Source organism: Pan troglodytes, chromosome 22 (assembly GCF_028858775.2).
Source record: "Pan troglodytes isolate AG18354 chromosome 22, NHGRI_mPanTro3-v2.0_pri, whole genome shotgun sequence".
In the NCBI taxonomy this organism is placed as follows: domain Eukaryota; kingdom Metazoa; phylum Chordata; class Mammalia; order Primates; family Hominidae; genus Pan; species Pan troglodytes.
Window position 1 is genome coordinate 14555904 of NC_072420.2, and position 72089 is coordinate 14627992.

Sequence of the window (72089 nt, forward strand, 5' to 3'; positions counted from 1 at the left end):
TGATAGCACCCCTAACCCTCCCCCCAGCTGGCGGTCAGCCCCCTGTAGCACACACAACCACCCTCACCACCAGGCAGTATAGCCCCCACCAACTCCGCCAACCCATGCCCCTGATACCCTTACCGGCAATGTGACCTTGACAGTGCTCCTATCCAGGGTAGTGCATCCCTGGATAGCTCACCTACCCTGCCACCTTTCTACCATGCTGGCCAAGCTGCAACCTCCGTCACCTCCACCAACCACAGTGAGGCGAGCCTAGATGCCACAGGCTCAAGCCTCCAGCTCCGGGTACATGGCTCCCACTTCCTGTTCTCTAAGCTGAGCTCCCAGCTTCGATTCTGATTGGATGAGAGCAAGTCTTAGGACAACCAATCACAGCATGAAAATAAAGTCCAATCAGAATAGGCCTAGAAGTTTTCTCTCATCCAATCAGAATATGTAGTCCAGGAACCTCATTTGCATAACCTCACATATAAAGGATGCAGAAGGGGCGTCAGGCCATTCCGTGTGTGGCTGCTTGGGCAGCTGCTCCATGCCAGGCTTGGAGGACCAGGAGAAGGGGTAGTCACTTGCCACAGCTGGAGGCTGGAGCGTGTGGCATCATGGCTCGCCTCGCTGTGGTGGGTGCTGGCGACAGAGACGGCAGCTCGGCTGGACTGGTAGGAGGGGGTAAATAGTTTTTGGGTAGATGGAGGGATAAAGAGGGTGGTTAGCGGCAAAGGGAAAAGAGGATGGCAAACAGGAGAAGGCATTGCAAAAAGACGGTGGGGAAAAGATGGTTGAAAAAAAGTTTTTGGGTAGCTGGGGGGTAAAAAGGTGGCATGTAGAAGGAGGAAAGAGAGGGTGGTAAGGGGGGGAAAACACAGGGACAAGTAGGAAGGAGAGAAGGTTTACAAAAAGACGGTGGGGAGAAACACGGTGAAGAGAACAGAAAGACATTGGGGAAAGAAAAGATGTGTAAAAAGATTTTGGGTAGATGGAGGTGGAAAAGGGTGGCACGCGGGAGGAAGAAAGAGGGTGCAGAGAGGGAGGGGGAAGAGAGAGAAGGTGGTGAGCAGAAGGGAGAGAAGATTTTGTGAAAAGTCGATGGGGACAAGATGGTGGGGAAATATTTTTTTTCAGTAGATGGAGAAAAAAAGGGTGGTGAGCAGGAGAAGAAAAAAGGGTGGCGAGTAGGAGGAAGGAGAAGGTTTTGCAAAAAGACGGTGGGAAGAAAAGACAGTGGGGAGAAAAAACTGTGGGAGAAGTTTTTGGGTAGATGGAGGAGAGAAAGGGTGGCAAGCAGGAGAGTGGAAGGACGATTGGGAAAACGACGATGGAAAAATAGTTTTGGGGTAAATGGAGGGCGACAGGAAGGTGGCATGTAAGAGGAGGGGCAGGAATGGGGAAAAGAGGGTGGTGAGCAGAAGGCTTTGCGAAGAGATGGTGAGGGGGGAAAGACAGTGAGGAAGAAATTTTTTGGGTAGATGGAGGGGGTAAAGAGGGTGGTGAGCAGGAGGGACAAAAGAGGGTGGCAAGTAGAGGGAGACAAGGTTTTGCCAAAAGACCGTAAGGAAAAGACAGTGGGGAGAGAAAAGTTTTTCGGTACGGGGAGGGGGAAAAGAGGGTGGCAAGCAGGAGAGGGGAAGAGAGGGTGGCAAGCGGGAGAACGAAAAAGAGGATGGCGAGTGGGAGGGAGACAAGGTTTTGTGAAAAAGATGGGTAGCAAAGACATGATGGGGAAAGAAAAGATAGACGGTGGGTAAAATGTGGGTAGATGCAGCGGGAAAAGAGGGTGGCAATTGGGAGGATAAAAGAGGTTGGCGAGAGGGAGGAGGGAAAGAGTTGGGGAAAAGACGATGGGGAAAATAGTTTTGGGGTAGATGGAGGGCAAAAGGAGGATGGTAAGGATAGAGGAAAGAAGAGGGCGTTTTTGGGTAGATGGAGGTTGGAAAAGCGGGTGGCGAGCAGCAGGAATGGGGAGAAGGCTTTGGGAAAATATGAGGGAAAAGTTTTTGGGTAGATGGAGGAACAAAAGGGGAACGAGAGCAGAAGGGAGAAAAAGAGGGTATCCAGTGAGGGGGGAAAAGTTTTTGGGTAGATGGTTGGCGAAAAGGGTGGTGAGCAGGAGAGTAGAGAAGGCTTTGCGAAATGACAGTGGGGAAAAATAGTGGGAAAAATGTTTTGGGGTAGATGAAGAAAAAGGGTGGCGAGAGGGAGGGGGCCAAAGGTGGTTGAGAAAAGAAGGTTGGGGACAAAGTTTTTGGGTAGAACTTTTTCTGAGTTTTAAATCAAATTATTTGTATTTTTGCTTTGAGTAGTTTTAGTTTTTTATATATTTTTTGTTGTATTAACCCCTTGCCTGATGCATAGTTTGCAAATACTTTCTTCGGTTCTCTGGATTGTTTCTTCATTCTATTGATTGCTTTCGCTACTTTGCAGAAGCGTTTAAGTTTAATGCAACTGCATTTTGTCTAGTTTTGCTTTTTGTTGCTTGTGTTTTTGATGTGTATTTGAAAATCCCCTGTAACCAATTTCACGAGGCATTTTTCTATGTTTTCTTCTCTAGTAGTTTCATAGTTTCATGTCCTACATTTAAATCTTTATTTTCAGTAGATGATAACAGCCTACATGTATTGTGGGTGTTGGGTTTTCCTAGCACAGTTTATTGAAGAGATTGTCCTTCCCGAATGTGTGTTTTTGGTGCCTTTGTTAAAAGAGTTGACTGTAAAAGCTTGAATTTATTTTTGAGTTCTCTATTCTGTTTCATTTGTCTATGTCTGTCAGTCATTGGTCTGTGTATCTCTGTCTCTCTCTCGCTCTGTCTGTCCCCTACCTATTTTTTTTCTTTTGCCACTACCATGCTGTTTTGGTTACTAGGTTTGCGGTATATTTTGAAATCAGGTAGTGTGATGCCGCCAGCTTTTTTCTTTTTATTCAAGATTCTTTTGTCTATCTGAGGTATTTTGCATTTCCATGTGAATTTTAGGATTTTTTTTTTTTTTTTTTTTTTTTTTTTTTGAGACGGAGTCTCGTTCTGTCGCCCAGGCTGGAGTGCATTGGCGCGATCTAGGCTCACTGAAGGCACTGCTTCCTGAGTTCAGGCAATTCTCCTGCCTCAGCCTCCTGAGTAGCTGGGATTACAGGCGTGCGCCACCACGCCCGGCTAATTTTTGTGTGTGTAGTAGAGACGGGGTTACACCATGTTGTTCAGGCTGGTCTCAAATTCCTGACCACGTGATCCAGGCGCTTTGGCCTCCCAAAGTGCTGGGATTACAAGCGTGAGCCACCATGCCTGGCCGTTTTTTTTTTTTTCCTATATCTATGAAGAATCTCTTTCCTAATTTAACATGGATTCCATTGATTCTGTAGATCACATAGGGTGATACAGATATTTTAACGATATTCTTCTAGTGCTTGGACATGGGATATCTTTACATTTACTTGTGTCTGCTTTAATATCTTTCGTCTATGTTTTATAATTTTAATTGTGGGATCTTTCGCCTTTTTGTTAAGCTTATCTCTAGGTATCTTTTTTGGGGGGCATTGGGTAACTACTGCAATAAAATAGCTTTCTTGATTTCTTTCTTAGGTGTTTCACTATTGGTACATGGGTGTGCTACTCATTTTTATATATTGATATTGTATCTTGCAACTTTATGAAATGTGTTTATTATTTCTAGTAGGTTTTTTTGTGGAATCTTTAGGGTTCTGCATATGTGTATGATTATGTCACCTGCAAACAGAGACAATTTGACTCCCTTTATTTCCATTTTGGATGCCTTTTATTGCATTCTCCTATCTAATTCCTCTAGCTAGGACTTCTAGTACTGTGATGAATGAAAGTGGTAAAAGTAGCCACACTTGTTCCAGATCTTAGAAGAAGAGCTTTTAACTTTTCCCCATTGATTATGATGTTAGCTGTGGATTTCTCATATATGAACTTTATTGTGCTGAGATTAGTTCTACTGTTGAGGCCCTCTCATGCATTTTTCAGTTCATCAGTTGCATTTTTCAGCTTTGAGGTTTCTGTCATCTTCTTATATTACTTCTATCTCTTTGTTAAATTTCTTTGATAAGTTTCTGAATTACTTCTCTATATTTGAATTTCATTGAGTATCCTCAAAACAGCCATTTTTACTTCCCTGTCTGGAGAGTCTCACATCTTTTTTTTTTTTTTTTTTTTTTTTTTGTGTGAGATGGAGTCTTATTCCATCACCCAGCCTGGAGTACAGAGGCACAATCTTGGCTTACTGCAACCTCTGCCTCCCACGTTCAAGAAATTATCCTGTCTCAGCCTCCCAAATAACTGGGACTACAGGCACCTGCCACCACACCCAGCTAATTTTTGTATTTTTAGTAAAGACAGGGTTTCACCTCGTTGGTCAGGCTGGTTTCGAACTCCTGACCTCAGGTAATCCACCCACCTCAGCCTCCCAAAGTTCTGGGATTACAGGTGTGAGCCACCACACCCAGTCGAGTCTCACATCTTTAGCTCTGGTCACTGGTGACTTATTTATTGTTGTTATTTATTTCCTTGAATGTTCTTAACGCTTTTGAGCATATGTTCATGCCGGGGAGTTGAATAAGTGTGTATTTATTCCACTTTTTGCAGTCTGTTCTTGTGTGTGCTTGTCCTTCTTCAGTCTTCCAGAAATTCCAAGAAATTCAAGACTGTTGAGTTCCCCAAGCCTGTGGTCACTGCAGCTGTTACAGCACCAGAGGGCACCTTAAGCTCAGGTTCACCATGACTTTTGCAGACTGAGGTCCCTGGTGGCCGTGACACACTTGGAGAAGATAAGGGAGGGGTTCCCTGGGTTCCCAGACAAAGTTCTTCTTTCATGTCCATCTTCTTCCCCTTGCAAGGAATCTGGGCACCAAGCTTTGTGAATCTGGGCACTCTCATGTGATTTGGGCACTCTCATGGCCACTGCAGCTGGCGCAACACACCTGAAGCCCACAGCCTCCCAGACCAGAGCAGCACTGGGGTTTATCTGAGTCCTGTGGCCACTGTATTGCCTGACTGCTGCTGACTTATTTAGGTTTCTAAGCCAGGTTAGTCTGCTGGTGATGAAGCTGGCCTGGGTTTGGGTCCATCCCGCCAGGGTGGCAGAATCCCTTCTCCCTGCAGGGGGGTCTGTAGGTGTCTGGGAGCTCCTGCCTAGGATCAGGGCCACAGTATTCTGCCTGACACTGTGTCCACTGTAGTAGGGCTGATACTGGGTTCTCCTCTTTCTCACATAGGGAAGGAATTCTCTCTGCACTGCACTGCCTGGAGTTGGGATTGGGGTAACACAGGCAGCCCTCTGGCCACTGCAGCTGATGTCACATAGGAAGTCCACAGCCTCCCAGACCAGCACATCGTTGGTTGTTGGAGCTCACCCAAGGACCAAAGTGACTCTGGCCTGCCTGCCGCTGAAATTTATTTGGGGCCTGAGGCCACTTGAATCAGCTGGTGGTGAAGCAAGACAGGACTCAGGTTTGTCCCACCAGGGTAGTGGATTCCCTTTTAGACCAGGTCATGTCTAAATGCTGTATCTATGGGCACTAGCCTGGAACGAAAGGCCATGGGGTTCTGCCCAGTGTTGTCCTTTACTATAGCAGAGCTGGCACTGGGCTCCAAGGCAAAGTCCCACGGACCCTTCCTTGTCCCTTCTGCAAGAGGTGGACACATTCTCTGCACTGCACTGCCTGGGGTTGAGGGAAGGGCAGTGCAGTCACTGCAAGACTGTCTTTTCACCCTCTTTAATGTGTGTTCTCTTGTTTTTAAGCTAAAACCAGGTTCTGTGATCTGTCACCTGCTTTCTTTGGCTCTTATGAAGGTATTATCTTGCTTGGATTGTTGGACGGTGGTTCAGTTTAATATTCCTGCAGAGACACAGTCACTGAGATTCTATCCTCCATCTCGCTCCACCTCTTCTCATTTATTTAGTTCTTCTTCAGTTTATTTCAACAATGTTTTGGAGGTTTCAGAGTATTCGTTTTGAGCTGCTCTTGTTAATTTCTAAATTTATTACTTGTTTTGTTGCTATTATAAATGGGATTGTTTCTTTTATATCATTTTAAGGCAGTTCATTGACAGTATATAGAAATAAAATTAATTTTTAGTATTACATTTATATCTGGAAACCATGCCAAATTTATTATTTTGAATACTGTTTTACTGAATTTCTTAGAATTACATATATATGAGATCATGACATCTGTAAATATAAATAATTTTTATTTTTTTTTCAATCAGGATGTTTTCAATTTTCTATTCTTTACTAAATACACCTCGCTAGAATCCACAGTATAATGTTGAGTAGAATTTGCAAGAGTGGACATTCTTGTAACTAACCCTGCCAGGAAAGAATTCACCCTTTCATTGCAGAGTGTAATGATAGCTGTGGGTTTCATAGGTAACTACCACTAGTTTCAGGAAGTTATCTTACTGTCCATAACTGGAGTGTTTTCATGATGAAAATGTGTAATATTTTCTCGAATGCTTTCTGTCTATTGAGATGCTCATATATTTTGGTCTTTTATTCTGTTAATATGGTGTTTGCATTCATTGATTTTTCAAATATTAAATTAATGGGGCATTCCTGGGGTCAATCACATCTGCACACAGTGCATAATCTATTTTATATGTTGGTGGGTTCAGCTTGGCAGTATTTTGTTGAAGATTTTTGATTTTATAAAACAATTAAAGACACTGGTCTATATTGTTTTGTTATTCAGTTTTGGTGTCAGAGTAATCCTGTTTGTAAAATGAATTGGGAAGTGTTCTCTGCCCTTTTATTTTCTGCAAGGGTTGGTGAACAATTGATATTAATTTCTCAGAGTGTTTGATTCACCTGGGAAGCTAGCTGAGATGAGATTTTTATTGTAAGGTTTTAAAATTGCAATCCAATGTTTTAACCTTCCATAGATCTGCTTATATTTTTAATTTCTCCTTTAGACTGTTTTAGTTTCTGTCATTCTAGGACTTCATTCTGTCTAGGCTATCTTACTTTTTTGGCATAAGATTTTTCATTGCATTCTCTTTTAATCATATTTATTTTGTAACACTGCCAGTGATGTGTTCTCTTTTATTGCCGATTTTAGTAATTTGAGTTTCTTCTCTTTTTTTCTTGCTTAGCCTAAGTAAACATTTGCCAATTTTTTTATCTTTCCAAACATTTCATTTTGGTTTATTGATTTTTTCTGTTTCGTATTCCTTATCTTTCTGTTATCCTAACTCTATTTTCCCCCCATCTTTATTTTTTAATTTTTTTTTTTGAGACGGAGTCTGGCTCTGTCACCAGGCTGGAGTGCAGTGGCGTAATCTTGGCTCACTGCAACTTCCCACTCCCTGGTTCAAGTGATTCTCCTGCCTCAGTCTCCCTAGTAGCTGGTATTACAGGCACACACCACTAGGTCCAGATAATTTTTCTATTTTTAGTAGAGACAGGGTTTCTCCGTGTTGGCAAGGTTGGTCTCAAACTCCTGACCTCAAGCAATCCGCCCGCCTCAACCTCCCAAAGTGGTGGGATTACAGGCATGAGCCACCTTGCCTGGCCGGCTTAACTCTAAGGAAATGTTTATCTTTAGGAACATTGTATTTGGTTAATTAAAATTTTAGATTCTGGAGCATCAACTGTTCTCTTACATGAAAATAAAAGCATGAATTGGGAAATAATGGGTTCCCCAATTTTTTTGTGGGGGGAACAAAACAACTATCCATGTACATACAGTTTTTGGTTCCCCAGATCATTGAGCCAACTTGGCCAAAATAAGTAATCCCTCATTCCTTATCTCAAGAAGGTGGTCTTGCCTTGCTTGGAGATGTTAAAATGAATTCACTGGATGTAGTCACTTTTAAGACTATTAGTTTACTTCATGTCCCATTTTCAGCCAGTTACTGTACCTGGAATAATAGAATCAAATTCTGTCATGCACAGGTAAATAAGTAAATTCTGTCATTTAATATCTAAATTATGTATATATATTTACATACCTATATTTTACTTGTAATTTGATGAAGATAAGGCTTTGTATGTATGCTCTGTGTAAAATATGCTGTCTATATTCTCATGATTACAGAGAATAGTTTGAGTAATGGAATGTATTTGAATTTTACATGTCTTTCATTTACTAGCAGAAATAAAATCTTAGCACTTGATTTAGTAAATTCCTCCATTTAAAATAAGATGTTACTTTAGCAGAAACAAAATTTATCTTAATGGGATAATAATTCACTAGTTTACCTCTGATGAGCATCAGCTAATATTTAATCCATTGTGAAATTACACAGCATCAAAATAAAATATAATACAGTTAGTTAAAATAGAAAAATTATCTTATTGATTAATTTAGACATCAGAAGTTAGATTATAAAATCAAGGTATTTTTTGTGTTTGTTTTGTTTTTAGTATATTAGCATATACTACCAAACGTGAACCATAGTAAAAGCTGTTCAGTAACACTTACCATTCCATTTTCAAATAACCCGAGTTTATGTGTCAGGTTGAAAAGCTTTTAGATGAGTGGTTTATGTTACTGTAAGTATCCAAATATTTGTATATCATGTAGACAGCCCAAGAACATATGCACGTATGTTAGCTATTGCATAGAATGGTAAAGAATACATTCTTAAAAGAAAGAAGAGAGTAAGATACATTCACTTAATGTTCCAAATAGGTCTCTAGTATCTCAAATATACTATTCACCCATTACTTTCAAACATTATATCAGGGCCAGGCACCATGGCTCATGCCTGTAATCTCAGCCCTTTGGGAAATTGACGTGGGTGGATCACTTGAGGCCAAGAGTTCCAGGCCAGCCTGGCCAACATGGCAAACACCTGTCTTGACTAAAAAAAATAAAAATAAAAAAACTAGGCACGGTGGCACCCCCCTGTAATACCAGTTACTTGGGATGTTGAGGCACCGGAATCATTTGAACCTGGGAGGCAGGGGTTGCAGTGAGCTGAGATCATATTACTGACTCCAGCCTGGGCAACAGAGCAAGACTCTGTCTCAAAAAAACAAAACCAAAAACATTATATCATGGTATGTGATTAATCTGAATTCAAAACATCTTAACATAAACTAAATGAAAATTATACAAAATTTTGCTTGTTTTATTGCATTCTCCTAATTCCTCTAGCATCTATTTAATTCTATTTGTTTTGAATTTACCAACAATTCAAATCTTGCTGAGAATATTTGCACTGATAAATATTTTTGTGATTATTGATCATATTCAAATGCGCTCTCATTTTCAAAGCAATGTGTATAAAATTATTATTAAAATTGTACATAGCTTGAAATCATGTAATTGTCATGGGATACATTTATATATCATAATTAAAAGCACATTACAACGCTTGTACCTGATCTTAATATTACTTAACCTTAGAAATATAGAATAAATGATAGGAATAATATGGGAGACAAAAGACTGTGTGAAAAGCCACATATTGTATATCTCTATTGTTTTTATTAAACTTTTTTTCCCACTGCACTTACAAGTAAATTTCTCATGGACCATGGTAATTTTTATTGTAATCTTACTGTAGGTACATTCTGTTAGCAGGTTAAATAAAATACATGATCAAAGTCAAAAATATATGCAAGGAAAATATAGAAAATTTAAGTTATAAAAAGCTACTGTTGGTCGCCGGTGGCTGGCAGGCGGGCAGCCCTAACACAGGCAGGGCTGCGAGTGCAGTCACCCAGGTCTGCAGGAGCAGCAGGCCGAGGCCAGTGGAGATGACCCCGATGAGCCCACTTCAGGTCGGGGCTGAGTGTGGGCACATGGTTCCCGGCAGCGTGTGACCCAGTCCTGGCCAGCCGCCGCCTTCTGCGGGCCCCAGGGCTGCGAAGAGGCCTTCTGCCTGGGGCAGTATCAAGGCTGCAGAGTTTTCCTCCAAAGCCACACCTCGACTGGAAGGGGCGAGTTCGAGGACTCTGTGGGTGGTAGCCATGGGCAAATGCAGAGCTGCTGCTGTTGCTTTGCAGTGCCTGTAGGACTTAGAGGGCCTGGAGCGTCAGTTCCCTGAACAGCACCCAGATCACCCTGTATTGGGGACACAGTTCATTCCCCCCTTCCCTAACTCTGCAGTAAAATCTTGACGCTGTCATCTGGGGAAGCCACCTTGTCCGTTCAGCCATGAAGACAGAAACAGTGCCATCGTTCCAGGAGATTCCAGCTGGATCCAGCTGTCACCTCAATAACCTGTTGAGTAGGCGGAAGGTGATGGCTGTGGGGGTCTTGCTTGCTGACTCCTGGTCATACACCTTCTGGTCAGCGTGTGGCTGCTGTGCCTTCTGTCTGCATTGCTAGTGGTGCTGGGAGGATGGCTGGGCTCCAGTGTCTCTGGAGTGGCTTCAAGTCCACTGCTCCTGGAAGGCTTCATCCCATTGGCCACCTGTCCTCTATTCCCTGAGACAGAAAGACAACTGGAACAGGAGATCAACTGCACCATCCAGATGTGATTATTTGAGATTTTATATTATCCTGGTACTGTTCTGAGAGCCAGGAGCCAGCCTTTGAAGAGGAAATGGAGGCAGCCATGAAAGAGTTGGTCCAGGAGCTTCAGAGGAGGATGAGCATGATGGACCATCATGCTCTTGCTCAGAGTGTTCTGACTCTCTGTCGTTTTTCACCTGCAGAGCTACATTCAGGCAAAGGAGGCCACTACAGGGAAGAATGGTCCAGTTGAGCCTTCCCACCTCTGGGAGGCTTACTGCCGGGCTACTGCCCCACATCCTGCTGTGCACAGCCCCAATGCTGAAGTCACCTATACATGTGGTATTGTGAATTTGTTGCTTCAAGGGCTGGTGCCCAAGTCCCACTTGGAGACTCATACTGGATGCCATGTAGTGGTTGAACTCATCATATGCAGTGTAGTCTTACCACTGATCAGCAGGCTGTCAGATCCTGACTGGATCCACCTTGTCCTCATGGGTATCTTTTCCAAGGCTAGAGATCCAACACCCTGCCCAGCCAGTGGCCCTGAACAGCCCTCAGTGCCCACGTCTCTGCCACTTATTGCTGAGGTACAGCAGCTTCCAGAAGGGAGGGCTCCTTCTCCAGTAGCAGCCCCAGGGTTCCTAAGTAAACAGTGAGCCAGAGATTCCTGCAGGCCCCTCCTCAGAGGTTGAAGGTGGCCATGAAGCTGTAGAGGGAGATTTGGGTGGAATGTCTGAAAAAAGAAAAGTAGGAAACAACTCATCTCATTTCCTATAGCCAAATACTTGAGGCCCCCTGTTCTTATGTGGAGACTCAGAGCTGGAGTCTCTGCTGTCTGAAGTAGGCTAAGAAACCATCATGCTCATGACTCTAGGCCACTTTCTGTCTGACAGGATTCAGGATGCCCTGTGTGCCCTAGAGGGTTCCCAGGCTCTGGAACCCAAAGGTGGTGAGGGATCTGAAGGAGTAGAGGCTGAGGGTCCAGGGACAGAAACAGAGACAGTCCTGCCTGTCTCCACACTGAACTTCTGCCCAGAGATCCAGATTGACATAGCAGACAAGGAGCTAGAACAAGGAGAAGTTACCACCTCTGTTACAGCTTTGCTGGAGGGGCTGGAAAAGACCTGCTCCTCACGGCCCTCATGCTTAGAGAAGGATCTCACCAATGATGTGACCTACCTTGATCCTAGTCTGCCACCAGTTCTGCTTTCCTCCTCTTCACCTGGTCCTCTCAGCTCAGCCACCTTCAGCTTTGAGCCCCTAAGCAGTCCAGATGGCCCAGTTGTCATCCAGAACCTTCATATCACTGGCACCATTACAGCCCGAGAGCACAGTGGCACCGGATTGCACCCATGCACACGCTATACTGTGAAGTGTGAGACATCCCTTGACGGTGAAAACAGCAGCCTGCAGCAGCTGGCCTACCACACTGTGAATCACCGCTATTGGGAGTTCTTGAATCTGCAGGCCATCAGGAGAAGAAACCAGATCTATGAAAGTTCATAAAAAATGTGAAGGGTTCTAAAAAGCTCTTTCCAGATCTTCCATTTGGAAAACATAGACAGTGACAGAGTAGAAGCCCGAAAGAGCCTCCTATAATAATTCCTTAAGCGATTGTGTGCCATTCCGGAGATCGCTAACAGTGAGGAGGTGCAGGAGTTTCTTGCTGTGAACACAGATGCTCACGTTTCCTTTGTCAAGAAACCATTTATGGTCTCTAGAATAGAGAAGATGGTGGTGAGTGCCATTGTGGACAACTTGAAGACAGCATTTCCTTGCTCTGAATCCCAGGGCCCCACAGAGGAGCTGAGTGAGGCCGAGACTGAAAGCAGGTCCCAAACAGAAGGCAAGAAGGCTAGGAAGTCCAGGCTGAGGTTCTCATCCAGTAAAATTTCTCCAGCACTAAGTGTGACTGAAGCACAAGACAAGATTCTTTATTGTCTCCAGGAAGGCAATGTGGAGTCCAAGACCCTATCCATGTCTGGGATGGAATCTTTTATTGAAAAACAGACAAAGTTACTGGAGATGCAGCCAACAGAAGCCCCAGAAAAAGATCCTGAACAACTTCCCAAAGGACATGTGGACAGTTGCTTGTCAGATGCAGCTGTGCCAGCCCAAGATCCCAGCAACAGCGATTCAGGAACAGAGACAGAGTTAGCTGACACAGCCCTGAATCTGCTTCTCTTCCTACTAACAGAACAGTGGAAATGGCTGTGTACTGAAAACATGCAGAAGTTTCTTTGTCTTATCTTTGGTACCCTAGTTCAAAGGTGGCTAGAGGGGCAGGTAGCTAATTTAACAAGTCCACAGTGCTGGGTGCAGTACCTCTGGCTTCTTCAGGAGTCCATCTGGCCTGGTGGAGTTTTGCCTAAGTTTCCACGGCCTGTAAGGACCCAGTAGCAGAAACTGGCTGCTGAGAAACAGGCTTTGCAGAGCCTAATGGGAGTCTTCCCAGATCTCATAGTAGAAATTCTTGGGGTGAACAAATGCCAGCTGAGTGTTTAGTCTTGGAGTCACTACAACAACCACTCATCAACAGGCATTTGATTTACTGCCTTGGGGACATTATCCTGGAATTCTTGGATCTCAGTGCCTCTGTTGAGGAGTCCGCTGCTACCACCTCTGCTTAAGATACCCCAGGCAGCCCTAAGAGGATGGGTGTCTCCTCATAGCTGGTTATTCCCGCATCCTTCCCAGGTCAGGGAAGTAGTTACTCAGCCACCCAGAGACCAGTGAGGAAGCCTGCATCCTCTGGAAGTAGGCTACAGCTCAGAAGGCCTAGGCTCCCAGTGGCTCAATTCTCTCCCACTTCTCCATTTGTAGCAGGTGACACAGGGTATGTGTCCCAGTTGCATGCACATTTATTTCCATGTCCCTTTTGTGGTGTTGGGATTGTTGTTGGTGAGTAGATTCTGTTTCCTTTGGGAAAAGAAGATGTGAGGTAAAGGAACAATCCCCTTTTGCTTCTCCTTTTGCCGTCCTCCCTGAGATTGTTTGCCAGAACCCTGGCCCTGTGCACAGATGTATTTAATCCACCAGCACACAAGCTCTGGATAGAACAGGAAAAAAGCAATGGCCAGATTTCCTTGGAGGAAAGAACAACCTTCTGAGCTCTCTGTTCCTACCTGGAAACTAAAAATTCATTCCGGGCCATTCTCAAAAACCAGACTCCTGGGTCTTACCTAGTTTCCCAACAGTTCCAGAAGAAGAAGGAGGGAAGAAAATTTTTCAAGGGACTTCTTGCTCATGTGTTGCTATTTCCCAACACATCAGCCTTATGGAAGATGTCATCAGGCTGCTTCCCTGGAAGGCTACACTTTCCTTTCCAGAAGACTTCAAAGCTGATTGCAAAAGCTTCTGGTAAATCCACCGCACCCTTCACACCCTTTCCTGAAAGGCATTTATACCACACATTTTGTTTATTGGCTCTCCTCCCAACCCCCTGCCCTAGAGCAACTGGGTTTTTGAATTTGTGACCCTCTCATTATCTTCAGCAAATTTGCATGACAACTTGCATATTCAGCCTCAGCTTTTCCCAGGAGAAGGTAAAGCACTTGCCTCCTGTCTTAAGAATGCAAAAAGAGTAGGAATAGCAAGCTGGGGGAATGAAATCTCCCTTCATAAGTCTTTGATGGGGAACTTTTATTGATCTGAACAGATAAGATTAGTAAACTTACAAGGAATAGCTTCTTATTTCCTGTTCCTTATGGTTATAATTAGCCTTTAAAGAACTCCAGCAAAGGCGTTCTGTTAGGCCACATCTATTAGAAAGGTAAAGAAATTAGGAATTACTGGAGGAGAAGGATAAATCAGGAGGAATTGCTGGTAGAAGAGGATGCAGACAGTCACAGGGAAGTGGTATATATTAAATACACATGAACAGCTGGCAAAAAGGTGTCAGAGATGTTACTCAGAGCCATTTGGCTTCACACTTGCCTGTTAGTGCCTTGCTTTCGCTGAATTACCAGAGCCTACCACTTGGAGGAAGGTCTTGGAGTTAGACTGATGAGAAGGCAATGGGGTGCCAAAAACAGGTGTCAGAGTTCTCTTAGATTCTGAAGTAGGTGGTGAGCACACAATTAAAGTGGTTTGTGGAAGAAAAAAATGCTTCTCTTACTGAATCTCTTGATTATAGTTTATAATCAAAATTATTGTAAAACTTTTCTCCATTTGTAAGTAATTACACATATAAAGTATCTCCCTCATTCGGTAGATTTCATATTTCTTTCAGAAATGTATATCAAGTATAAAACATTTTGAATTCTAAATTGCACTTAAAATTATTCATTGTTGGTTATATAATTATAACCAAGTACATTAATGACTACATACTGTAAACTTTCTTTGCCATGTGGCACAAATAGTTAATTTACCTTTTCTTTCTCTGTTTATTTATCTTCTATGTCCTAGTCTATTTCAGTTTTCTCTCAAGTAGTGGTTTTCATTGAACTACCAAAAAGTTGCAAGGGCAACCACACTTGAAGAAAAACGTGTTAGTAACATTAGTTTAAAGCTTTTTTATTTATAAAATTATATTCCAAATTGTTAAATTAATTTTATTATGCAGACTTGATGTCTGAAAACTTCTTAAAATAGAGAAGTTCACAATATTAGATACTGTGTCTTTCTTCATATAATGACAAAAGACTTCAGTTCTGAAATTTTAGGAAAAGTTTTGCTTTAAGATTAATTAAAACGTAAGATTGCATAAGCAGAGAGCATGTAGGTACAGCTATTCTATGGAAAACTTATTTTGTTATTAGAACTGTTAGGAACATCTTTTGAGAATATTCAGGCTATATATGATGCTGCAAATTTATTTTCATAATTGCTATAACTGGCAGGGCAAGCAGATGATATGTTTGTAGCTATCTCGTTGTAAGCACATCTCCAGGAATAAAAAAGGGCCTTAAGAAGAGGGAGGCAGGTGGCACAGTAATCACATCATGAACACAGATGCGGTGGCCCCTGAGAAAGAGTCATGATGACAGCTGCATTCTTTGTTTCTATCTCATATGTAATCTAATTTCAAGGAAGTATCAAAGTGTCGGGGTGGAGAGAGGATAACAATCACTAGCATGAAATCTAAAGTGCAGTCATCCAGTTGCCTGATGTCTTCTGAGGTGGTTCACCCAGATTCACAGTACAGATAATTAAATTCAGAGCTGCAGAGATAGGGAAAATAAGATGTGGAAATAGGCTTCTTCTGAAGTATTATTCAGGTCTCCTCCTTTTCTTCCAAATGCCATCCCCATCAGTATACTCAAGGCATCTGATGGCATTGATGAGCAACTGAAAAATCATTTAATTAATCATCAGGTTCTTTATCCTTAGTTAAAAATGTAGAGGCACAAAAGTCATGTGTCAAAATACGCTCTTTTTTAATAGAGTATGGTCCACTACCCACTGTGTGTCCTCTTAACCTTTCCAGAGTAGGTGTCCTTACAGCATAAATTTACCATAAAATTAGACACGTTCCAGTATAAAATAAAATGAAGACATAATAAGCCAATACTGAATTCTTTAGTGAATCTAGAAAATTCAGTTTAATTTTTTTTCTAGAAAATGGATTTATTTTAGTGTATTTATTTGTTTTTGCATTTGCCTTATGGTTCTGCATGGCTAACTTGTTAAAGTCACAAGATATCGTATATTGGGTGGATTTGCAAGCGATGTTTAGTGTTTTCTTCCCTGATGAACCAACATAACCATCATTCTGCTATGAGTCTATGTTATCAAATATGTCTATGTCCTGTCAGGCTTCATTTTTACCTCTAAATCTTCCAGGTACTGTTGTTTTTGACAATGTAATGGATATTACTTCTTTCTGTGCCTTCAAAATTTCAGTAAGGAAATAAACTGGTTACCAAAAACAGCTGTTTGTTAAAATTGGAGTCAAACTTTTTAAAGAAGAGATGTACTTTGTTTTCTTCCCTAAATATTTAAAAATTAATAGGATTTATCCACAGTATAACATGGTTTTAAAAAGTAATTTAACTTTAGTTTTATTGAATACCTATTTGTGTAGTATATTATATTTATTTTTGTTAATATTAAATTTTTTAAAATTTAGGTATAAATTGTGCATTTTATATGATATTTATACCATTATTTTACTTTGGGTTCTCTCATTTAAAGTTATAACCAAAGTTACACTGTTATTCATTTTTTGTGCTAGCATTTAATATTTTCATGGATTCCTTTTTTTTCTATTTTCAGCTAGTATATATTGCATTATATTTAAAACCACCACAACAGGTAGGAAATGGGGAGTTGTTACTTGATGGCTATAGAGTTACAGTTTTGTGAGATGGAAAATTTCTGCAGCTCTGTTGCACAGAAATGTGAATATAGTTAATACTTATGATATCTACACTTAACATGATTAAGATAGTCAATTTTATGTGTATATTTTTGCTGTAATTAAAAAATACCATCACGAGTTTGAATGATAAATAACTTACTTTGTATAATATTGAGTGTGTTCACATCAATAAGAAAAGCCTAATATACCAATAAGAAAGAGTTAATCAGACCAGGCATGGTGGCACACACCTGTAATCCCAGCACTTTGGGAGGCCGGGGCAGGTGGATCAACTGAGGTCAACAGTTCAAGACCAGCCTGGGCAACACGATGAAATCCCATCTCTACTAAAAATACAAAAATTAGCTGGGCACTGTGGCCTGTGCCTGTAATCCCAGCTACTCTGGAGGCTGGGGCAGGAGAATCGCTTGAGCCTGGGATGCAGTTTGCAGTGTACAGAGATTGTGCCATTGCACTCCAGCCTGGGCAACAGAACGAGACTCTGTCTCAAATGCATACATACATACATACATACATACATACATACATACATACATCTGTCCATTACAATATTTTAGAGATGTGAAAAAAAGTTGCATAACTGGTGACTTGAATATCTATGTTTTTTGTAAGCTCTACTAATACATTGAGAGTAGTTATTCAAGGAATAAAACAATGAAGAATTAATGCTAATTTTATGTTCACATAGAAAGTATTAGTAGCAGAAAGCGATTTCATCTTAGAGAAAAAGGAAATTCTTACATAACATAATGAATGATGCAACCAGGATACAAGAAATTATAACATTATTTGTGTATTTGTCCAAATGTTATTTGAAAATCCTCAGTGCACATACTTTAAGAATTAGGGTTAAGGCCGGGCTTAGTGGCTCACGCCTGTAATCCCAGCACTTTGAGAGACTGAGGTGGGTGGATCACTTTACTTTGAGCCTATTGGTATTGGTGTCATTACATGTGTGAAGGGTCTTTTGAAGGCAACAGAAGGTTGTATCTTGTTTTTTTTCCAATTTACCACTCTATCTTTTAAATGGAGCAATTAAGCTGTTTACATTCAAGGTTAATATTTATATGTAAGAGTTTGTTCTGTTGTAGTGTCGTTAGGTAGTTTCTTTGTAATCTTGATTGTGTAGTTGCTTTATAGGGTCTGTTAGCTTTATATTTATGTGTGCTTTTATGATAACAAGTATCATTCTTTCGTTTCCATTTTTAGAACTCTTTTAAAAATTTTCGTAGGACTGATTTGGTGGTAACAAATTCCCTTAGCATTTGCTTGTCTAGAAAAGACATTAGTTCTTCTTTGTTTATAAAGCTTAGTTTGGTGGGATGTATAATTCTTTGTTGGCATTTATGTTTTCTTTCAAAATGCTAAAAATAGACCCCCAATCTCTTCTGGCTTATAAGGTTTCTGCTGAGATGTCCACTATTAGTCTGATGGTATTCCCTTTATGGGTAATTTGGCCCTTTTCTCTAGCTTCCTTTGAGATTTTTTTTAATTTCACATTAATCATGAATAGTCTGATGACTATTTGCCTTGGGAATGGTCATATTGTTTAGTATCTCTCAGTAGTTTTCTTAATTTCATATATCTGGATGGCAATGTCTCTAACAAGATTGGGGAAATTTTATTTAATTATTTCCTGAAGTATGTTTTCCAATTTGCTTACTCTTTCTTCTTCTTTCTCAGGAATGCCAGTAAGTCATAGGTTTTTGTTGTTTAACATAATATCATATAATATTTCTTGAAGACTTTGTTCATTTTTTAAATTCTTTCCCTCTCTTTTTGTCTGACTGAGTTAATTTGAAACATGGTCTTTGAGCTCTGGCATTCTCTATTCTGCTTGTCTAGTCTGCAATTAAGTCTTCTGATTGTATTTTGACATCCCTGTAGTAAATTTTTCAATTTCAGAAGTTCTGTTTGGGTTTTCATTAATATACCTATGTCATCTTTCATATCCTGAATCATTTTCCTGTTTTTTTTTCTATTGGATTTCAGCATCCTCTTGAATATTGAGTTTCCTTACAACCCATACTTAGAAATTTTTAATTTGTCATTTCAGACATTTCAATCTGGCTAGGTTTCAGTGCTAAAGAGCTAGTGCAATCCTTTGGAGATGTTGAAACACTGTGATTTTTTGTACTGCTGGAGTTCTTATGCTGATTTTTCTCATCTAAGGAAAGTGTTGTTTCTTATTTTTGAATTTGTATTGTTTGGATGGGGCTCTTTATTTTTTTTCCCTTGAGGGTGTAACTGTGGTGGATGTTATGTATTTTGGCTTAGTTTCTGAATGCTTTTGGTGGGCGACAAGGCTCTACATGTTGGTTGTGGATATGTGGATACGTTTTGTGTGGTGGCTTTATCAGATATTTTTTGGTATAGCCATGTATTTTTTATTTGATGGTGCATTTCAGGCTGTAGTCCAGTATATAGCACTTAGGAGTATGATATAGCAGGTAAGCTGCTGCCCATTGGATGAATTTGCACTGATGAGCATGGTGGGAAGAGATCATGATGGAGTGCCCTGAAGCCTCCAGGAAAGAGATGGAGGGGTGCACCAGCTCTTCATCCTGAACTGGAAGAAATGCAGTCTGCTTCCCTATCATATCCCTGTCACAGGTCTTATGACCTTGTTTGTAAAATCTTCATCCTTTAGTTCCCAGCCCAGTGCCTTTGTGGGCCATGGATCTGCCTCTCTGATGGCTACCACTATAACGAGGGTCAGGGTAGAACCTCTTCCTCCAGTACAGGACAGACAACTTTGTAGTCTATCCTCTGTTGTCAGGATGCTGCCACTCTGTGTTGGAAGGGGGAGTTGGACCTCACCCCTTGTGAAAGCCAGAGCAGACACAGTCTCATTTTCAGCAGGGATGGATCCACCACCCCTGCTGAAAGCACAAAGAATCACTTTCTTTCAGTGCACACTCACCAGCTCTTGCAGGAAGAACTGCTACTGCATTCATAACAGTGTACGGTGGATGAAAGGTGGGAGACGATCCTCTTCTTCATAATTATTCCTGGATATTGATGCTGTCTCATTCCTCAGTTGGTGCCACATCTGTATTTCCTTTGTCCCAGGGAGTACTTTTGCAGGCTGTGCTCCCCAGCTCCTTAAAGGGTGGCTCCATGCTGAGAGTAAGATCTCCAGAGAACCTACAATACCCCAGGCACCCACTGGTCCCCTGTGCTTGCCAAAGTCAGAGCAGGTTGTGGAGTATATTTGCAGGTGGTCTGGTGGTGCAATGACTTAAGGGCAGAGGATCCTTGGGAAGGAAAGTGACACACTGGTGCACAACCAGTATGGTGCCCACCATCTCAGTTCAGGTCCAAGGGGAGAGTGGGTATGGCTGTGCGAGCTGGCCACTGGTTCTGTGTTCTCAGGAAATTCTCTAATCATCACTGATTGTGTTGCCCCGGCTAGCAAGCGCAAAGGGGCTCCCCAACCGTTTAGCACTCGGCAGGTCGTCAGAGGGGTGTAGAAAGAAGCAACTTCTACCTACCATTTTGGCTGAGCTCTGAGTTGCTCAGAGGTTGATATCAGCCAGAGTCTTGCTGCATTCTTCTTCTGGGCTTCAACTTCTTCGCGTGGTTACTCCAACAGGTCCTCACTTCTCTATATTTTCCATTCAAAACTTGTTCATTCACTGGTAACTTTGATCTTTCTGAGAAGAGCTGGCATGTAATTTCCCCAGTCAGCTTGAAAAAAAAAAAAACTTTTTGTTTTCAGAATGTATACATTTATCACTAAAAATTTTCTCCTTAGTACTGCTTTTGCTGTATCCCATTAGTTTTGGTATGCTGTGTTGTCATTTTCATTAGTCTGTAAATATTTTCTAATTTCTACTGTGGTTTCTTCTTTAATCAACTGATGGTGTAAGAGTGTGTTTAATTTCCACGATTTTGTCAGTTTTCCAGTTTTACTTCTGTTATTGATTTCTCACTTTAATTCATTGTGTTCAGAAAAGATATTTTGTGTGATAGCTATCTTTTAATTCTCCTGAGACCTAATTTGGGCCTAACATATTTTCTGTCTTGGAAAATATCCCATATACACTTGAGAAGGATGTGTATGCTGTTGTTGGGTAAATATTCTGTATATGTTAGAACAATTTGGTTTATTCTAAGTCCTCTATTTTCCTTACCTATCTTCTGTCTGGTTGTTTTATCCATATTGAAAGTAGGGTATTGAAGTCTTAAACTGTTATTGTAGAATTGCTTATTTCTCCCTTCCATTATGTCAGTTTTTGCTTCAAATATTTTGATGGTTTGTAAGCGTTTGTGATTGTTATATCTTCTTACTATATTTAACCCTTCATCAGTATATAATGTCCTTTTATGTCTCTTGTAAACATTTTTATTTAAATCCTAATTTTTATGATATTAGTATAGCCACCCCTGTTGTCTTTTGACACAACACCCTGCTCTCTTGACTTACCTAGCCAGGTTTTAGTGAAAAATCCTGTTAAGTCAGTTTGGTAAGAATCCCTGCAACCTTGAAATCAAATTCGTTTTTTTACTGCCAACCTTTGATAGCTAAGTTCTTGGCCAGCCTTTAACAAGAATCCTTCTAAGCCAACCAGTGATCTCTGACTGCTGTTCAGAAGAAACGAGGGATGGATAATGTAAAAATCTGAATCAATATTTCTAATTCTGGGCACATATTGGAATTGGCTAGTAATCTCATATTAGCTTGGTTCCAACAACTGCCCAGCTCACGGAAAGCCTTCTAATTTAGTTTACTTCAGATATTTTTACTTATTTTGCTCTACTCTTGTGGAATATATTGCTGTTGTACTCTCTGTGTAGGAACGTAGGATAAACTTATTCAATGTTTCTTAAATTAAACACTTACTAATCTCCCAGTTATCACCTTTTGTCAGAACTCAGAGTTAGGAATGGCCTTCACCATACTGATGCTTTCTGACTGAGCTCCTCTCTACCCCAAATACAGGGGACCCTAATAATTAGGCAGGAATATCATTACCCCTATTCAGCCTGAAGAAGTTTCAGAAGATGGATCTTCATCCCTTTGCAGCCCTTGGTATTAAGGATTCTCTTATAAAAGTGAGGGGGAAATGTCAGAGGTGTTTGAACCAGAGCAACTCCATCCTAAACGGGAGCTAGGTAAAATAAGGCTGAGATCTACTGGACTGCATTTCTAGAAGGTTAAGGCATTCTAAGTCACAGGATGAGATAGGAAGTCAGCACAAGATACAAGTCCCTGATGAAACAGGTTGCAGCAAAGAAGTCAGCCAAAACCCACCAAAATCTAGATGGTGACAAGAGTGACCTCTGGTTGTCCTCACTACTACACTTCTGCCAGCGCCATGACACTTTACAAATGCCATGGCAACATCAGGAGGTTACCTTATATGGTCTAAAAAGGGGAGGCATGAATAATCCACTTCTTGTTTAGCATATACTCAAGAAATAACCATAAAAAATGGGCAACCAGCATCCGTAGGGACGACTCTGTCTATGGAGTAGCCATTCTTTTATTCCTCTACTTTATTAATAAACTTGCTTTCTCTTTACTCTGTGTACTCACTCTGAATTCTCTCTTGCATGAGATCCAAGAACCCTCTCTTGGAGTCTGGATCCAGACACCTTTCCTGTAATGACCATGTATGAATTGAAAAAATGATTAGACAGTGAAAAACAGATTAAAAAATTAGTTCTTAGTGTATGATTTCAATTTTCTAAAACTCTACAAAATTCAAACTAAAGTGACAAAAAGTAGGCCAGTGGTTCTCTGGGGGAGGAGAGTGGACAGGATCTCCATAGTATTACAAGGGATCCCTTGGGAGTGATTTATATGTTATAGGTAGTGATGTTTTCTTGTTAGTTTAGCACTTACTTATTGTTTGTTTGCTTGTTTACTTGCTTTCTGTGTCCCCTACTATAATTGATTATCCGTAGCCAGGGTTGGCAAATTATGGCTCCATGGGCCAAATCTCACTCATAGTCTGTTTATGTATGGCCCACAAGCTGAGAAGTGTTTTTATATTTTTGAAGGGATGTAAAAAAGAAAAAAATGCAACAGTAAGGAACAATATGCAACAGAGACTATATGCACCTCATAAAGTCTAAATATTTAATATCTGGCCTGTTACAGAAGAAATTTCCCAATCTCTGCTCTATATGGTCAATTGTCTCCTATTCTATTCACATATACATGGTAGCATGTATATTACAAAATAGCTAGAAGAGAGCGTTGGAAATAAATTTTTGGTGCCGCAAAAGAAATAGCACTCGAACATGAATTTTCTCAGCAAGGCAATTTTACTTCTATAGAAGCATGTGTCTCATGGATGGAGCAACGGTGAGAGCACACCCGAACAAGGGAGGGGAAGGGGTTCTTATCCCTCACCACCCCTACTGCTGTGTCATTCCCCTATTGGCTAGGGTCAGACCGCACATCTAAGCTAATTCAGATTGGCTATTTTAAAGAGAACAGAGGTACGAGCCAGAGTGGCAGGATGAGTAGTTTGGTGGGAAGGACAGTTACAGAAAAGGTGACTCAGGATGACTAAGAACAGAGCAGGTGACCAAGGATGACCAAGATCAGAGCAGGTGAACAGGGGTGACTAAGATCAGAGCAGGTGATAGAGGGTAGGAGGAGGTTGTTTACTGAAACTAGGGGCAAGGAGACATAAAGAACAAGGAAATTCAACTTTAAAATGAAGGGCAAAGAACGGGGAGCCGAACATACTGATACATTGGTTCTTTGGAGAGGATCTCAGAACTCATTGTATTTAACAATTTACAGGCTAAAACTTTTGAGGAGGAATTTATGATATCCTACAATTTTCTCCCTTTCAATTTTCATAGTATTTCCTCTTCAAACTTTTTTTAACATATCTTGGCTTTGCTGCTCAACTTAATCCTCTAAAAGAAAAAGCTGATCTGAATAAGGTGAAGGAGAGCTAAGGGAGGTTTTAGTAAATGCTGCATCTATAAGTCTTTGCACTAGCCCATAGATGCATGGTATGACACAACACTGGACAAGAATGAGTACACCTACTACAGCTGCAAGAGAAGTAAGAATTGAGGCTATGATTCCTTTCCATTTAATGAGCCGTTTTTCTAGCCACCCTGTGAAGGGGTCATTCACTCTTGAGTTTTTGGCTAACTCATTGGACAGGGCAGTTAGACCTTGCAATGCCTTTGTTGTACTTCCATCAGGGGGCGTTGTTGTTTGGGATGAAGGTACAACATTGAGTTTTAATCATGATGCAGACTCCTCCTCTTTCTGCTAATATTATGTCTAAGGCTATTCCATTTCCCCAAGCCATCTGGCTAGTAGGCCCTAATTGCTCAGCTATTCCTTTAACAGCATCTCTAGTGTAGTTAATAAACCGCTGTTGGTTGTAATAAATGTAATTTATCCAATCTATGTTTTTATTCATTGTCACCCACCAAAATATTGACTCAAATCCTGCAGCTATTTGATCTCTGGCTTTAAATTTATCTGGTACTCCTCATGGGACCCCAATTACATCTAAATAAATGCGAGAGTCAGAAGACACATAAAGGGCTTCCCTTGTTTTATGATGTTGTATTTTTCCTCTCTCTGGTTGGTGAAATGCCAGGGTGAAAGGGATAGCCTACTGGACTAGAGTACAAGTGCCACTCCAGTTACTTGGCAGAGAGTCCAGTAAAGGTCCACCACAATAACACCATACATCTGCTCAGGGATGAACAAGGGCTGACTGATTGGTAAGCTCTTGGAAAGTCTTAAGCTCATTGCATCCTTTCAGGTCTCCAAGAAACACCAAGTTTCCTCCCTGTCATGAGAGACAAGAAGTGAAATTAATGTGGGGAGATGGAAACTGGATGGCCTTCAGGGGCTGACCTGCAGAGTGTTGAACTTTGGGATATAGCAGAGAGAGAGAACTTGACATGACTTGTTACCCCAGGCTGTGTAATCCTGGAAAAGAGCTACCATGCAGCCCATGCCTGGTCGACTGGAGGACCACCCTAGTGGAAAGGGGTCAATCTGGGCCTCTGGCCTGCCATGCACTCAAGCATAACAATTGCTTTTGTTTCACCTGCAGACGGAATATTTGATCCATTCCAACCAGGCATTTGCATCTTGATATCCTCTCTCTATTGCTAAAGTTTGTTTTAAATCATTTACTTCTACAGCATCTACTTTGGTCCTATCATTAGATGGAGGAGTAACAACTGTTTCATTGTGAGAGGTTTTGGAAGAAGGCTTAGGGGAAGGTGTAGGTGGTGGGGGATCAATGAAACATATTTCAAAGTATCTGATAGGGTCTGTTCCTGAAACCTCATCCCCCATACCATAAAAAGCAGCTTAAAGAAGGGAACCAGCTTAGAGAAGGGGAAGATCTTTGAGGGTTTGGGGTAATAACCTGTATTGGATTGCACTGGTTTAGCTGACAGCTAGGTGAAGCTGTTCCTTTAGTAAAATGAATGTATGGCTTTAGGAAATTACAACTACTGGTTGAGGCAGTCCATCCTTGCTCTTTAGTGGTCCACAGAACGTTGGACCAACTGCAGCATAAAAGCTCTATGGGGGGCAAGACTCCCAGCTGATGCCAGGGTCCTCATTGAAATCTTCCCAGACTAAATGATCCCAATTCAATAATGTCCAGTCTGAGAAGAGCCATGAAGGACAGAGGTACTTTTCTGAAGTGGAGAGCTGTCTTTGACTTAAAAAGTCTCCATAGGATGTAACAAGGCAAGCATCAAATTTAATAGTTTGAGGTGAAATTGACTTGGTTACATTAATAACTAGGTGGTCAGCAATAGAGTGAGGAAAGAAGAAGGAGTAACAGAATAGATAAAAGGAAGTTAAATTTTTCTTAGCTTTAGTTTGGTAGGGTTTTCCCCTGGGACTATGGCCCATGACTCTGGAGGGGGTGGCGCTTTCTTGACTCAGGTGTAACGGGTCCATCCTTTTTCTGCTATTCGGACTGCAGTTTCAGTAGTTAGGAGCATTAGGTAAGGTCCTTCCCAGGCCAGTTCCAGCTTTTCCTTCTCTCCAAATTTTGATGGGGACGTGGTCCCCAGGCTGATGTTGGTGTACTGGAAACTCTAGAGGTGGCACCTGTGCTAAAAGACCTTTAGTTCTGAGGGAAGATAAAATGGAAGATAAACCAAGTATATAATTTCTGAGAAACTGATCTTTTGTTTCAAATGTAGGAAGATCAGTAGTAGAATGTAGATAAGGTGATCCATAAAGCATCTCTTAAGGGGATAGGCCTGTGTCTTTTGGGGGAGCAGTTCAGACTCTTAACAGGGTAATAGGCCTTTCTACTTTCCCTAATGAAGATGAGTGCCAGGGAGTATGATAATCCCATGTTACATCCAGTACCTGGGATAATTTCTTAATGACATGTGCCGTGAAATGAGTCCTATTATCTGAATTAATGTTTTCCATTAATCTAAACCTGGGTATAATATTTTCAACTAATGCCTTGACTACATTATTAGCAGTTGTACTTGAAAAGGGAATAGCTTCTACCCAATGAGTAAGGTGATCTACTACTACTAATAAATATTTCAGACGACCAATTGGAGGCATCTGTGTGTAATCAATCTGGATACTTTGGAATGGCCTTAAGCCTGGACTCCTTCCCCCAAAGGGTAATCTTTTACTAAGCAACTGTCTGTAACCTGTTTGGCCAGAGTATAAATTCCTATGCACCCATAAACTCTGAGGACTGCATCACACATGGCTTGGGACCCACAATCGGTCCCTTGATGCAGTTGGAACAAGAGCTCCCGTATAAGGGGCTTGGATAACATTTCTCTCTGGTCTAGCAATATCCATTTTCCTTCTAAATTCTCTTTAGCACCTATTTTTATTAGTTTTTAGACCAAAGAAAGCCAAACACCATTTTATATTTGACAATGTTTCCTGTATGATTTTATACCAGATAAGCTAAATTTCACCTTTATATTAGTGTGCCATTAATGTTAAACTCAATTTTAATAAAACCTTGTAGGCATATTTATCCAATTTTAATGTCTGACCATAAGGTAAGATTTTTATAGACTCTTTTTAAGCCTTTATAATTTTTGTTAAAGAACGGGTTAGTGCTTTAAGAAAAACCCGTCGTGCTTTTATTTTAATGTCCAGTTTACAGAAAAACTGTACCAGTCAGCCTGAGCTCTTGTTATTTGAGTAACTTTGCAAGGAACTTGGGTACCCTCTTTAGTGAAAAACATAATATTCGGAGACATTTTTGCATACTAGGAATAGGAAAAAGTGTGTGAGAGGATAACCAGAGAATCATATTTTCTGGACAAGGCACACTGTACTCCAACTATAATACACAGTAAATGTACTACTATAAGCAGTAATACATTTAAAAAGTGTGCCATCTGGGTCAAAGAAACCAAAAAAACAAAACACCACAAAACCTGCGTAGGAAATCCATTCTGCTATTTTCTAGCTTTATAATATTGCACCGTATTCTTAATGCTTCTTTATCTTATTTTTATCATATGTAAAATGAAAGGAATGAATATATCCTAGAGATATTTTAAAGCTTAAAAAGATGTAAAACTATTACTACATTTCTTGTTGTTCAATGTCAACTGAGTTGTAATTAGTACTAGTACCACAAGATATCATTTGTTTTATGCATAAAATTAGAATATGCAAAAATATTGTAAAATTTTGGAAGTGTTGTATTATTGTAAAAAGTTTTACTACGTTTTTATACTTACTTTTTTTACTTATACTTTTTTGTATTTAATTTTTTTCTTAAATGCTAATGCACATTTGTTTTCTTTTTATTTTGTTATTTCTTAAATAACTCGGAATGCTTTGGCTCAGAAACATGTTTTTCCCTTCACTAATAGGAATTATTGAATCCCTTTAGGAGACTCTAAAGACTGAGTCTGGAAAACAATTGGTTAACATTATACCAGACTGTGACTAGAACCCAGTCAAAAAATATAGAAATAGCCTTGAACGCTATAAAAGAGGAAAAGCCTAAAATAGCCTGTAGTGGTGAATCCCCAAAAGTCTTGGTCTTGTAAGTGATCAAGGAGGGGTAAATTTATGATGAAATCTAAGGTCTTGAAATAGGGTTCTGTCATTTTCAGAGCTTACTTGGGCAATTTAAAAATGAAACGTCAACTGAATTAAAAAGTCCACATAGAAAAAATTATAATATCTACCAAGTACTAATATAAAAATACTCTAAGAAGATAAGATCATAAAAATCTAGGGGGAAAATATTTTATACTAAGATTCAGACTCCTACTATCATGAAGATACGTGGTAGAGAATTATAACTCATCTCTGGTTCCCCAGATTATTTTATCAGTATTAAACAGAAGTTAACATAGGCCAATACATAACACACCAGTAAATAATTTGTTCAGGTGGTTGTTTTTCATGAACAACATATATTAAGCAGCCACTGTGATGAAGGGTTTGTGAAAGTGTTGAATGTAAATGCCTTCTGCTGGTTAGTCATGCCCTTTTACATTTTACTGTATCTTTCACACCATTCATAGACGTGTCTTCATGTGCTGTCAGATATATAGTGGGGTATAAAATGCATTCGTATCTAGATCTATCACATGCTGTATATCACGTATCATATACTTATAAATAGATCTGTTATCTCTGTGGCTTGGAGATATGCACCTATCATTACTCCAAAGTTGGTGTGAGTGGTACTGTTTTCAAAGGGAGAGATAATAGTATATTAACCATTTATTTATAAGGCAATGTCATTTTCTCAATGTCATCAAAGTCTATATCTTAAGTTTTAAAATAAAGAATACAAAGTAGGAAATTTAAAAAATATACAATGGAGAAAGAATACTTAAAATCACTAAAGTTTATTTCATGAGTTTTTATTATCATTACAGTTTGCTTCGAATCAATCAACTGACCTTTCCCACAGGCCAAGTTGATTTGCTTTAAGATTACAGTGAATCCACTTGTAAGTGTATGGAGACAGGGCTAAAGTGGTAACAGTCTCATAAGTTTACTTTGTTTCTAGGAAAAGAACATTTCTTATGACTACGGAAACCTGACCAATCTTCTGATACCGACTCTTCAGTTTTGACATAGCTGCCTTCACTTCTTTGTTTCTTAGCATGTAGATTATAGGGTTTAAAATAGACGTGAAGATGGTGTAGAATACAGCAAGGACTTTGTCAACTGAGTAACTGCTGAAGGGCCACACATAGATGAAAATACACGGTCCAAAGAATAAAGTGACCACAGTGATGTGAGCAGTCAATGTGGAGCGGGCCTTCACCATGCTTACAGAGGAGCGATTCCTAACTGTAACAAGTATTACAGTGTAGGAGACAACCAAGGGGAGAAAGGAACTCAGAGAAAGAAAGCCACTATCTGCAACTATTAGTAGGCTGACAACATAAGTGTCTATGCAGGCTAACTTGGTCACTAGAGGAAGGTCACAGAAAAAAACTATCTACCTTATTAGGACCACAAAATGGCAGATTAACAGTGAATGCCAACTGGCTGGTGGTATGGATGAAGCCCACAAACCAGGAAATGAGGACGAGCACAACACATACACAGCAGCTCATGATTGTCATGTAGTGGGGAGGTTTGCATATAGCAACATAACGGTCATAGGCCATGGAAACTAGGAGCACCATTTCACTGCCAGTGAAGAGATGAACAAAGAAAATCTGGGCCAGGCGGGCATCAAAAGAAATAGTCTTGTGCTCAACCAGAAAGTCTGCAATCATTTTAGGGGTAGCAGAAGAGGCAACACATACGTCTATAAATGACAGGTTTGCAAGCAGAAAGTACATGGGGGTGTGAAGGCGGGAATTTGAGGTCACAGTGAGGATGATGAGAAAGTTGCCCAACGGAATTGCTAGATATAGTAGTGAAAATATAAGAAACAAGAAAGGTTGGAGCTCCCTTGAACTAGACAGTCCCAGCAACACAAATTATGTCACCCAAGAACGATTTGTCTCATTCATTGAATTTTGGAAGGGACTTAATTTCAGCTACATGAATAGGAGAGAAACAGAGATCAGTTAATGAAGTGAGCATGGGTTTGGTTTTCCAATTACACTTAAACTTTTCAGAATTCCAATTCCTATTCCTATGTATGTGTCTGGGTTTTCATGAGTTATTACAAGTTATACAGCTAAGTGTGGAAGATTGGGTTAAAGGGGAGAGTTGTCAAGGAGATGTTCAACCAACTGGGATATCTAAATACATTAATTTAAGAAATAAAATCGACAATTTAAAAATGAATTTGAGCATCTGAAGTTTTTGTGACACTACAGAAATCCAGTCTAAAAGTCTACAGAGACAAAATCTAAACCAATTTTTCTAAAGTAAATGATAGTAAAAATTTTTTGAACATCTGCCACAGAGGAAGATAATTTCACAAACTTGATGACTAAAAAAGTTAGACACAAAAGAGTATACACTGTATTGGTCTATTTAAATGAAGTTCAAAAATGGCAAAACTAAGGTGTAGAAAAACCTCATAGCAGTTATCCTTAAGGGACAGGAAGTGGTCATGGGAGGGGTTTCTGAAGTGCTGGTAATATTCTTTCTTGATGTGGTTGATAGTTACATGGGAGTGTCTACTTTATGAAAAGTTACTGAAATATGAACTTTTGCTTTTTTCTCTTTTCTATACATAAGTTGCATAATTATGAAAATTAAAATAGAGAGAAAGAGAGACAGCATTAGATTTGTGTAAGAGAGCTCACAGGAGAAATCATTGCCTTAAGTGATTATATCTTATTTCTTCTCTACAGTTAAACATTATGTAAACTAAAGTACAGAACCCTGGCAAAATTGAAAGGCCCCAGTATTATTGGAACTCTTTTATGATTCAGCTTTTCATGGAGTTCTACTTTATCATGAAATCTAGCACACTGGTTCCTTTCAATTAATCCCTGAAGGTATGAAGCGTCTTTAAACTTAGCCATTGGTGTTACTAACCATAGACAGTTTATTGAGCTATGATTGATATTTCATTTGATGTGACGTGGCTTAAAAACTTATAAGTTATATTGCTTACTATAAATACTAATATAACTAATAAGTTATATTACTTATTACTAAGGAAATCAGACCAGAAAAAAAAGATTTTTCTTTTCTACTCAGTTACTCTATATTCTATGTTATCAGAACTTTCTTCCTTTTATGTTATTTTTATTTGTAGAAGCTATTTAGAACTTAGAAAAGTTTTATGGTAAATAAGAAAAAATAAAATGTGAATTTTAAAGGAGCATTACATTATCTGATTTTGAAGAATCTTTCTCTACATCTTAATCAGCTCTTGGGAGAGGATGTCTTTTATTTTACTAATTTCTAACCACTTGCAATTTTTGATATTAATGTCTTCTTAGATCATAGCTGCAAATTGCTAAGTCTCTCTTTGAGTTAGACTGGAGGGTTTATTTATAAGAACAGAACGTGTGATAAATAATTTTAACTCCCAGAAACCAAATTTAGACTCACCTCTGTATTTCAAATCTCCAATTCTCCCAAAAAAATACAAATTTTCTCCCTTATTTGCAAATGATGTGTTCCAAGACCTCCAGTGGATGCTTGAAACCACTGATAGTACTGATTCCTATATAAGCTATATTTTTCCTATACATGCATACCTAAGATAAAGTTTAATTTATAAATTGGGCACAGTGAGAGATGAACAGTAATAACTAACAATAAAATAAAAAAGTATAACAAGATACTGAAATAGCATTTATGTGAATGTGTTTCTTTTTTTCCTCTCTCTCGCTCTCAAAATAGGTTAATATTTTTGGACCACAGTTGACCTGAGGTAACTGAAACTGCTGAAAACAAAACCATGGATAAGGGAGGACTCTTGTATTATCACAGATTATCACATATCAAAACTATGGCTCTAGGCTTTTTAGAAGAGTTTAACAAGTGGAGCTTGAAGGTAAAAAAAAATTATACAAATCTCTCTTTCTTCTCACTTCCCAGAAGTCCTGACCCTTCAATCCTGTGACGTAAATACTGCATTGAATCCCTAAGGCATGAATAGAAGTAAAATCTAACAAAATCAGCAAATAGGAGTTCATAGGTACTCCATCAGAAAGAGCAAAGCCATAAGCACAAGGAATGAGTGTCCTATGGAGACCCTCCGGGTGCTGCAGCAGAGAGGGGCATCAGGAAGCATTTCTGAGCACAGAAACTTCCTGGTGTCTTTAGGCTAAGACACATAATCCAACTGTGTGAAAGACAGTCATAAGAATCATCCTCCCGATAGCTTTTCTGACTCTTCTGCAGAGCTCTATTGTTCCATTTTCATTGGCTTCTTCAGGTGCTCAGAAAAAGAAAAGACCCTGTTTTTCATGGAGAAAACATTGGGCAAATTGATTCAATCAAGAACTTTCTTAGTATATAAGATGAAAGTGGTGGAACACATGAACTCTGAACCTGTTTCTTACCTAAATCCATTCTTTTGTGGTTCATTTACTTTATATAAATTTAAATGCCTGCTTTTCCCCAGGCACTGTGCTATGCACTGGTCATGAGGCAGTTAGGTTTATAACTTGTCTCCCTAAAAATTATTTGCTAATATTAATAACCCTTTCCTTATTTAGACAAGCTGACGAATTCACTTCCCTTTACCCCTAGTACATTCCCTATTAGATAAAATGGACTGTATTTTTGTTCCCAATAAAATCGCTGTACTGTAGTGAAAACAAAGCTATTATTTTAAAATGTTCTATGTTGTATCATTGGGTAACTGTGTGACGCTGAGCAGTTCCTTTAGCCATTCAGGGATTATTATCATCAAATATTAAATCTTGAGACTATTAACCTCAAAGAGACACTAAAAATATTTCTTAAAAGATTATATAAATGAAAATTCTTTAACCAACTGTAGTGACTAAGTATATGTATGCATTCTTAATAATGTATTATTTTAGATCAGAAGAAGTATTTTCTCATAATTTTACATTATGTGGTCTGACTCACACAAGAATGAGTTTCCAATAAGTAGATGTTTTATGTAAAGACGTTTTTTTAAAAAAATTCTTGAAAATTTGAAGATGGATTAATGCATGTATACAGGGCTGTGCTCAGCAAATCTCAGTTCCCTCCTATTTTAAATTCTGTCAAATGAATCTTGCCTCAATATTTCTATCTCAGATATTATGACTGATAGATGAAGTGAAATAAATAGGTATCGTTTACAGGGGCCACCAAACTCTACAAGTTCAAATAGGTATCTTTCACAAACTTGCCAATATTGCTGTTCCCCTGACCTCCCTCCCACTCCAAATGCAGATCAGAGAAATAGCAGTCTCTCTATTATAGACTATATTGGAGACAAATGCTGGTGCATGGTCTTCAGAAGGATGCTGACAAGACACTTTTACTTACCTAAGATGAAATGGAAAGTGTGGAGCTATCCTATAATCTGTAGTCATTAATGCTTGGGAAGAATTTCGTTGTTACTTCCACATCTCCTAAGAAAACAGAACAATCCCTCAGGAGATAAGTCATAAAGAATTTACTTCTAAACAAGACAGAAGTGGATTCAGGGTGTCTGTAGCTGAGTTGTTTTGAAGGAGGTGAGACAGGTCTGGATGCTGTATCTTAATCTAAGTCTTAGGGAACTAGAGGAGAATTTGGAGCAGTCGGGAATCTGAAAGGAGAAAAAGAGTAGACTGAAAAGAAGAAATGCTGAAAACAAAATCTTCTGCTTCACAATTTTGCAAAGGATTCAGCCTCACTGGATCTATAAAACTGGAGAATGTTTTAGGAAGTACCATCAATAATAGTGATTTTTATATGATTTGGGATCTGTAAAGACTCTGAAGTAGTAAGATATTGCATTATTTTATCAAAAATTTCATCAGGGAAGATTTAGGGTTTTCTTCCTTTCATCTGACTTTCCCTTGATTCAAAGTGTAGGTGACTTTTTACTTGCTTCTGACAGGTATATATAATCATTATATAACTAAATCAAACATCTTGTGCAGTAGTGATATAATGAATTTACCATAATAGTAATATTTTAAAATATATTTTAAGGAATTATATATGGGATATGCTTTTGTTCACAAATAGAATATATATCCAGCAAGAAATGTTAAATTTCATTAGTGGTTTATATTACTACTTTCTAGTCATAGATTAACAAGGATCATTCTAAACTACAAGCTTTAAAAGCCTGAAGTTCAAATCAATGGATGCTTGCCAAAGACATTATGGACTATCAAAAATGTATTAGCCATCTTGAGTACAATGTACACTACTTGTGTTTGTGGGTGATAGGTGAACTAAAAATCTTATACTTCACTACTATGTAATTTATCAGTGTAACCAAAAACTGCTTGTATCCTAAAAGTTATTGAGATAAAAGAATATATTAATTTTTAAAAATTAAATACATGTATTAGCCTAGGATATAGAAAATATATTTTCCAATTCTATCTTTCACTCAATAACTTTATAGTTGTAAGCAAATTACATACCCTCCCAGGTGCTCTGTGTTTCCTCAAAAAAAGAGTAGAATTCCCTCTCCCAAATGCAGTCTCCGGTTTTTGAAAAACATGATCCAAAATGAGTAAGTCAATTCAAAGATAAGAATAATTATAAAATATTATATTGAAATTAAGGTATATCCAATCAAAAGCGTAAAACACCTGGTTTTAGTAAAGTGATGGCAGCAGTCACTCTTCAGAGTTAGGTATTGGGACAATGGTAAATAGGTAAAATGGGCATAGAATATTCAAAGATTAATTTAAAACAATACGGAGGATAATTGACTGTCTCTGGTCTCTGTTCTGTTCTGACTCAATCTCTGTCCCTGGCCTTAAAATATCAGCACCTACCCAGGAAAACAAAATTCACCAGGAGCCATTGGATGAGGGACAAAGATAGAGAACCCATGTCTTTCCAGACTTCAGTCTTCACCTTTTACACTCCGCAGTATCAGTACACTCAGCACACTGATATAAGAAAAGCCATCACGATTATTACAAGCTAATTAGGAATTTGACGTCACTGGACTGTAGTGACCAAGAGACCCAGAGGAGAGTTGTGATAGCAGAAATACCTTAATCAGGGATAATTACGTGAGACAATTTGTTTGCCCACAATAATTATGGTGCATCACCTTGAGGATTTCACAAATGGAAGAAGCAGCAGGCCTAATGGAAATGCTTTGTTCTGTAAGAGATGTAACACTTTTTTTAAAAAGCAATGAGTAATTTTGTTAGCTAATTCTTTATGCTTCCGAAGAGCTTTAGAAAAGCACTATTGGGAGTGCCAAAAATTGATGGGGAGTCATCATGTGACTGTGCATATTACACGGCAAACACCTTGGCATTTTGACAGCTTCACAAGGGCCATGTGCTTGGTTTCTAGGGCAAGGATTTTAGAGTAAAAAAGTGAAAGCTGCTTTATTAATACAATAGAGATACTGTATCCTACAGAGTAGATTCTAGTAAAGAGACTCCAAATAATTTTGCAAACATTTATACTTCTGAGTTCAAATAAAGAATTTGAGCATTAATGGGATTCTAGGTTCATAATACAAAACTCAAGACTCTAGTACCATACAGTCTAGATGTGTCATGATCAAAACTCCCCTGTGCACCCCTTTACAGATAACCACTTCCCCTCCTCAAACACCTGGAAACCATTCTTCTGTTTTCCATGCCCACAGATGTGCCTTTTCCAGAACATGAGACAAATGAAATTATACAAAGTGTAGCCTTTTCAACTGTCTTCTTTCATTTAGCAATATACATTCAAGATTCATTCTTGTTGTTGCATGGATTAATAGCTCTTTCTTTGTTATATGGAATAGTATCCCATTGTAGTTCCACCACAGTTGGTGTATCCATTTGTATATTGAAGGACTTCTTGGTTGCTTTTTCTCTGTTTTTGGTGATTATGAATAAAACTGCTATAAACATTTTTTGTAGGTTTTTATGTTTATGTTATTTTTCAAGTCAGGTGGAGGATTTGATTTGATAAGAAATATTTGATTCTATCTCTTTTAAACTCTGAAATTAGGTGCAAACAGATTAGGATTGGTGTGTCTTCATGATTGATTAAGCCCCTTATCATATGACATGCTTCTCTTTACTTTTGATTATATTTTTTCTTCTGAAATCTACAGAGTAAGATATTGATGTGACTGCTTTAGCTCCTTTATAATTACTATTTGCATTGTATTGTATATCTTTGTTCATCTTTTTATGTTTTAAGTAGTCTGTGTCTTTATATTTAAAGTGGATTCAAGGTAGGCAGCAAATAGTTGGCTCTTGCTTGTATTGTTCATTCTAGCAATGTCTGCCTTTTAGTAGACTTCTTATACTATTTACATATAATGTAAATGATATGTTGGGTTTATATCTACTACCTTGCTACTTTTTTTTAATTTGGAACTTCCTTTACTTTCCGTTTTTGTGGTAGAATAATATCAACCATGATATGTCTTGCTTTTGTTTGACTTACAAAGTCTTCATTTCACTTTCATTTTGAAGGATATTTTTCATACTTAAATGATTGTGTTGACTCTGTTGTTTTCATTCAGTTTTTTTAACAATTCGAATCCTGTTTTATAATAAGTATTCAGTTATTCAAATCCTGGTTTTTCAGTATATGGTTGTTCTTTTATCCATGGCTACTGTAAGATATTTTCTGTATGACAAGTTTCCCATATGAATTGTGATATGTCTTCTTGTGATTTTCTTTTGATTTATCTCGCTTGAGGTTGGTAGAACTTCTTGACTTTTTTTATTATAACTTTCAATCAAATTCAGAACATTTTAGTCCCCATTTTATCCTTTCCTCTGGAACTCCAGTTACATATGTGTTAGGCCAGTTGGCATTCTCTTGCATATTGCTGTGACTCTGTTCAGTTTTTCCTTTCATATTTTTGTCTCTGTACTTTGGTTTAGAGATTTTCTATTGCTGTGTCTTCTAGTTTACTGATAATTTCCTTTGTGGTGTCTAACATTTTTCACCTCACAAAATCTTGATGTTGTTAATATATTCCATTCCTCTCTTCATTCTGTTTATATTTTTTATTTATATACTTGAGCATATTTATGACAGCTCTCTTAAAGTTATTTTATTCTAATTTCCACATCTTGGTAATTTCTGAGCTTATTTGAATCAGTTTCCAATTCTACTCATGACAATGTATATTTTTATGCTTTATTACATTTATCAATGGTGGACACTAAAAATATTTCTGAGTGCTGGATTCTTGTTTTATTCAAAAGTAGTAGTCTTTGTTCAGTCGCAAATTTACTTGTGGGCTAGGCTAATTATATCATTTTATTTTTAAATATTTTAGGATGGGTTTAGAGTAGGCTTCTCTAAGCTACTTTAACCTTAGTATTAAGGAAGTATCTGGTATTTAAGGAATTGCCCAGGGTCGACTAGGGTCTTGGGTATTTTTATTTTATTTTATTTTATATTTTATTTTATATTTTATTTTATATTTTATTTTATTTTATTTTATATGTTATGTTATGTTATGTTATGTTATGTTATGTTATGCTATGTTATGTTATTTTTTATTGAGATGGAGTTTTCACTCTTGTTGCCCAGGCTGGAGTGCAATGGCATGATCTTGGCTCACCGCAACCTCCACCTCCCAGGTTCAACCCATTCTCCTGCCTCAGCCTCCCAAGTAGCTGGGATTACAGGCATCCACCACCAAGCCTGGCTAATTTTGTATTTTTAGTAGAGACGGGGTTTCTTTATGTTGGTCATGCTGGTCTCGAACTCCCGATCTCAGATAATCCACCCGCCTCGGCCTCCCAAAGTGCTAGGATTATAGGCATGAGCCACCGCACCCGTCCAGTCTTGGGTATTTTTAAAAGACTGTCTTCTCTGGCTGATCAGACATCATACGTCTCCTGAGTAAACTCACACAGTTCAGCTTATAGCTCTACAAAATTTTTCCTTGATTTTAGAAGATTTAGCCTTTGTGTATTCATCTTACTATTCAATAACAACTCAAGTGGGCCCCATAGAAACTTCTGGAGAGTTTTTCTGTTTTTTTTTGTTGTTGTTGTTGTTGTTGTCCTGGATGTAGATTTTGGCCATCGCCAGCTCTCTGAACTCCATTTTCTGTTTCTAACTCATCAGGTCAACTGTACTCTGCTTTGAATTGCCTTTGCTGCCCTGAAATGTAGAAAGTACCTCCAAGGAGGAAACTAGGTTGATCATAATATTAATCTTATATTTTATTCCCTCAAGGATCTTAGTCTTGTGTTGCATGTAGACTAATGCTTAAACACAATGTAGTGGTATATTTTATCCAGTTTTCTTGTTGCTTATGAAGGGAAATTAAATCCAGTAGTACCTCATGGCTGGAAGTGGAAGTTCATACTGTTTTCTTTTAAAGAAAAAAATCATGAATATTGTTTACTTCTCTTTTAAAATGATTTATAATTCATTTACCATGAAATTTATCCTTTTAAAGTGTACAATTCAGTAAATTTTATCATGTTAACAAGGTTATGCAGCTATCACTACTGTCTAACTCTAAAACATTTTCCACAACCCCAAAAGACACCCTGCAACCATTAGCATTTACTTCCCATTCTCCCTAAATGCAGCCTTTGGATACCATTAAACTATTTTCTGACTCTTTGGAATTGCCTATTCTGGACATTTCTAATAAGTGATATGACATAATAATAATGTGTCTGGCTTCCTTAACTTGGCATATTGTTTTTAAGTTTCATCCATGTTATGGCATGTATGAATACTGTATTCCCTCTTATAGCTATGTAATATTCCATTGTAAGGATATATAAATTTTGTTTATTCATTCATCAGTTGATGGGAATTTAGGTTATTTTCAGTTTTGATTGTCGATAGTACTGCTGCTATGAATACTTGTGTACAAGTTTTTGGATAAACATCTTATTTCTCTGAAATGAAATAAAAACCTATGAACTCTGACTAGAATTGGAATTTCTGGGGCATATGTTTCACTTTTTGGGGAACTACCAAACAGATTTCCAGAGTGGCTATACCAATTTACATTCTTACAAGCAATAGATGAAGAATTTAATTTCTTGACAATTTTGACAGCATTTGTTATCTTCCATTTTTTAAATTACTTACAGCTATCCTAATGGTTGTGAATTGGTATATCATTGTAGTTTAAATTTGCATTTTATTAATGACTAATGGTGTTGAGAAATATTATGTGGTTAAGGTTATGTGCATGTCTTGTTTGGAGAAAAGTCTATTCAAATCCATTGCCCATTTTTAAGTAGGTTATTTGTCTTTAGTTATTATTTTTGAGAGTTCTTTATATATTCTGGATACAAGACCCATGTCAGATATAACTTCACAATTTTTTTTTTCATTTGGTGAGTTTTCTTTGAACTTTCTAGATTGTGTCATTTAAACCTCAACAGTTTTTAATTTTGATAAAATTAAATATCTATTTTTCTTTGGTTACTTGTGTTTCAGGTGTCAAATCAGAGAAATTATTGCCTAACCCAAAGTCACAAAGATTTACGTATGTTTTGGTATGCTGTGTTTTCATTTTCATTTTAAAGCATTTTATAATTTGCCTTGTAATTCTTTCTTTGGTCCAATGGATATTAGGAATATGTTGTTGAACTTCCACTATTTGTTAATTTTTCAAGTTTTATTGTGTTATTGATCTCTAATTTGATTCCATTGTAATCAGAAAACATAGTTTGCATGATTCTAATCCTTTTAAATTTAGTGAGACTTGGTTTAGGGCCTAATACATGGTCTATCCTGGAGAATGTTCTATGTGCCCTTGAGGAAATTGTATTCTACTGTTGTTTGGTGGAGTGTTTTATAAATACATTAAGTCTAGGTGACTTACAAAGTTTTTCAAGTCTTTTATTTCCTTGCTGATCTTCTATCTTAGTGTTCTACTTAAAAGTATTAAAATTTTTGTCTATTATTGTGAAACTGTCTATTTCTCCCTTGAATTACGTAAGTTTTTTCTTTATGTATTTTAGGACTCTGTTGCCATTTAATGAAATAAATAAACACATACACACATGTGTACAAAATTGTTTAATCTTCTTGATGGGTTTATGCTTATATCATTACACAATGTCCTTCTCTCTCTATTAAACTATCACAAGGACGAAAAACCAAATACCGCATGTTCTCACTCATAGGTGGGAATTGAACAATGAGAACACATTGACACAGGAAGGGGAACATCACACACCGGGGCCTGTTGTGGGGTGGGGGGAGGGGGGAGGGATAGCATTAGGAGATATACCTAATGTTAAATGATGAGTTAATGGGTGCAGCACACCAACATGGCACATGTATACATATTTAACCTGCACGTTGTGCACATGTACCCTAAAACTGAAAGTATTATATATATATATGTGTGTGTATATATATATATATATATGTAAAGATGTTTTGTTATAAAGTCCATTTTATCTGATGTTGATATATCCACTCCAACTCTCTTTTGCTTATGGCTGTTGGCATACTGTATATTTTTTTCATGAATCTTCTGTCAACCTATTTGTATGTTTGAATCAAAAGTGAGTTTTTTATAGGCGTCATATAGATAAGTCATGTTTTCAATACATTCTGCTTATATCTGCCTTTTAATTGAAGTATCTAATCTATTTACATTTAGTCATTAATAATAAGGTAGGGCATCCACTACTCTGTTATTTGTTTCTATATGTCTTGTATCTTTTCTGTTTCTCTTTCTTATTATAGTCTTCTTTCATGTTAAACATATGTTTGCTAGTATATCGTTTTAATTATCTTGTATTAGTGGTTTCCCTGGGGCTTAGAATTATCACCTTAACTTATAACAATCAAGTTTGGATTAATATCTATTTAATTTCAATAATATTTTTAAAACTTTGCTTCCATATAGCTCTGTTTTTACCCTTTCTCCGGGCTGTTATTGTCATACAAATTACATCTTTATACATGTTGTGCTGAACAACAAGTGGATTTGTAGGTGTTTCTTTGTGAAGTTATCTTCTAAATCAGGTAGGAGAAAAAAGTATTACAAATAAAATACATATTTATGTATTTTACATTTACATATGCATTTACCTTTATTAGTCCTCTTTATTTCTTCATATGTATTCAAGTTACTGTCTAGGACTTTTACTTCAACCTAACGGGCTCTTTTTAGTATTTACTGTTAAGAACCAAACTACTTTTCTTTAATAAATGTTCCCTGGGTTGCTGTAAGCCTTTCCTTAATCTCCGGGATTTGGAAACAGTGGCTCTGTAAATTTTTGTCAATTTTTCATTTCTTTATGGAAGAGGGATTTTAGATTAGCTCCTTCCTTACTTTATCATTTTTGGTGGCATAACACTCTATTTTGTAGGGTGTTTTTTCTTTTACCATTTTTACTGGATATATATTCAGTAGAAAATAAATCATTCTACCAAAAACACACATGGACTTGTATGCTCATTACTGCACTATTCACAATAGCAAAGACATGGAATCAACCCAGATGTCCATCAGTGGTATAATAGTTTGGATTTATAAAAATGGTAAATATACACCATGGAATACTATGCAGCTATAAAAAAGAATAAAATAATGTTGTTTGCAGCAACATGGGTAGAGCTGAAGGCCATAATCCTAAGCAAATTAACTCAGGAACAGAAAACCAAGTACTGCATGTTCTTACTTATAACTAGGAGTTAAACATTGAGCTTATACAAATATAAATATGGTAACAATAGACACTGTGGACTACTGGAGGGTGAAAAGGGAGCTTGGTTTAAAAACCACCTATCAGGTACTATGCTCACTACCTGTGAGATCCATACTCAGTATGTGAGGTTTAGAGTATGGATCCCATCGCATGTGTGAGCATCACACAAGATTCCCCTGTAACAAATCTACACATCTATCCCCTGTATCTAAAATAAAAGTTGGAAAGGAAAAAAATTTCCAGGGATTTTGATGATCAGATGAATCTGATAACCACTCAACTAATTGGCCTCTAAAGTCCTTTTGAATTAGATGTGCTGTAAACCTCACCTCCTCACCTCATGTGCTGTGAACCTCACCTCCTTCTACTTTATGTTTACATTTTTGGCTTTTTTGTTAAAATTATTTTTGCCTTCAGCGTTGATATTTCAAATAAGTGGAGTAGATAACAGTGTCATTCCTAGATAGCATTGTGTGCTTATGGCTGATATTAAACTTTTCAGCCATATATACTTTTTATATTCTTTATGAAAGTTTTCTTTACAACAATAATTATTTTTAAACAGTTTTTGCACCTATTGAAGTAACTATATATATATTATATATACAGTTTTTCTTTTATTATGTTAATACAGTGAATTGTATTAAATTATTATCAAATGTTCATTCAGTTCATCATCAACATTGCATTGCTGTGTGATCTCAAATGGATACTATTTTATTATTCTATTTTCCTGAATTTGTATTGCTCTGTGTTTAAAGGAATTTTGTATTTTTGTTTTTGAGCGAGATTGGCCTATAATTTTTCCTTCTTATATGACCCTATTCAAATTTTGAAGTCAGAATTATTCTAGCTCATTATGTGAGTGAAGCAACGTTTTCTCAGAACAAGGAAACAATGTCAGTCTGTTTCAGATGACACTTTATTAATTTTTTAATTTTAATTTTCAGTTTTTGTGGGTAGATAGTAGGTGTTCAGATGACACTCTTGCACTGAGAAAATCAACAGTTTATTTTCTCCTTATGACTTGCTTTACCCATTTCTTCATGAGGCTATATTTCCTACAGTTCATCATTTCCAATGTACATATATATATATATATATATATATATATGCATTTAATTTTATGTTACAGAATTAGGGAAGAAATTATTCAAGATAGACTCCTAGAAATACAATTATCAGCTCATGAATATGGACATAATTTGATAAATACAGCAAATTGCTTTCTAAAAGTTGTTCAGTAATTTTTGACCAAATAGAGCTTCCATGTTTTCAAATTTTCTGTCTTATTTAGTAATATCCTTTTGTTTTACTCTTTATTAATCTAATAGGGGTCCATTTTTATTATCTATTAGATCAATTTTTTTGCTATGTTTGTTTCTCATAATATTTGACTCACAAAACTTTATAGGTAATAAAATAAGTCTGACAGAGAGGGTTAAGTTCTAAAAACATGTATAATGGGTAAGAGAACATATGCGAATGTATGATGAGATTGATTTAGTTATCTTGCAGTGATATGTAACCAGTAATTACCTTATTATCCTTACAATACTATAAAGTACATATTATTATAATCCTAACTTTGTGTTAGAAGCAGCTACAATTTAGTGCTAAAGTTAGCATCACAAGGCACACTGGTAGTCTGAAGGTTTGAATGCACAAAGAACATACGTTTAACTGCTATATATTGCTTAAATAAGGATCTGATTGCGGAAAACCTCTATCTAAGGATGTCTACCTGGTCTTTAAAATAAATTTTTATTAGTATTATTATTATTTTAAGAGACAGGGTCTTGCTCTATCACTCAGGCTGTAGTGCAACTATGTGATCACGGCTCACGGCAGCCTTGACCTCCTGGCCTCAAGTGATCCTCCTACCTCTAAAATAACAAAGTTGTGCCAATTATATTCTCTGCTGTTTCTGAAGTATACATCAGCATGCTCACTTTTATCTCGCTACTTCAATCCCATGCTTGTGTTAGCAGTAACAATAATCAGCAATAATTCACTATTTTGTTTCATATTAGGCTCTCACACCCAAACCCCAAGTCCTCATGCTCAAAAACCCAGGTTGCCTTGATTTGGTAATAACTTTAGCCCAGAATCCCTTTATCTCTCTGAATGGCAACATGTATAGTAGCTTTTAAGCTTGATGCGATTAAATTCCACATACCAATTTTGAGATAAATCTCAGGAAAGTAACAAAAGGGTGAAGAGGAGAAGCTTCCAAAACTTTTTAAAAAATAATTTAAAAAAGGGAATCACAGGAGCCTATAAAGGAACTATTTAAATATCATGATACTCCCCAAAGTCTCAGATAGCCAATCTCATGAATTGCAAAAGCCAATTAAAAAACAAACTTCGTTAAGTGAATTCATCTTGCTATGGTAGTTATTAACACTATTTTGGTTGCTTCTCCCCCATATCAAGATGGTAAGAACTTTTAAATTGTTTGCCCATAATTGCAAATGAGAACATATGTCATGAGACAGAAATGTAGTGACCTCAAAGTTTGCAGCAACTACATTTACCCTCATTTAATGTTCTGCCTCTATGCTTTCTTTGTCTTTATCTAAAGTGACTGTGCCAGTAAGCACTAGCACGCATGCACAGGGCCTGAAGAAAACTAGATCCAAAGAAATGTAAATCCAGCAATCGGTCTAAGAAAATTAGAATTTTGTTTTCTCTTATCTTATACTTCTCCCTTTTCTTGAAAATTTTTATGTCAAGGTTTTCAAATTCCATACAACACAATATTTTGCCAAAATTATCCAATATTTTAATTATCACTACACAGTACTTGACCATACAACAGACATAAGTGGGTAAAACTGCCCAGATATAAAAATAGCTTGCTTTGGGATGTTATGGAAACATATCCCATTACAGCTGTAGAAAGACTTAGGAAATCTACAGAGAAGAGCAGGCGACAAAGACAAAAGTAAATGTTGTGGAACAGAGTGAGTGCCCAGGAAATTTGATGAGCTTAATTGAGGAAAGGAGCCCAATCGTTAGCCCAGACTGATAGACCACGTTTCTTCTTCACATCTTCTGTTTAATTTTCACAGGCATTTCGGTTCTTTTGTTTCCAAATCTAGTCCTCCTTTAGTCTCCCTTAACCCAGGTAATGGCATTTGTATTCCCGCAGTGGCTTCAGCCAGAAACTTCGCTCCTTCCATTTTCTCACTCCCACTTCCATCAAAGCTTTCTATTACAATTTCCCTTGTCTAAACCTTCCCTTTCTTTCTCCTCAAATGTTTCGAAGGGCTTCTAATAATCTCCAACTCTCTGCACTGATTTTTTTTCCAGTCAATTTCTCCTGAATGCTCAGAGCAGTCTTTAAAAATAAGATAAATCTTTAAAAATAAGATAAATAAGTCAAACAACTTTAAAATGATAAACATGCAGTCATTCCTCTGTATACATGGGTTCTGTGTCTATGGATTCAATCAATCACAGATCAAAAGTATTTAGAAAAAAACAATTCCACAAATCTTCAAAATCAAAACTGAAATTTGCAACACAGCAAGTAGTACATTGAATTCACTTAAACGAAGTGATATGTAGACATTGTATTAGATATTATAAGTAATTTAGAGATGATTTAAAAGTATACGGGAGAATGTGCATAGGTTATATGCAAATGCTACACCACTTTATACCAGGGACTGAAGCATCCATGGGTTTTGGTATCTGCGGGGATCTTGGAACCAATTCCCCATAGACACCAAGGGACCATCATAGTCCCCATTGCTCTAGAAATATAATCCAGTCTCCATAATGAGCCCTTGATATCCTGTATTTTACATATTAACCTTCAGCTTCATCTCTTCTCACTCATTGGTCATTCACTAAATTCCTGCTTTCATTTTCTGAAACACATAATCCATTTCCACTTCAGGGAGTTTCCATTTCTCTCTTGTCTGCCTGAATATTGTTTCCTTCGGCTCTTCTATTGTATATCCTTCTCACTGGAACTAAATAAAAGATTATTCATTACACAGAGCAGAGAGAGGCTTTTTCTGAGTACCATTCCACCCTCTTCACTCCTTTGTTTTTTCTCATCTCACATTATTTACTACCTTCGTAACACTCATTAAACTTTTAATTTGCTCGTTTGATTTTCTTACATGTTTTTGTTTCTCTCTCCTTCCTGCATGTCCACTCCAAGACTGTGGGACTCGTGGGGAAAAACTGAGTGTCTTAGGATCACTATCATCACCCCAACACCTGGCCCAGAACCTAGCAAATAGTAGATGCCCACAGAATATTATTGATTCACTGAATAAATGAGTGCACAAGCGGCTGCGAGGCGGTTACTTTTTACCTTTCAAAAATACCATAAAACTCTTTTTTTAAAAAATGAGAATGTTATAATGGGGTCATACATATGTTTTTATTGACACTGGCTTCTTTTACTCAACATAATGCCTTTGAGATTCACCCCAGTTACTCTGTGAATCAATTGTTGGTTCCTTTAAATTCATGAGTGGTATTCTGCACTGACTCTGGACTTGGCCATGTGTCTTGTTCTGCTGAAAGGAATAATAGCACAAGAGAGTTTTGCATCGGGACTGCCCTCTATTGTTACTATTGGAATACTGAGGCCACCATGGAATTGAGCCTAAGCCAGTCTTTTGGAAGACAAGAAGCAATGATGTCCTGGTAAATGTTTAGGAGCTGGTTCTTGGGGTAAAGGGGGCAGAGAAGGCTCTGATTTGTAGTATTTTCCAATGTCTGTGGTACAAATACTCCCACTATGGCAGATTTCAAGCCACCAAGTGTATAATAACTACCTCCCAAAACCCCTGATAATGTAAAACAAGCTCTCATTCAGGTATAAGTCAGCTCCAGCTGATGACAGATGAGAGACCATGTGGAGAGAATTTGGGGCCTGGCTGACAGTAAACCAGCTCATGTTGCTAACCTGGAGGCTACCAGACATATGAGGGTGGTCAGTATAGATTGTCCAACTCACCCAGACTTACCAGATATCCTAGTAGAGATCAAACATCTTGGCCCAGACCAGAAAAGGTACTCATCTGGTTTGTGAACAAATATAAAATGGTTCCTAGTTTAATTCAATAAATTTTGAGGTGGCTTAATACGGAGCAAAATCTAATGAATACAATTGGCTGTCATTTCATTCCATATCACCTATGGGTATCTTGAATATTATAAATAAACAAATGATAAGCAGTTTCTGAAAAAAATGAGTCTGCAAGGCACCACGAAAAGTAGTAAAATTTTTTTTTTTTTTAATTATACTTTAAGTTTTAGAGTACATGTGCACATTGTGCAGGTTAGTTACATATGTATACATGTGCCATGCTGGTGCGCTGCACCCACTAACTCGTCATCTAGCATTAGGTATATCTCCCAATGCTATCCCTCCCCCCTCCCCGCTCCCCACCACAGTCCCCAGAGTATGATATTCCCCTTCCTGTGTCCATGTGATCTCATTGTTCAATTCCCACCTATGAGTGAGAATGTGCGGTGTTTGGTTTTTTGTTCTTGCGATAGTTTACTGAGAATGATGGTTTCCAATTTCATCCATGTCCCTACAAAGGATATGAACTCATCATTTTTTATGGCTGCATAGTACTCCATGGTGTATATGTGCCACATTTTCTTAATCCAGTCTATCATTGTTGGACATTTGGGTTGGTTCCAAGTCTTTGCTATTGTGAATAATGCCGCAATAAACATACGTGTGCATGTGTCTTTATAGCAGCATGATTTATAGTCATTTGGGTATATACCCAGTAATGGGATGGCTGGGTCAAATGGTATTTCTAGTTCTAGATCCCTGAGGAATCACCACACTGACTTCCACAATGGTTGAACTAGTTTACAGTCCCACCAACAGTGTAAAAGTGTTCCTATTTCTCCACATCCTCTCCAGCACCTGTTGTTTCCTGACTTTTGAATGATTGCCATTCTAACTGGTGTGAGATGATATCTCATAGTGGTTTTGATTTGCATTTCTCTGATGGCCAGTGATGATGAGCATTTTTTCATGTGTTTCCCTATTTAATAAATGGTGCTGGGAAAACTGGCTAGCCATATGTAGAAAGCTGAAACTGGATCCCTTCCTTACACCTTATACAAAAATCAATTCAAGATGGATTAAAGATTTAAACGTTAGACCTAAAACCATAAAAACCCTAGAAGAAAACCTAGGCATTACCATTCAGGACATAGGCGTGGGCAAGGACTTCATGTCCAAAACACCAAAAGCAATGGCAACAAAAGACAAAATTGACAAATGGGATCTAATTAAACTAAAGAGCTTCTGCACAGCAAAAGAAACTACCATCAGAGTGAATAGGCAACCTACAACATGGGAGAAAATTTTCGCAACCTACTCATCTGACAAAGGGCTAATATCCAGAATCTACAGTGAACTCAAACAAATTTACAAGAAAAAAACAAACAACCCCATCAAAAAGTGGGCGAAGGACATGAACAGGCACTTCTCAAAAGAAGACATTTATGCAGCCGAAAAGTAGTAAAATTTTTGTTTTACTGAGATAAGTGGCTACGTTGTTGTCATATTGCTAGTGTACCGCTAGGTTCATGTGGAACTTGAATTATTTTTTTTAAACAGTGAAAATATAGGTTGTAATACCAGGAGTAAAAATAAACTGTCGATGCTAGCATCCCATCCTAGTTGATGTTGCATTTTTTTCTGTTCATTATATGTTGTTGTGACTATTGTTATAGGAAATTTCCCACAACTTTCCTCTAATAAACTATATGTTAATACTAGTGGTCAGTGTTGAGAACCAGACCCAAAACTGAAACCAAATATTTGAAATACAAAGATTTAGAGATGTTCTGCTCCTTTTCTTTTAAGAAAAAACAGAATTTAAATCATCCTGGTGGCACAATAGGAGCTGAGCTAATTTTTTAAATTGAATTTTAATGCCGGATAATTTGCATAGAAATGAACCGAAATAGACCACTCAGAATTAGGTCCCTTCTTGTACAGTTGGACAGTAAGGAAATTTAACCATTACGGACCTATGTAATGATAAGGGGAAGGAAGCACAGAAAACAGTCTTGATGATCATTCTCACACCCTAGAACAAGATATTTGGATTTTCTTCTTTACATGGGCTTTTAGGATATGTATATATGTACTGTATAAATTCATTTCTTACTTTGTAAAACCAAACCCATTCCCATTAGTATGAATTCCTTCAACTTTCTCTCTTAAGTATCTAACTTTCTTAACACATCGTCTCCCAACTATAAATTCATCTCTTCCCATTTATACCCTAAATTCTTGAAATCAACTATTACATCATGTCAGTTGTCCCCAGGTCATCATTTCCCATTGATTTCTCTTGAAGTTTTCTTTAGTTGTTTGTTTCATTCTCCACCCTTTTCTATTCTAGGCCCCTGTTGGCTCATTATCATGGCTTTATTGAGATTGGAGAATAAAAGGAGCTGGCAGGAGATTAGAGGGAAAAAGGAGAGAAAGGTCTGGATTTTACTCAGTTTCTCCTCCCTGCCACTTCACTAGAATTCTTCTAGTAATCTATCCTTGAGTATTTATACCTTGTAGGTCCCTTTATGGCTCTAGCTCTCAACAATTTCTAACCCTCTACTTGTCTCTCCAGGTCAAGATTAATAAAGCTTCCTGCTGGTTCTGGTGGTAGGATGCCTCATTTAATCCTGCCAAGATTTTTATAGATAGTTGATTCTCATATTATATTGAAAACCTTTGCCAAATAGGTTTTATGTTTTCTTCTGTGGCCTTGACTAATACACTTCTTGACCCATTGTAATGGGTCTGCTTCTTGCTCAACACTTACAAAAATGTGACCCACCAAGCTATTTCACTAAATAAATGGCTTCTGGTTTTAGGGGGAATTTTGTCATTCTCCTGTGAGAAGGTGTTAAAGGTACTTTTTTTTTAATAGCATGCTTTTTTTTCTGTATATTTTTCTATATATTCAACTACCTACTGAGCATCTCCACTTGTTTTCATATGCACACTTCAAATTCACTATGGACAATATTCAACTTATCTTTCCCTTATGTAACAATTCATAAAGACATTTTTTAAATGAATGAACTCCTGGAGTTGTGTATTGTCTTGCTAGCTCCTCAAGCAAGAAAATTTTGCACCAATTTTGTTTCTTCCTTACCGTCAAATGTAGTCAAGTAACAGGCATTATCTATATAAACTTTACTTCTGAGTCTGTTCAATTCTATTTTACTATGATCCTCAACTAGCCCAACTTCATTACACACTGGATTGATGCAATAGGTGTCATCAACTTATCTCATTATCTTTATGATTTTTTACTTGTAATACATTTTCTGTAATCAATCAAATTGCTTAGTCTAAATATATAACATTAAACCTCCTAAAATACCTCAACCTTTCCATTGTCCTTTTAGCAATGTTGAGATTTCTTAGTAAGACTTAACAACATCATTCTAAAATTGATTATTCTACCCAGGCTTATATCTCACTCTCTTTGTTCTTAGTGTGAGTAATTCTAGCTAATGTAACAAAATATCATAAAATTTTAGGTACTTAGCCACATGAAATGATATATCTGCTCATGTACCTATGCTGAGTAATGTTATGATTGGTGACTGGTCACCCGTCAGAGATTGAGCAACCCAGGTTTCTTCCATCTTTATTTTTGAAAAGTTTTATTTTGCTTTTAATTGTCACATAATAATTGCACATATTTATGGGGCACAGTGTGATGTTTCAATACATGCATATATTCAGTAATGATAGAATCAGGGTATTCAGCATATTCATTATCTAAAACATTGATCATTAGTTTATGGTAAGGACTTTTAAAATCCTTTCCTCTAATTATTTTGAAATATGCAATATTAACTATAGTCACCCTGCAGCCAATAGAACAAATAAGTACTTGGGTGATGAAATTATTTTGTGCAACAAACTCCCATGACCCAAGTTTACCTATGTAACAAACCCGCACATGTACCTCTGAACTTAAAATAAAAGTTATTAAAAAAAAGAAATGCTACTGATATTTTTGGTTGATGCTGTATCCTGCAACTTTACTGAATTTATTTATCACTTCTTAGAGCTTTTTGGTTGAACCTTTATATAAAATCTATGTATAAAATCATGAAATAGAAACAATTTGACTTCCTTCTTTCCAAATAGATCCTTTTTATTTATTTTTCTTGCCTAATTTCTCTGGCTAGGACTTTAGTACTATGTTGAATAAAAGTGGTGAAAATTGGCATCTGTGTCTTGTTTCAGATCTTAGAGGAAAAGCTTTCAACTTTTCTCCAGTTAGCTGTAGTTTATCATTTTTGGCCTTTATTGTGTTGAGGTACATTTTGTTGAGAGTTTTAATCAAACAGCATTGTTGAATATTGTCAAATACTTTTTCTGTTTATCAAAGTGATAGATTAGCTTGTGTCCTTGATCCTGCTAATGTGCTATATCACATTTATTGTATTATGTAGGTTGTATTATCTAGAATGAATCCCATTTGATCATGGTGAATTATCTTTTTAATGTGCTGTTGAATTTGGTTTGCTAGTATTTTCTTAAGGATTTTTGCATCTATTTTTATCAGAGATGTTGTCCTGTCGTTTCATATTTTGTTGCGTCCTTGACTGGTTTTTGTATCAGTTATGCCAGCATTGTAGAATGAGTTTGGACGAATTCTCTCATCTTCAATTATTTCGAAATAGTTTGAAAAGTATTGATAACATCTTTTAAATGTTTGGTAGATTTCAGTAGTGAAGCCATCATATCTGGAGCTTTTCTTTGATGGGAGACTTTTTATTATAGATTCTATGTTGTTGCTCACTATTGGTCTCTTCAGATTTTCTACTTTTTCATAATTTAATTTTGGTAGGTTGCATATGTATATGTTGGCATGTAGTTGTTCATAATAGTCTCTTATAATCCTTTGTATTGCTGTTCCATCAGTTGTAATGTATACTTTTTTATTTCTGATTTTACGTGAACCTTCCATCTACTTTTCTAAGTTAATCTAATTAAAGGTTTGTTTCTGTTCAAGGATTTCTGTATTGTTTTAGTCACTATTCCACTTATATCCACTCTCATTTATTTCTTTTTTCTACTAATTTTGTGTTTGTTCTTGTTGTTCTAGTTCCTTGAGGTATGAGGTTAGACTGTTTATTTGAGATTTTTTGTCTTTTATGGTGTAGGTGTTTATTGCTGTAGACTTCCATCTTGGAACTGCTTTTGCTGTATTCCATAAGTTTTCATATACTGTGTTTCCAATTCCATTTGTCTCATGAAGTGTTTGAATTTTCTTTTTAACTTATTCATTAATCCATTTGTTATAGAGGAGTATGTTGTTAAATTTACATGTATTTAAATGGTTTCTAAAGTTTTTACTGTTAGTGATTTCTAGTTTTATTCCATCATGGTCAAAAGAGATACTTGATTTTGATTTTTACAGATTTGCTGAGATTTGTTTTGTGGCCTAACATCTGATCTACCCTGAAAACACTTCCATGTGCTGATGAGGAGAATGCATACTCTTCAGCTGTTGAGTGGGATGTTCTGTGAATATCTGGTAGGTCCACATGATCTAGAGTGCGCTTTATATTTGTTGTTTTTTTTTGCTGAATTTTTGTCTAGATGATCTGTCCTTTGCCAAAAGTGAGATATCAAAGTCCTCTATTATTATTGGGTTAGAGTCTATCTCTCCCTTTACATCTAATAATATTTGCTTTATATGCCTGGGTGTTCTGGTTTGAGATTCATATATATTTGTAGTTGTTTATCCCCTTACTGAATTGACCCGTTCATCATATCATGACCATCTTTGTCTCTTTTTACAGTTTTTGACTTAAAGTCTATTTTATCTGATGTAAGTATAGCTACTTTTGCTCTGTTTTGATTTCCATTTGCATGGCATATAGTTTTCTCTTCTTTATTTTTAGTCAATATGTGTCCTTATAGGTGAAGTAAGTCTCCTGTAAGCAGTATATAGTTGTATGTTTTTAAAATGCATTCAGCCATCTTTTAATTACAGAATTTAATACACTTATATTGAAGGTTATTATTGATAGTGATGGATTTACTGTTGCCATTTTGTTCATTGTTTTCTGGTTATTTTGTAGGTCTTTGTTTCTTTCTTCCTCTCTTCTGTTTGCTTTTGTGGTTTCATGGCTTTATTCCATTCTCTTTTTCATTTGCATATATGCTGTAACTTTTTTCTTTTTTGTTACTCTGGGGCTTACATAACAAATCTTATAGTTCTAAAGGTTTATTTTAAGCTAATAACAATTTAACTTTGTTTGCCTGCAAATATTCTAGACTTTTACCCTCCAACCCAATTTATAATTTTCTTGTCTTAATTTACATCTTTTATATGGTTTATTTCTAAAAAACTTATTGTAGCTACGGTTATTGTTGACCATTTTGACTTTTAAACTTCATACTGTATACCACCACTACAATAATGTAGCACTCTGAATTTAATTATGAGTTTACTTCTACCAGTGAGTTTAAATACTTTCATGGTAGTAATTAACATCCTTTCACCTCATGGTGGCAATTAACATCCTTTGAAACCGTCTTTTAAGCATTTCTTGTACAGCTGTTCTAGTGGTGATGAATTCCATCAGCTTTTGCTTGTCTGGGAAAGACTTTACTTCTCCTTCATATTTAAAGAATAACTTTGATGAGTATACTGTTCTTGACTAGAAGTTTTATTTTTTTCTCTCAGCACTTTGAATATATTATCCCATTCTTTCCTGGCCTTCAAGGTTGAGAAATATTCTGAGAAATATGCTGATAGTCCGAGCAGCAAGATACAGCCATGAAGTCCCATATAGGGGGATTTCCTCATAAGAAAATGTCTTAGGCTGCAGGAGTTTGTGAGGCTGCTGTGCTAGTTTGGGTACAGCCTCATCACTGGGCATGAGTGCCTGTTCCTTGGGGAACAGGGTGCCACATGGGCTCAGGTGCTAAGGTTACAGCTGTTGTGCTGGTCCTAGGCTCTGAGTAGACGGAGCCAAGATACCGCAGTCACTGGGATGGAAAGATGGAGGGCCTTCTTGGCAGTTTGTTTCCATGGGGTTAGAAGTTGTAGCTGCTCAGCTGCAGAATGGTGTGCTACCTCGAGTAGGTGTGGTGTAGTGGCAGTGAAGCCTAGGATATAGGAAGATAGAGTGGCTACTGGCCCCCAAATGAGAAGGCACCCTAGCAGTGGCTTCAGTCTCAAGATGTCATTACACTGCAGCAGCTTCAATAATAGGGCAGGATGAGACACAATGTGAGCTCCTTGTTTGGAGTAACATAGACATGTGAACTCCAGGCAACTCCTCAGGCTGGGCCTAGGACCTGTAAGGACTACAGTGATCTCCAGGAGCAAAGATTGTGGGTGTCCACATTTTAATTTGTGTTGCTGAGGGCCTCCTGCATACCTTTTCTCTGTAAGGACAGTCTGCCCTGGCTCTGACCTCATCCCACTAGGAGAGAAAAGATGGTAAAGGCAGAATGTTCCATTCCCTTTTTTATATGGCCATCCTGAGTCTCCGTGATCCACATGGTCTCTGCCATTTCCTTGTTGTACTCCAGGGCTCTCTTTCATATATTTTAGTTGAAATGTGGTTATTTATTTGTTTCTTTGGTCCTTTTGTGTGATGGCCGGGGAGGAGGTTGAGTGTTAGGAACTTCTAGTCAGCTATCTTATTGGTGTCACTTCCTCTTGCATCTTCTTGATTTAAGATTTATTTAGGATCCCAGAGTCTTCTGCATCCTCTTGGCAGACAAAGGACTAAAGAGTTAAGGCAGACTTCATTATTACTATGTTAGTCAAATTATTTCTTTTTGTTGATAAGAATATGATATTTTGTTGGTAAGAATAGGACATATGGCCTTGCTTAGAAGAAAGGTGACTAAGAATTGTAGTTCCGGAAGGGGACCTATTTTCCAGTAACAGCTCTACACTCTAGAAGAAGATATAAGAAAATTGATGAATACTTAGTTCCCTGTAACTTATTCTGTCTTCTATAATCTGAGCTTTTAATTTCTCCAGTGCAGTGGTTATCTGATTATCCTTTGCAGATAATTTCCTTTGTAAGTAGATTTCTGTACTAGGGAGAACTTCACTTTTCTTCTTTGTCTACTGACATACTTCAGGCCTCAGATTTTTCTTACCTGCTCTTAAGTCTTTATCAAAGCAATTTAGACTCTATAGCTATTTGTTTAACCTGCCTTTTCCACTAGGACTGGGATATTTTTCATTTTTCTCATCATTATATTCCCAGTAGTTAGCAGAAATTCTGGATAGAATAAAAACTTTATTAATATTTGTTGAAGAAATTCATACATCACTTAAGCTTGTTCTTTATGCATTTAATTTTTAGTAAACTCTTTACTGAGGTGTAACAGAAACATAAAAAATCACAAATCATAAGTGTATGTATAGTTTGATGAATGATGAATCACCATTGTATTAGTTTCCTATAGTAACAAATTACTACACAGTGGGTGGCTCATAAGAAGAGAAACATATTTTCTCTTAGTTATGGAGGACAGAAATCCAAAATCAGTATCACTGGATCAAAATCAAGATGTTAACAGGGCCACACTTCTTTCAGAAACTCTGGAGAAAAATCTGTTTCTTGCCGTTTCCAGCTTCTGGTGTCCGTGAGGATTCCTTGGCTATTGGCCACATCACTCTCACATCTTCAAATCTCTTTGCTCCAACTTTCTATCAATCTACCACTTTATGTATAAGGTCTCTCTTAGCCTTCCTCTTACACGGATACATGTGATTGAATTTTAGGCCCAGCTAGATAATCCAGGATGATCTCCAGATTTCAAGATTCATAAATTAAGCACAACAACAAATACCCCTTTTTTCAAATATAAGGTAAAATTTATAAATTTCAGGAATGAAGACATGAATACCTTTTGGGGGAGACTACCATACCTTCACATGAACTCAGCCACATGACTATTTAATAGATTGATCTAAAGAACATTACCAGCCCCTAAGTTATTCTTCCTTTTAAACTTTCTATCAGTTTTTGACTTTGTTAACTGAAGAGTAATTAGTCCCCTGACTTCTAACAAAATGGATTACATTTGCCATTTTAGAATTTATATAAAGTAATACAGTTTGTTTTAACTATTGTCTGACTTTTTGCTCAGCATACATCTATGTTTTGGTGTACAATTATAGTTCTTTTATTCTCGTTGTTATATGGTAATCTATTTTATTAATATACCAGTATTTAGTCTATTGTTGATGGGCATATGGCTTGTATTACAGTTCTGCTACTAATAGAACTGCTATGAATATTTCATACATGCCTTTTAGTATATATTGTATGTTGGACATACAACTAGGAGAAAATTAGTAGAATTAGTGTGTGGTAGAGTAGTATATGTGTGTTCACTTTTGGTGTATTCTTCCAGCTTTCCAAAACGATTGTATAAATGCATGTTTCAGTAATAGTCTATGAGAGTTTCTGTTGCTCCACATCCTAATTAACATCTAGGAGAGTATTACTTTTTCAGTTTAGCCATTCTGATGTATATAAATAAATATTGCATTAAAATTTCAATATGTATATGAATAATTATTAATACAGTTAAGCAAACTTTCATATGCTTATTGAGCATTTGAATATCTCCTTTTGTAAAGGGCTTATCAAGTTTTTGCCCATTTATCCATTAGTCTGCTTTTTTCTTACTGATTTATGAGCAGACTTTTAGTATTTTCAATATAAAGTTTAAAAGGAGGAATATCCTGGGGGCTGCTTATATGCTTAGTAAATTTCTTTTTCCAAATTATGAGCTGCATTTTCACTCTCATAATGTCTTTAATGATGATTGATAATGTATTTTAATGAAGTCTAGTTTGTCATTTTTTCTTTTGTTTAAAATAATTTGTCGTATTTAAGAAATCCTTGCATATACAAGTCATGAGAACATTCTCCTATATCTCCTATATCATCTTCTAAAAGCTTTATTTTTATTTATATAGAGATATATATTATTCTGAATTATTTTTGTGAATTTTGTGAATTTAGAGCCAAGCTTTTTTGTAGTTGTTTGTTCAAGGTAGGAGTATAATTGCCAAGCATCATATTTTTGTTTCTTCTCTTCATTATCCTATTTCTCATAGATCAGGTAACTATATACTTTCTTTTTGTTCCCAGAATCTCTAATGTGTTTCACTAGCATGTTTCTTTTTTCTTTACCAATACAAGATTTCAATATATAGTCTTTTGTTTAACTTTTATTTTTATTTCAGGGGTATATGTGCAGGTTTGTTTTATAGGTAAATTATATGTCACAGATGTTTGTTATACAGATTACTCTGTTACCCAGGTAATAAGCATAGTACTCAATAGGTGGCTTTTGGATTTTCCCCCTTCTGCCACCCTTCTCTCTGTAGTAAGCCCCAGTGTCTATTGTTTTCTTTTTCATGTCCATTCCTACTCAGTGTTTAACTCCCACTTATGAGTGACTACATGTGGTATTTGGTTTTTTGTTTCTGTTTCTGTGTGTCTTTGCTTAGGATAATGGCCTTTAGCTTCATCTATGTTGCTGCAAAGGACATGATATCATTCTTTTTTATGGCTGCATTGTATTCCATGGTGTGTATGTATCTTGTTTTCTTCATCCAGTCTACTATTTATGGGCATCTAGGTTAATTCCATGTTTTTGGAAATGCAAAGAGGCCAGAATAGTCAAGAAAGTTTCAAAGGATGACATAGTCTACCATATATGAAGACTTCTTGTGTCTTCTTTCAAAATTTGAAGAAAGTCTTGATATATGTAGTGTATGCCTTCCTTCAGAATTTCTTTGGATATTCTTACCTCTTTGTATTTGCATGTAAATTTTAGAATCAGCTTGTCAATTTGCTCAAATATATTATTAGAAATTTGATTGAGATTGCATTAAATCTATGGATCAATTTGGGAAAAATTAACCATTATCAAACAACATTGCTAAATGCACTAGTTAACTTTAATAGCTTAAAATATTTTCTACATATATACAGATATACAGAAATGTGTATATATATATATACAGAAAAAATGTTTTTCTAAAATTATATTCAACTTTCAGTTATTTTTAAATACACAATGAATTATAGTTAACTATAGTCACCCTATTGTGTTACCGAATACTAGACTTTATTCCTTCTAACTGTATTTTTGTACCCATTAACCATATCCTCTTTATATCTCCCTCCCCACTACCCTTCCTAATCTCCAGTAGCCATCATTCTACTTTCTCTCTCTATGAGTTCAATTTTTTTTTTAGCTGAGATATGAGTGAGAAATATGAGTGAGAACATGTGATAGTTGTCTTTTCATGCCTGATTTACTTCACTTAACATGATGTCCTCCAGTTCCATCCATGCTTTGCAAATAACAGGATTTTATCATTTGTATAGCTGAAAAATATTTCACTGTGTATGTGCACCACAGTTTAATTATCCGTTCGTCCATTGATAGACACTTTGGTTGATTCCATATTTGGCTATTGTGAATAGTGCTGAAATAAACATGAGAGAGCAGATATCTCTTCAATATACTGATTTCCTTTCTTTTGGATATAGACCCAGGAATGAGATTACTGGATTATATAGTAGTACTATTTTTAGTTTTTTAAGGAACTTCCATAATGTTCTCCATAGTGGCTGTACCAGTTTACATTCCCACCAAGAGCATACGAAGGTTCCCTTTTATCCACATCCTCACCAACATTAGTTAGGAAAAAAAAAAGAAAAAAATACAATGTATGTTTCTTTAGTCAAGCTGTTCAGAAGCTGTCTATTAAGCTGACTTACACAAATATCACATGTTCTCACTCATATTTGGGAGCTAAAAAAATTGAACTCATGGAGAGAATAGAATGGTGGCTGGGAAGGGTAGTGGGGAGGGAGAGATAAAGACGATATGGCTAATGGGTACAAAAATACAGTTAGACAGAAGGAATAAGGTCTAGTATTCGGTAGCACAATAGGGTGACTATAATTAACAATAATTTACTGTATATTTAAAAATAACTAAAAGAGTTGAACTGGAATGCTCCTAACACAAAGAAATGATAAATGCTTGAGGTTATAGATGCCTCAGTTACCCAGATTTGATCATTACACATTGTATGCCTGTTTCAAAACATCACATGTACCCCATCATATGTACAAAAAATTTCAACTTTTACGTTATATTGAGAGGGTACATGTACAGGTTTGTTTCATGGGTATATTGCATGATGCTGAAGTTTGAGGTATAAATGATCTCATCACCCAGGTAGTGAGCATAACTGACTGCTAAAATATCACTTACATTTTCTTAGTTTACCTGACAATATTTAAGGTGTTCCTATTGCCCTGTGTAGCTGAGATTATGTCATGAATGTTGTAGATCTATGGTAAAATACTTAAACATACACCTAGTTATGTGCTGCATGTCTTCCTGACTAAATTGGAAGATTCTCCAGACCACTAGATTTTGCCTTCCTTTCCATCCTCCACTACTATTGGCACAAAGTTGGTACATTATTTTTGCTGAAATTGTCATGTTCATAAAAAATGTAACTGTTTAAATAAAAAAGATATTGATAAGAAATTCTATAAAGAAAGGTGTATATCAACTTTGATAAGAAGATAAAACTGATGCATGACATAATACTAAAATAAAAATAAGGTAATATAATAAAAAAGAAAATATCAGAATAGTATCAAAATATATAAAATTGAAAGTGTGCTTTCCATCCCTGCTGCTATCTCTCCAGTTTCCCTTGCATGTATGCATACACATGCACAAACATACACGCATCTGAATCTACTTTATTAATTTTATTTAATTTTTATTACCATATCTGTGGCTTCTTTAACCAAATACAAGCAGATTCAAATATAGATTAATACTTTTTGCCTGTTATCATTTAAAATGAGTATTCATTTTACATATCTCAACTTATCTTTTTGTTTACTTAATAGTATGGAAGCTTTGAATATCAGTACAGAGTTCTAATTATTTTTACCATTTCATATTATTTCACTCTATGGATAATTTATTTAATTTGTATCTTATTGATAGTTAATGAAGTTTTCTCCTATTTATTTTATTATAGTGCCACAATAAGTAATAGTGAACATATACCATTTCTTATGTATCCAGATGTATTCATAGAATAGATCTTCAGTAATAAGATTTTATTTCAAAAGGTATGCACATTTGTAAATAAAAAATTGCCTTTATAAGTAGTTTAAGGTCTATCTAAATGCCTAAATCTTTAGCTTCATATCTTATCAGTCTCCTAACAAGCATCTTTTTCTTCTAAACTGATGGATGAGTTCCATTCTCAGAACACATCATGTTGTTTTACCCTCCACATTTTGCATATGCTCTTCCTTTTGCCTGGAATGCTCTCCCCTCAACCCTGCTGTCCTAAGATCCTATTTTAAGATTCTACTAGACTATCACCATATTCTGTTACATCAATTAACCTTCCTTTATACCTGTCATAATTGGCCAATCTCTCCTCTATATTCCAAAACTAACCTGCAGATACTTCTATCATTGCAGCTCATTTAATATTTCAACAAGTGCACGAGTATCTGTGTATGCCAGGCCTTCTGTTACTTGTTGGCAATAGAGAGTAAATATGATGTATTTCGCTCTACCCTCAAGGAATTCCAGTCTAGAGGGGGGATATAAAGGTATTCAATAAAGAATAGCAAAATCATTTCTAATTATAATTATGCTGTGCACTATTAGGAACATGTATAGAATAGCGAAAGAACATATAATGCCGGAACCTTCCCCAGTTGTTGTGGTCATTGGAAGACTTCTTGGAGAAATTCCATCAAGGTTTAGTCCTGAGGGTACATGTACAGGACATGGGCAGGTTGAGCAAATGGATATCATTATGTAGATATATAGCATTTGGAAAAGGCCCCGACAGCAATGGAGCCTGGCACACTAGAAGACAAGGGAAGTTAGTGTTCAAGGAGGAGAAAAATGCAAAATAGGGCTGTGGAGGTAGGCAGAATCCTACATTGTAGTAATTTGTTGCTTTCTATTTCCCAGCCTCACTGCTATTTTTTCTGTAATCCATAAAATAATGCCCATCACATTATAAACTTTCAGTAATAAATATTTGAGAATAAATAAATATATGATATTCATCAATAGTGGATGAAAATTGTCAAAATTAGTATCAAGTCAGAATACTTCACATCTGGAAAAACAAGTGCTGAGCAGTGCCTCCCTCACGAGGGATATCTAGATCTCTTCGGCAATCCTTCCTGCTTCCCTCCAGGTGTTCTATCATCTTAAGGTCTAGGCTTCCACCAACTGCCACATCAATGAAAATGCAAGAATTGCAATGCAGAGGAACAGATTTCCATAAACTAATAAGGTCATTTCAGAGTATGGGAGGTAGAGAGACTCTGAGAAGTTGCTTCAAGACATAAGGCGTTGAGGAAAGAAGGTAATAAGAGGGAAAAGAGAGATTTCGGTCTGGAAATTACTTAGGCTAATAGTCCACATAACTCCACATAAGCCAAGTCTCAGTATGTTGGTCAAAACAAGCAAATTCAAAGTTATACAGGAGGGGCGGAAAGAGACAAAAAGAACAAGGATAACTTTTCTTCTGTAGCTCCAATATAGTCTTCAAGTGCAGACTGTATGTTTAGCATCCTTTTATCCACTACAGGGAAAAATAAGATAAAATATCCTAAGCAAATCACCCGAGAAGTCTGTAAAAATTTCTCACAGCAAAAACTGGATAAAAGTTAAGCAGCTGCTGATAGTCTGCCCCCACTTAATCAATGCTTCCCCATTACCTCTACAATATGCCTAATGTCTTTATTATAGTAGCATCCAAGGCTCTGACCACCTCCTATCAGCACAGATTCTCTTTCCACTACTACTAACTTAATATCGTGTGCTCCAGAAATAGTAAACCAAATGTAGGTCCTGAATTCATTGGGCATTTTATGCTCCTCTGCCTTTGTCCATGCTCTTCCCTTCCTGGCTTATTTTACTCCAACCTGTCATCCAGATCTCAAATTCAGCACTACATCTGATCTCCAAGCTTACTCTGACTTTGCCAGGGACATTTAGACTTGCCTTTTCCTAGGTTCCCATATCACTACATGCAAATTTACACCATGGCAATTATCTTTCCTCTTGTTAGAATATAATCTCTTCAAGGATAGGAAAGTTGTGTTATCATTTCTGTTTCCTCAGTACATCTCACAGATTCTGATACGTAAAAAGGGCCAAAAAACATTTCTTGGATTATCTTTACTGAGAGTAGCCTAAAAGGCAGAAAATCCAACTTATGACAGTCATCTCCTCCCTACTAACTAATTCTGAGATACTTCACCTAGAGAAAAATCCTATCCTCTTATAATTAGACATATCCTTGGAAGAGCTAGCATAGCTCTTCAGTGTATAATGAAATGCCAGTGACTGAAAACAGATTTCTGCTAGAGTACAAACAGAAAACGAATCAGGACACAAGGAAGAGAGGTATAAAACAAGAAGAGGATAAAAGTTTAACAGATTCTATGATCCTGCTTGACCTAAAGTCTCATATAGGAATAATTTGTAAAAACATTATATTCCTGGTGATTCAACAAATGCTAATGTTTGTTGAGAGTAAGGCATGAAAGGCTAGGAACAAGGGTGGATTACAGTAAAGTGAGAGTTATAAATGCAAAAAAAGTTGTAGGCATGGTGGTAGAAAGGGCATGTTCTGTTTTGCACGAGGCTGCTCTATTCATGTAGGCAGAACTGCTGGTGTAATATACATGAATGGAGTGGCCTGGTGCAAAACAAAACAGAGAGATGAGGTCTCTGGTTATAATTCGATCTAAAAGCTGAGCTCCAACTTGGAATTCTGGCCAAATATTGCCGGGCTTATATTTGTTTGTTTCATTTTTCATGAAAATAAATAAATCTGTATTTATCTGTGAAATTTTCCACTATCTAATTTTGGTAATTAACTTGATTTCTTTATAAATCTTTGAGGGAACACGAAACATGTTGGGAATAGAGGACAGTTATGGCTTGCAGCCTGGTAACTTACAAATTCTGCTTACAAGATGATGAGAAAATTAGAATAGAGAAGCTAATTAACATTCCCCAAGCCACAAACCTGGTAAATGGTGAAAAGCTAGATTCAAATCAGGCAATCCAGTTTCAATTACGGTGCTCTTGATCCCCACTCCAGGGATTCTTTGCTGTGTGTGTGTGTGTGTGTGTTTGTGTGCATATACAAATACATCATATATCCCTTTGGAAGTTTGGTGAAGTCTGGACCCTTCTCAGAATAATATCTTGTACACATAAGATAAAATATACAGGCAATTACAAATGGCCAATAAATATGTGGAAAAAATGCTCAACATCACTTATGATCAGGAAAGTGCAAAACAAAACCACAGTGATAGGCTGTCTCACCCCAGTTAGGATGGCTATTATCAAAAAGACAAAATAATAAATTCTGGTGAGGATGTGGAGAGAAGAGAACTCTTTTTTTTTTTTTTTTTTTTTTGGAGATGGAGTCTTGCTCTGTCGCCTAGGCTGGAGTACAGTGGCGCCATCTCGGCTCACTGCAAGCTCTGCCTCCGGGGTTCACGCCACTCTCCTGCCTCAGCCTCCCGAGCAGCTGGGACTGCAAGCACCCGCCACCACGCCAGGCTAAGTTTTTGTATTTTTAGTAGAGACAGGGTTTCACCATGTTAGCCAGGATGGTCTCAATCTCCTGACCTCGTGATCCGCCTGTCTCGGCCTCCCAAAGTGCTGGGATCACAGGAGTGAGCCAGAAAAAAGATCTCTTATACACTATTGGTGGGAAAATAAACTAGCACAGCCACTATGAAGAACAATACAGAGTTTCCTTTAAAAACCAAACCAAAAGAAAACAAAAAAACTACAAATAGAACTACATATGATCCATCTATCCCACTACTGGGCATTTATCCAAAGGAAAGAAAATCAGTATATCAAAGAGACATTTGTAGCCTCATATTTATTGCAGCACTATTCACAATAACCAAGACATGGAATCCACCCGTGTCTGACAGCAGATGAAGAGATTTTTTTAATGCAGTACAATATACAATGGAATATTACTCAGCTATAAAAATAACAATCATGTTATTTGCAGCAACATGTATGAGACTGGGGTACATTATGTTAAGTGAAATAAAGCAGGAACAAAAAGCTGTTCATTACATGTTCTCATTCTTACGTGGAAATTTTAAAAAGTTAATCTTGGCCAGGCGCGGTGGCTCACGCCTGTAATCCCAGCACTTTGGGAGGCCGAAGCAGGCGGATCGCCTGTCAGGAGTTTGAGACCAGCCTGGCCGACATGGCAAAACTCTGTCTCTACTAAAAATACAAAAATTAGCCGGGCATGGTTGCGGGTGCCTGCGTTCCCAGCTATTCCGGGAGGCTGAGGCAGGAGAATCGCTTGAACCCCGGAGGCAGAGGTTGCAGTGAGCAGAGATCGTGCTATTGCACTCCAGCCTATGCAACAGGGTGAGATTCCGTCTCAAAAAAAACAAAACAAAACAAAACAAAACAAAAAAAAGTTGATCTTACAGAAGGAAAAAGCAGAATAGAGATTACTGGAGGCTGAAAAATGTAGAGAAAAAAGGAGAAAGGAGACATTTGTTAAAGGACACAAAATCACAGCTAGATTAGAGACATAAGTTCTTATGTTTTATAGCACTGTAGGATGACTATAGCCAAAAATAATATTTTTTATATTTTCAAATAGCTAGAAGAAAAGATATCAAATATTCCCAACAAAAAATGATAAATGTTTGAAATGATGGGTATGCTAACTACCCTGATCTGATCTCTACATATTATATGTATCACATCACTATGTACCACATAAATATGTAGAATTATTGTCAATTAAAAATAAATTAAACTTGAGAATATAAGAACACAAAGAAAATCAATTATACTAAACTGTAGTATTCAAATATTTTTTCAATGGTGATATAGTAATACAAGTGCTTTCTCAACACACTGAATAAGATCTAGTGAGAATCTAATAGCTAAACCAATTTTAAAATAGTAATGTTCCATAAACAGAACTAAAAACAAAAACCACATGATTATCTCAATAGATGCAGAAAAGGCTTTCAATAAAAGTCAGCATTCCTTCATGATAAAAACACTCAACAGACTAGACTTTGAAGGAACATACCTCAAAATATTGAGCCATATATGACAAACCCACAGCCAGCATTATACTGAGTTGGCAAAAGCTGGAAGCATTCCACTTGAAAACTGGCACAAGACAAGGATGCCCTCTCTCACCATTCCTATTCAACATAATATTGGAAGTTCTGGCCAGGGCAATTAGGCAAGAGAAAGAAATACAGGGCATTCAGATAGGAAGAGAGGAAGTCAAACTATCCCTATTTGCAGATGACATGATCCTGTATCTGGAAAACCTCATAGTCTCAGCCCAAAAGATTCTTAAGCTGATAAACGACTTCAGCAAAGTCTTGAGATACAAAATCAATGTTCAGAAATCACTAGTATTCCTATACATGAACAACAGTCAGGCTGAGAACCAAATCAGGAATGAAATTCCATTCGCAATTGTCACAAAAAAAATAAAATATCTAGGAATAAAGCTAACTAGGGAGGTGAAATATTTTTACAAGGAGAACTACAAAACACTGCTCAAAGAAACCAGAGATGACACAAACAAATGGAAAAATACTCCATGCTCATGGATAGGAAGAATCAATATCGTTAAAAGGGCCATACTGCCCAACGCAATTTATAGATACAGTGCTATTTCCATCAAACTACCATTGACATTCTTCACAGAACTAGAGAAAACTATTTTAAAATTCATATAGAACCATAAAAGAGACTGAATAATCAAGGCAATCCTAAGCAAAAGTAACAAAGATGAAGGCATCATGCTCCCTGAATTCAAACTATATTACAGGGCTACAGTAACCAAAACAGTTTGGTACTGGCACAAAAATAGACACATAGACTAAGAAGCAGAATAGAGAACCAAGAAATAAGACCACACACCTACAACTATCTGATATTTGACAAACCTGACAAAAACAAGCAATGGAAAATGAATTCTCCATTCAATAAATGGTGTTGGGATAACTGGCTAGCCATTGTCTTAGTAGCCTAGACAACTGCCTTGTCTAGGGAGATGGCAGCAGAGATGAAGAGACATAAATTAAGTCAATATATATTTTTAAAATAGGAGGACTATTTAGTGGATTGTATGGAATAGTGGATGAGAAAAAAGGGGGAATCAAAATTGTGAATTTATTAATAGCTAACTATTTATTTGACTGCAGCCATTTTTCCTCTCATTCTACCTCCAATTTCTTCTCTTTGTGCCTCTGACTCATCTTCCTTCTTTAATGACAAGGGCTCTAAAGTGAGTCACCTAAACTGCAGTCTGAGGAGGAGTCAAGGGTACTGCAAATGTGAGAGCCATATTCAGATACTGGCATGTGGAACAAGTTGAAGAATGGCTAATCTGACGTGCCGTATTTATCCAGAAATTTTAACTAGGCTCCATGAGTAAGGCTTTGAGGGCACAGTTCAGGGCTTAGCTGATTCCCCCCAAATGAGCTCTACTACCAGAAATTCCCCAGTAGAGATTATTTATTCTCCAGCTTTAGGGATTTTATTAGATGAAATGTCTTACTTCATGCTTTAATTTTATAGATCTATTTTTAACAATTTCCTGAACAGTACATTCTACCATGTCTCAAAATAAACAATTTGTTATATTTTTATAAATCTGGACAAAGTCTGCCTTGTTTATTAACGTGTTTTTAAAAAATTCAATAGATAAATATTAAGTCATTTACTTCTCAGTTAATTTATAGAAGACAGCATTTCCATTACTATCTTTTGAATAGGTAAGAGATGAAGGACAAAATACTTCAGACTTTTAAACTATGTTAATTTTATTTAAAATCATTGCTGTGAAAAAAAACAAAAAACAAGACATTGACCTATTGAACATAGTGTATTAATTATTTTTCCTTTTATGCAATCTTGGCATATTCTTCAATTCAAAATAAGAAACCCCAAAAGCATATAATACTTCTTTGGAAAAATATGCAAAGGCCAACACATACAAAGGACAATGCTAGCTACAGAAATGCATCAAAGACTAATAATAATTGACAAAAATCCAGTATTTTAACAATAATTAATACTAGGTAAATTGATACATCCTATTACAGTGTGAAATTCTGCCATTTAATTTCAAGTAAGAACCCTTATTTCCATTCTAGTACCTGCTGTCTTATGCATGTTTAACACAACAGCAACCATAATATAAGTAGTTAGTATATATTAAAGCATTAACGAACACCAAGCATTGTTAAATATATTACATGTATTTTTGCTTAATTTTCACAACATTACTAATGGTTAAATATTATTACAACATTTTGTAGGTAAAAAAACTGAGGCTTAGAAACATTGAAAAAAACTTGCTCAACATTGCAAAACAAGAAATTTGTGACACTGGAATTGACATCTACAAGGGACTGATGTAACTAATTGCTGGATACATGTCCCTCAAAGACACAGAAACAGATCTTGTATTCTAGTGGATCTCTGGCACCCAGTGAGGGCCTGAAACAGAGTACATGTCCAACAAATAATTATTGAAGTAAAGATTGACATTTCAGGAGCAGAGATTAATATTCAAAAACAAAGATGAGAATTTTGGCAGAAAAGTCAAAATGAGGTAAAAGTACATTTCCACCTTAACCTTTTTTTTATTTGCTTAGCTGACATAAGGAAGAGTTTATAATTTGTTTTTTTTTTAATTTTATTATCATTATACTTTAAGTTTTAGGGTACAAGTGCACAATGTGCAGGTTTGTTACATATGTATACATATGCCATGCTGGTGTGCTGCACCCATTAACTCCTCATTTAGCATTAGGTATATCTCCTAATGCTATCCCTCCCCCGTCCCCCCACCTCACAACAGTCCCCAGAGTGTGATGTTCCCCTTCCTGTTTCCATGTGTTCTCATTGTTCAGTTCCCACCTATGAGTGAGAATATGCAGTGTTTGGTTTTTTGTCCTTGCGATAGTTCACTGAGAATGATGATTTCCAATTTCATCCATGTCCCTACAAAGGACATGAACTCATCATTTTTTATGGCTGCATAATATTCCATGGTGTATATGTGCCACATTTTCTTAATCCAGTCTATCATTGTTGGACATTTGGGTTGGTTCCAAGTCTTTGCTATTGTGAATAGTGCCGCAATAAACATATGTGTGCATGTGTCTTTATAGCAGCATGATTTATAGTCCTTTGGGTATATACCCAGTAATGAGATGGCTGGGTCAAATGCTATTTCCAGTTCTAGATCCCTGAGGAATCGCCACACTGACTTCCACAATGGTTGAACTAGTTTACAGTCCCACCAACAGTGTAAAAGTGTTCCTATTTCTCCACATCCTCTCTAGCATCTGTTGTTTCCTGACTTTTTAATGATTGCCATTCTAACTGGTGTGACCTGGTATCTCATTGTGGTTTTGATTTGCATTTCTCTGATGGCCAGTGATGATGAGCATTTTTCATGTGTTTTTTGGCTGCATAAATGTCTTCTTTTGAGAAGTGTCTGTTCATGTCCTTTGCCCACTTTTTGATGGGGTTGTTTGTTTTTTTCTTGTAAATTTGTTTGAGTTCATTGTAGATTCTGGATATTAGTCCTTTGTCAGATGAGTAGGTTGCAAAAATTTTCTCCCATTTTGTAGGTTGCCTGTTCACTCTGATGGTAGTTTCTTTTGCTGTGCAGAACCTCTTTAGTTTAATTAGATCCCAGAAACCAACGAGAACAGAGACACAACATACCAGAATCTCTGGGACACATTCAAAGCAGTGTGTAGAGGGAAATTTATAGCACTAAATGCCCACAAGAGAAAGCAGGAAAGATCCAAAATTGACACCCTAACATCACAATTAAAAGAATTAGAAAAGCAAGAGCAAATACATTCAAAAGCTAGCAGAAGGCAAGAAATAACTAAAATCAGAGCAGAACTGAAGGAAATAGAGACACAAAAATCCCTTCAAAAATTAATGAATCCAGGAGCTGGTTTTTTGAAGGATCAACAAAATTGATAGACCACTAGCAAGACTAATAAAGAAGAAAAGAGAGAAGAATCAAATAGACGCAATACAAAATGATGAAGGGGATATCACCACCGATCCCACAGAAATACAAACTACCATCAGAGAATACTACAAACACCTCTACGCAAATAAACTAGAAAATCTAGAAGAAATGGATACCAATTCCTCAACACATACACCCCCCCCAAGACTAAACCAGGAAGACGTTGAATCTCTGAATAGACCAATAACAGGCTCTGAAATTGTGGCAATAATCAATAGCTTACCAACCAAAAAGAGTCCAGGACCAGATGGATTCACAGCCGAATTCTACCAGAGGTACAAGGAGAAACTGGTACCATTCCTTCTGAAACTATTCCAATCAATAGAAAAAGAGGGAATCCTCCCTAACTCATTTTATGAGGCCAGCATCATCCTGATACCAAAGTCTGGCAGAGACACATCCAAAAAAGGGAATTTTAGATCAATATCCTTGATGAACATTGATGCAAAAATCCTCAATAAAATACTGGCAAAATGAATCCAGCAGCACATCAAAAAGCTTATCCACCATGATCAAGTGGGCTTCATCCCTGGGATGCAAGGCTGGTTCAATATACACAAATCAATAAATGTAATCCAGCATATAAACAGAACCAAAGACAAAAACTACATGATTATCTCAATAGATGCAGAAAAGGCCTTTGACAAAATTCAACAACCCTTCATGCTAAAAACTCTCAATAAATTAGGTATTGATGGGACGTATCTCAAAATAATAAGAGCTATCTATGACAAACCCACAGCCAATATCATACTGAATGGGCGAAAACAGGAAGCATTCCCTTTGAGAACTGGCACAAGACAGGGCAATTAGGCAGGAGAAGGAAATAAAGGGTATTCAATTAGGAAAAGAGGAAGTCAAATTGTCCCTGTTTGCAGATGACATGGTGGTATATCTAGAAAACCCCATTGTCTCAGAACAAAATCTCCTTAAGCTGATAAGCAACTTCAGCAAAGTCTCAGGATACAAAATCAATGTACAAAATTCACAACCATTCTTATACACCAATAACAGACAAACAGAGAGCCAAATCATGAGTGAACTCCCATTCACAATTGCTTCAAAGAGAATAAAAATATCTGGGAATCCAACTCACAAGGGACATGAAGGACCTCTTCAAGGAGAACTACAAACCGCTGGTCAAGGAAATAAAAGAGGATACAAACAAATGGAAGAACATTCCATGCTCATGGGTAGGAAGAATCAATATCTTGAAAATGGCCATACTGCCCAAGGTAATTTATAGATTCAATGCCATCCCCATCAAGCTACCAATGACTTTCTTCACAGAATTGGAAAAAACTACTTTAAAGTTCATATGGAACCAAAAAAGAGCCTGCATCACTAAGTCAATCCTAAGCCAAAAGAACAAAGCTGGAGGCATCACGCTACCTGACTTCAAACTATACTACAAGGCTACAGTAACCAAAACAGCATGGTAGTGGTACCAAAACAGAAGTATAGATCAATGGAACAGAACCGAGCCCTCAGAAATAACACCGCATATCTACAATATCTGATCTTTGACAAACCTGAGAAAAATAAGCAATGGGGAAAGGATTCCCTATTTAATAAATGGTGCTGGGAAAACTGGCTAGCCATATGTAGAAAGCCGAAACTGGATCCCTTCCTTACACCTTATACAAAAATCAATTCAAGATGGATTAAAGACTTAAACGTTATACCTAAAACCATAAAAACCCTAGAAGAAAACCTAGGCATTACCATTCAGGACATAGGCATGGGCAAGGACTTCATGTCTATAATTTGTTAAAATGAACTAGTGTTTCAAATTTAAAATGTGGTTTTCTATCTAGCTCCAACACTACATTTCTTCATAAGCTTCTGCACATTATTTAATGTTAAATATTTGGATTGGAGGTTGTGTTGAAGCATGTTTTACAATTATCTTGGACTTTTAAGTGGCAAAACTATTAATGCCATTTCTTTCTTTGGAAGGCAAAGTCATGTTTTTCTTATGCTACTCACTGTTCAAATCTATGATGACTGATTGCTTCCGGAACTCTTCTTATATACGTCAGTCATTTTAAGTAGACACATTTTTATCAGTATATCAAAATACCATGCAATCTAACCTAGTTTTGTCACCCCAACCATATTAGTAATGAAAAACTGGAAAACGTTCTATTCGTTTTTCTGTCATATGTCTTAACAAGCTGCAGTCTTAGAGACATGCTAAAACTAGAATATCGAATTTAACCTGCTAGTGACTTTTTTTGAAAGAAGTTATTCTTCAAAGGCATACTACTTTAATATAAGTTGTATTTTGGGAAGAAGTTTTAGGGAAATAGAAATGACATTTTTAGAACCCATTCTGTATTACTTTCCATAAAGCAGTCATGACAAATATTTAATTTACCTTTTACAATATTTTTAGAGATGAAAAAGGGAGAGAGGTAAAGTGAATCCCCAGGGATAATACAACTAGGAAATGACAGAATCAAGATTTAATTCCAGGGTCCATGTTTGTTTACAGAAATGTCTTTGCCCCTTACAGTGATTCAGCCTTAAATCTGTCCTGTGAATTCTCTGGACCTTCAATACTTCAACTGTTAGAAAATTGGACTGGCTGGCTGATGTCCAAAGACTCTCTTGTAATAAAAAATCTATTTAACATGATCAATAATATACCAAATTAGGGAGAATCATGCTATGTATTTCTTAAATTCTTTTTTTCCTTTCTTTCCAAAGGTTATATTATGTTGAAAATTAGACACAAAGCTTCTTCTAAGACTAATAATATGCTGCAATATTTATTTTGGAAATGAAAAACTTATGATTAATTTAATAGCTAATATTTTTCCCAAACATTGAGTCTTGGTAGTAAATAAATTCATCATACTTATAATTTTCAGCCCGATTTTGAAAGCCAGTCAGATTTGAGTAGTTTACTGTCTATGATTTAAACTTTACAAATTATTATTTGATTATTTACTATATTAATTATGAAGGGTGATAGTGGTATAAACACCTAAGAAACTGTATTGTTAAATTTCTGAATCTTTGAACTGTTCTCTTATTTTCAGAGTTGACACAGAACTCAAACAACTGAACCCCTTAAATCAAGATTGTTGAACATTAACTAAAAGAATCTCTTCACAGTATAAATTTTCCCATAAAACTATTTCCAGTGTTATACTTGTTTTGTCCTACACTGCTAATTATACTTCTAAATTAATCTAAACACCATCAGAGTACCACAAGGCTGTACAGAATGGGAGTATTCTGGATTAGAAAACAGGAGATTCATATTTTATCTCAGGCTTCTTTAATTAGTCTTAATCCGAGGTATGTTTGTAGGATCCAGAGGTCTATGAAGTCCTGAATTTATGTTCACAATTTTGATGATATGTTCATTTTTCTATGAAAATCACCTTTACATTTTACCAGATTATCAAACAGACCCATAACTCAAAAGGTTTGTAAACACTGCGCTAACTTTT

General features: G+C 37.0%; 1 long non-coding RNA gene and 2 pseudogenes across 2 annotated transcripts; 2 read left to right on the forward strand and 1 right to left on the reverse strand.

Moving 5' to 3' along the window:
• Positions 1-500: 500 nt before the first annotated feature.
• On the forward strand, positions 501-52278 carry LOC129138299 (uncharacterized). Of its 2 annotated transcripts, none has more exons than XR_008541497.1 (5): positions 501-659; positions 30491-30637; positions 31494-31647; positions 51865-51981; positions 52250-52278. It is a non-coding gene; the product is annotated as an uncharacterized LOC129138299 (long non-coding RNA). The 2 variants fall into 2 exon arrangements; XR_008541496.2 differs by lacking the exons at positions 51865-51981; positions 52250-52278 and adding exons at positions 40606-40724; positions 42546-42690.
• On the forward strand, positions 10117-13099 carry LOC100611505 (sorting nexin-19-like; annotated as a pseudogene).
• LOC112206659 (olfactory receptor 4K15-like) lies at positions 28720-29768 on the reverse strand (annotated as a pseudogene).
• Positions 52279-72089: the final 19811 nt, after the last annotated feature.